This window comes from Trachurus trachurus (genome assembly GCF_905171665.1).
Source record: "Trachurus trachurus genome assembly, chromosome: 4".
NCBI lineage: Eukaryota > Metazoa > Chordata > Actinopteri > Carangiformes > Carangidae > Trachurus > Trachurus trachurus.
Window position 1 is genome coordinate 20412053 of NC_139898.1, and position 72089 is coordinate 20484141.

Here is a 72089-nt window from a genome sequence, read left to right on the forward strand (position 1 = left end):
AGGCAGCGGCAGAATGACACGCTGCAAGAACAGATAGAGACAGAAAGAAAAATAAGCCCAATTGCATCATTAAGATGTTAATTTAAGACTTTAAAAAAATCCTTGACAAAAAAAATACAAATTGGAATCTATGTGCAAATGTTGTTCAAATAACCACAAAATATGATTTAACTCAGTCTTTATGTCACAATTCTTTTTAAATGAAGATACTGGAGGAGGAAACAAAGGCTGCCCTGTGAAAAAAAAGAAGAAGTTCAAATGCAGAAATCAGTCCTGTTTGAAACACACTATGATTTAATTTTGATAATAACTGTGAGACTAAATGATTGTCAAGGTACTAGACATTTTTTTCAGTGCAGCTGCTTTAACCGTAACCCCTCCTCCCGGTGCCCCCCTGGTCTCTCTCTCTCTCTCTCTCTCTCTCTCTCTCTCTCTCTCTCTCTCTCTCTCTCTCTCTCTCTCTCTCCTTATTCCTCCACAGCCTTGTGCTTCATTCCAGTGCACAAGCCGAGCGAAGCAGACGGTTCACGCAGCAGCCTAAAGCTTATAAATTCGCTCTCAGGGAATAAAACAACTATAAACCGCTCGGCTGTTTCTATACGGGAATAACACTTGATCGTGGACGCATGTGAGCGCGCACATGCCTATCAGCCGGGACAATATACAACCATGGTTCTGACACAAGTGCGGCTGTCTCTGCTCCTGCTCCTCTGACCACACGGAGAAAAGAAAAAAGTCTTTGGATCTCACCGAGAAAGCTTGTGTGTCTCTTTCTCATTGACTCTCAACCAAATATCGCTGGAAATATTCTCCGGATGGTGACCGCGGGCTGGACTACCTGTTTTCAGCTGAGTGGCTCAGTGCGTGGGGAAGGGACTGGAAGACTTGCGCCCGATACCTTTTCTCTGGTTTGACAAAGCACGTTGGAGATCACTGAAAAAGGGCATATTCAAACATTTTCTACCAGGGCTCTTACAACCTCCGAACTCTCGCCTTAACGTGTTTTATTATTTTTTTCACTGAATGGGGGTAACTCTGGTCCTGGAGGCTTGACACAGCTGGGACTGGGACAGGGACAGGACTGGGTGCGTGGAGCGTCGGATCACCCAGGATTGTATTCCCTCCTCACTCTCGCTCTTTCTCTCTCCCGTGGGTCTATTTACATGTCCGACCTGACTGCTTTATGACAATGGATTACTTTCTGCTTTTATGCAGCCTCTTGCTGCCCGTGGTGTCCGCCGTTGAAGGTAAGACATTTCATCTTCAGATGGTGTTATGTTGCATTGCAGGATGCCTAACGCGTATTATTCCTCCATACCAAGCGAGCCAGCACCCATGCCTATCAGAGGCTCAGCACCGCGGCGGGGTGAGGCTCCTCTCTATACCTCCCCCCTCCAAAAAACCTAAATTTTGTCTCATCCCCGAATTAAAACCAAACGTTTCATTTTCAAAGTGGCCATCTGGTTCGCTTTGAGGGAATCACTGATGGCATTATTGCCTTTACGCAGCCAGGCGCAGGTTTCAATACACTATTGTTGTGCGCGTCAACGAAAGCTCATCCATTTCAATGGTAGTTGTGTATTCTCTTTTTGTAACATCAGCTTTTGGCCGCCTGCTACTGCTTTTCTTTCTCACTTTAAGGAAATTAGCTCCACACTGTATCTCACCGGGGAGCCGCGGACCTATATGCACCCCTCTCTCCCTCCCTACCTCCCTCCCTCACTCCACCTCCTCGAGACACTTTCCCCCAGGTCGGCTGCGTGTATTTTAGGGCTGTGTTGAGTGCGTGGCCTCTTGACATGTGGACTATCAGTTAAAGTCCAAAGTAAACTCTTGGGGAAAAAATCCCAGAGAATCCCGTTTTTATATCCATACTCAGTTCATTTAGAAAAAAGCTGGAGAAATATTTAACAAAATGTGCTGGAAATGATTTAGCAAATGAACTCTAATCCACATCCATTTAAATGTTCATTCTGTTGTTTTAGTTCTGTTAATGACATTTTCCTCAAACGGCACCAGTTGTTTATTTACAGTTCTATTCCGCAGCAGTTGCCCTAACAAAGCCGTGTGTTTCAGCTGAGTGTTGATGTTTTGCCGTGCGTACAATCGATGAGAAATTCTAGCCATCTCTGTTTTGTTTTTGTTTTTTTCTGTTTTCTTTTTTCTCAGTGAGATCAGTGTTCCCCTCTCGCCTTATTTCTCTCCTAAATTTTCCAGCGTCTCTCTCTGCTCTGTTTGGAGACAGAAGAACAAGGAACCGTGGAAATAAGGTTGAAAGGGGCCTAAAGCTTTAACTATGAATGCCGGAGCTCAGGCGAGGCTCCCGGTTGGCTTGTGATGCCAGTAGGAAAGTAGGACAGTGGGCCACTGGCTCAGTAGACGGTTTTCTTTCTCAGCTTGTTTCTCGACTTGTTCGTAGACTCTACAATATCGAAGCAGTTTTTTTTTTTTTACCCCCTAACTCAAAGTGAAACTTAAAAAGTGTTGTATCGGATCTATTAATTATCAACACACTTTGATTTTGATATTCCGCCCCTTTGATTTGAAAAAAAAGTGCACTGCATGTGAAGCGACACAAATAGAAAACTTTACACTTGTAAAGACATGTTAGTTTACTTTAATTAATTAATGCGCATCCATTACTGAGCAGATATCCAATCAATATTAGACGTCTGCACCCTGCGAGATTTCTTCCTCTTTTTTTGTTTTCCTCGAGTCTCACTCTCCAATGTCTTGACCCTGGTGTGAGAAAACATCCGTAGGCCTGATTCCAGACTGGAGCTCAGTGCTGCTTCTTGATCTCTTCATGAAATCTCTCCAGTTCGGCTACACACATGCTTTTTTCCTCGACACTGCTTCCTCTGCCAGGACCAGGGTGGCAGAGAAACACACAGGGCTGGAAAACTGTGTAAATCTTATCTGATAGCAGTTGTTTTGTTTTGTTTATTGGTGCCTCTTGATAACAGGGGGGAGAAGTATGAGGCTGTGTGGCGACGAGTCCCAATAGGAGTCTCTTACTTACTCGCTCGTAGATCACCACCGGTCAGACTACATTTTGACGCTGAATTAAGTGCAGAATTAATGAAGGCCGTGCTCTCGCTGCAGACAGATGGATGTGCATTGCATTATAATTTCACAACGGCAGCTTTTTTTCTGAATTAAATTATTTTTCAAAGTCGATGTTTTCAAAACATTTTGCCTATAAGACCCCCCCCCACCCACCCCCAAACTCCCCCTACCACCACCCCTCTCCCTCCTCGGACACCTTGTCAGTGACCCCTGCAGGTCACCGGACCCCAGTTAGGGACCAGTGACTTAAAACACATGGCTTGAATGGATGAGTGGATTCTGGTTCGTGCAAAAGGTTGGAGACTCTAGAGGGAGCGACACACACACACACACAGAGAGAAAGAATAGATAGAGAGAAAGATAGAATGAAAGAGAGAGCTTGGTGTTTTTATAACAGTAGTTGGGACTTGGTTGCGCACCGGCTTCAAGTTGATGTATTTCGTTAGAACAATCTATTCCCTACATAAGTGATGCCATAAATTGCACCCGACTGACCTGGCAGGGGGTTTACCTAAGCTTTTAATACAGCCGGCTGATTTATGGCCGCTGCTGGGACCTCTTTCTGGGATCTCCGGGTTTATGGCGATTTAGGGGAGAAACAAGCGGCCCGGTCGAGGGGAAGTTTTCCCCCGGCCCCACGGTGCGTCTCTCCGGGTCCCAGGGTCACACAGCCCGGGGGAAAATAAGACTCTTAATTACTCCATGTTTTCTTTTCTTTTTTTTCTTTCTCCCCCTTTTTTCTTTTTGCCCTCGGTCGTTTTTTCACATCCACTTCTCAAATTGAGATATAAAGTCAATCACAACTTCCACAATCTTGTGAATTTAGTTTGCCTTTAATGGGGCTGTTACACGCTGGGTCTGGCCTGTCCCTGAGTACTACAGTAGCAGCAAACAGAAATGCTAAACAGGCATTTGAATCCACCTCACTGAACTGTTTGGACAATTTTACATAGCCAAAATTAGGCCCAACAAAGACAGACCACTTTGCGCATAACTAGTTCTTTTTCTCACAATGTTTGGACTTGTGGATATAATGAAATGTCCAGATTCCACATTATAATCCTATTTTTAATTTTACCTATTCGTTTTATTTATTTATTTGGATATTCAAATTTTGTTGGAAGTGTTCATTAAATGTTGATCATGAACTGTAATGCCACTTGGGCTGTTTTCTGCTCTTGTTCGATAATGAAATTCATTATTCCTTCTGTCAAAATGAGAAGCCGAGTGTTGCAGTGCTGCGCTGAGGTCAGAGGATCCAGTGGCCTCGGTGAGTGTGTTATAGAAAGGCCTTGGCTGTTGGACCTACAGCTGCTATCAGGAGACAAATTGCGCCGATGACAGTCCTGTGTAGCGCACAGGCGCTTTGGTTACTCCCGGTGTAAATTACTTGTGATGGAGGGAGGAAGCAGTGCAACAGAAAGCTACAGGAGCATAATGATATTCAGGTCAGGCCAAGGAGCAGGAGACCCACGGCGATGCCGTACGTGCGCCTGGCTGTGTCGTCAGAATGCGTCCCTGCTTGTGCGTAATGGGATTCAAGTGCGTAAAAGCATATGAATCGCTCTTTCTTATCTTTGGCCAATCAGATTGTTAAGTTTCAAGTGAAACAAACAACTTGTGTTCAGTGGGGGGAAAATGTGTATTTAAAGTCGCACTCTCAACTCAGACCCTCTAATGGTGACTTCCACTTGAATGACTCTCACCTGGAAAAATGTTTCTCTCTAAACTAAGACAAATGGGCTTTTATGATCGCGGCTCAGGGTGGGTAACCCCCCTCCCACACATACACCACCACCTCATTTCTGTTTACGGCGGTGTGTTTCGTGGAATGATTCCGCACAGTCAGGCTCTTTGAAGCGCACATGTTTATGTTTTTTTATGTGGGTGAGATCACACCTCCACGGGAGCTCTCCTGTGCCTGTTTTGCAGTTGGCACATTTCTCATCAAGCTCCCCTGGTTTATTCGCTCTCGTTCTCTCTCTTCCTTGCTCTTTATTTAGAAAAGGAGCTCCCCTCGCCATCGTCATCACCATCATCATCATCGTCATCATTATTTTACTATCAGTATAAGTAGACGTTGCTCGGCAGTGAGGCAGGGAAAATCATAAAAGGGGGGGTTGTAAATGATGATTTCCAGTCGGTGATCATCAGGCAGACACCACCCTTTCTGAGAGATTTTATGTTAAGAGGAGGAATACATTAAAAAGACTTTATCTCACTTGTAACTATAAACTCACACCAGAAGTGAAAAATAAGCATAAAGTCAACTTCATCCAATAATACAAGAACACGTTTAAGTTAAAAGTTGTTTTACGTGATTTAATAGGAGTCATTGACAAAAAAAGTTAAACCATTAGTTTTTGCCCTTTATATTAAAAACAGGCACACAAAACTGGTCTGTGACTATGTGTTGCCTCTGTTATAGGAATATACATCAACTTTGGACCTGTGTAGGCTGAGATGACCATGTGTGGCCAAAACACAGTTAACATTCATGACAAAAAGTCCAGTAACGGGGCCATTTTGTCCGGCACACTTGCTGTCCTGAAGGCCTCCATCCACCCGGAGCTTTATTTAAGAGCGCAGCATGTGTGTGGCCCGAGCAGGACCTCAACAGTTAAGCTGCTGTGTGGAAACTTTACTTCGGGAGCTCTTCTGCATAACATTCACAAGCAAATTACTGAACAAATGCGTTTTAGGGTCACAATTGACGTGACAAAGGCGGCTATTAGAGGTGGCCAGCACACAAAGCGTTTCAAGGGCCGAGGGGAAACCTGCTAAAGAGGCGTGGAGGTGAATTTGCAAAATAAAAGCAAAAGTCACTTTGGCAGTTCTACTAATGAATCATTGCAAAGGGCAATAAAGGAGTCAAGATCAATCAATCTATCAATCTATCTATCTATCTATCTATCTATCTATCTATCTATCTATCTATCTATCTATCTATCTATCTATCTATCTATCTATCTATCTATCTATCTATCTATCTATCTATCTAGGATTGATTTAATTATTAGGCTATGTCATTCATTTCAGAAAAATGGTCTTATCAAACAGAAATAGGAGCCTTAAATGATTTTTAATGATGAAAAAACAATTGCGCAGGGAGAGTGCTGTAATAAGATAGAGTCGCACAAACACTCACATAACACATACAGAGTGTACTAAGTGTCAATTGATGCGGCCTATTGATCGGGCGAATTAGCGCTGCTCAGCCTCTTAAAAGCGCAGAATCAGGTTTGATGCGGGAGACTGCCGAACTGTCTTCTCGTAGAAGCAATTACCAATTCATAAGGATATTTATCAATGCGTCCTGAATCAATTTGCAGGGTGAAGGATGGCTCTGCCTCTTGTGCAATAGCCGCGAAAGCACACAGGGCACACAGACACAACGCTCTGCCTGTCCAGTATATTAATTAATAACACTAACAACAAGACCAAGGACAATACTACAACGATAACGACTACTACTACTACTACTACCAATAATAAGTAACGAAAATAATAATAATAATAATCATAATAATAATAAATATAAATTAATAATTGAAATAATAATAATAATAATAATAATAACACTCATATTATTTTAACAACACTTATAAAAATAATAATTATTTGATTTGATTTGATTTATTTAAATAAAATAACTTTTTACGAGGTTAATAATGTATACGTATATAATTATTACCATGTTATAGGCTATAAATGTTTTTCAACAAAAATGAAAAATGAAATAGAAATAAACATGAATTATAATATCAATAAAAATATTATTATTATTATCATTATTATTATTATTATTATTATTATTATTATTATTATTATTATTATTACTACAACTACATTGTGAATATTACATTGTTTCATTTTGCCTCTCATCTTGTACAATTTTAATCTGATTCAAGATATATATTTTTTGCCTAAATCATTCTTGTGCACTTGCACCTCACATTAGTACCTCTAATAATTCTAATACTTGCTTGAGAGAAAACAAATTGCAGACCCAGGTCAGCATTCACATATCTGCCCTTGTATAAGAGCGTACAAGAACAAAAGAAAGCATAAAGACATAAGAGACAACAGCAGTTCCAGTCCATCACCCTCACCAGTATCCTGGTATCTTGACCTCGACAGGGATCCCAGCCACTCAGTAGGTCATATGCTAGGCAGCAGCCATGTTGAACAGATGTACAGTGACTTAGGTTCAGATTGGCGTAAGGCGCTCAGGAAGACGGGGGAGTGGATGACGACATGTTGGGAGTTGGGGTGGGATGGTATTGGGTGGGGGGGCGTTGTGGTGGTGGTGGTGGTGGCTGGGATATGGGGCGGATTTGGATCAGAGACCTAGAGAGCAGCAGAGCTGACAGACTTTACAGATGCAATGGGCCTGCGGGAGTGCTCATGTGCACCGACCGATGGGTCATAGCTCAAATGGCGTCGTGGAAAGATTCACCGAGCTGGAATTTCACATGTAGGCAACCAACAGCCGTGTCAGGCCTGCTGGGGCCTTCACACACCAGGAAGCGGGATGACCAATGAAAAATCAGGCTGCAGGGATGAAAATGTGGATGTTGTCCATACAGATTTGATTCTGTATAACTCTGCTGTGGAGTGATATTGAAGATGAGAAAATATGACACCCGGGACGTTGTGAAGTCAAATCCGTTTCACTGTATTTGTTAAGGGCTTTGCATCACAAAGGCGCTCTCTGGTTTGGCTTTTGGAGAAAACAGGATCAGCAGGGGCAGAACACAAAGCAGCATAAGAAAAAAATGGAACTAATGATATTGTTATTACAGCAGGCTGATACAGTTTGTTTTGTCAGCAGTGAACGTCACTTTACAGTGACCTACACAGCTACTAATCCTATCAAACTCAAAACGGTCGTGGCTATATGTACACAAAAGCATCAACCAGCAGCTAATACTCAAAATAGTTCAATTCATTCATACGACACAGTTAAGTGACACCAATCTAGTATATGACATACAGTAACTGTGGCATGAATAATGTGATTACAAGTAGGGAAATGTGATTAACTTACACTATAACTGCTCTACTGTATGTTAGTCCAAGTTAAGTACAACTTTTACTGCATTTAATTGCTTGCTTTTACAAACACAATCACACTTATATAGCCGTGCCTAGTGTTAAAATTGGCCCTTCCTTTCTGACAGTGTTGTTGTAATTGCTTTTAAGTTATGTATTTATTGGTCATGGAAACAAGCCGAAGCGAGCAGTTAATGCCACGGTGCGATTTTGGATCTAAGGATATTTTCTGGACCATTTCCAAAGCTGTATGTGAGAATGCAGCTTTGCGCGTTGTGCATATGGCTGTTTTGTCTATATGGCACTTGTGTGTGCAGTCCATCCTGGCGTCCAACAGAGGGGCCTTGTGGGATGGCAGGTCTTTGACACCCACTGTTGAGAGCAAGCAGGAGAGGGCGAATGTGTCTGGGCCTGCCCACCGCACAGACACACTGCTGCTGTCTGCAGTCAGCCGTGCAGAACAAGGGAGAGAGCGACACACACAGACGTACACACATACACACACACATGGGGAGTGAATGAGAGGAAGAGAGTGAGGGAGATTTGGAGCTAACAGGGAGAGTAAGAGTGTGTGTTTGTGTGCGTATTGCGGGAGGTACAGTGTGTCAAAGTCTGCTCCATCCCCCAACGAAGGTAGTTAGAGTTATGTAATGGCAGCAGAGATAGAGATCATCTATATTAGATTGTCATTAATAAGAACTGATCTTTAGCTTATGATATTGATATTTTAAAAAAAAGTTTTTTTCTGAAATATACTCTTGTGAATCTGATACTAATTTATTTCCTGCGATTTTTGTAAAAACACATTCACTGACTTTTTTTTTTGTCTCTAGGGAAATTCAACATGAAAGTTTTATGCAACCCACTGTTTGTGTCTGTACTTGGATGATGGGTGTGTCACATTTAGGTTCACTCTAGAGAGGTCTTCTCCCTCTTTGAGCCTCTGTTAAGTTATATTAACGGCTTTCAAAATACTGATGAAATGTCTGACATAATATTAATGGCTGCCGGAGATGGCGTTTTATTGGCCCTGTCTGCACCGGATGTCCATAAAAGCAGCTGAAAGTACCATGTGTCAGAAATGACCAGATTACAAGTGAGTTAAGACCCCCTGTGTTTTTCACCCACGCTCAACCCACGTCCTGTGACCCCCTTCCCAGAGGTCACGTGGGGGGTCTGTTTGGATGATTTTTCGATAGGGAGGGGGGCTACTCTCCAAGGCTAGCCTCATTGCTTCTCAACAATAGCCGTCCTAACACAATCAAGCTCCAGGGGTTATCCTTTTCCAGTGGCGAATAAAAATACTCTGAAAGAGGATGTGTATATTTAGAGAGACCCACTGCGCAACTTTGCAGGGCTCGTTGACACATAAAAACACTCATACAAACATACCGGGTCAAAAGCACAGTCAGAGACTGGGTCAGCGATGTGTGCTTGACTTTTTTTTTTTTTTTTTTGTCATCACGGACGATTTGCAGATCAGGGCAGTTCTGTTATTTGCATGTAGGATGTGGAGCACTTCAGAGCGATGACTAAGAGCCTGTCCGGACATGCGATGGCCATTATGGCTGCTTGTCTGTTGGCAAGTACAGAAATGGCAGCAGGCACTGGAAGTTTGAAGGGTGGAGTTAAAAGGAGGGGAGGGTGACTTCTCTTAGCGGCAGTCTGATCCACCTCAGGGCCTCCTCCCACAATTTCTTTACGAGCTACAGGCTCTTGTAACAAATTTTGCCGATGGAGCAGAAAAAGATCTTTGATATTTGACTTTAAAAAATGGCCAGTTACATCTGTCTGGAGAGCGAACGCTGCTGTAAAACAGTGTGCCTTGAGGGGGGAAGGAAGGCCACATCACCTGGTTTCAGCCTCTGCCAGTCTTGTTAAATATCAGAAGAAAAAGGGAGATGGGGAGGGAAATTTAACTACAGCTGGGTGGTGGATGCTGGGACTTTTTGCGGCAGAGGACCTAGCCCCAGGCTCCCTTACACTTCAAGAGTAGGAAAACAGCCTTTGCTAATTTTCAAACAGCCATCCTGGGTAAGCTCATGTGTGATGATAGGAATGGCTTCAAGGGAACCGCCGGAGTCATGACTGATGTGATGGGCTCAAATGTCCACTGTAATTAACCATAATGCATGTGTGAGAACAAGAGTGTGTGAAAGGTGTATATTTTACTTAGTGAGGGGTCTGTTCACGTGGAGTGCCGCGTTGCAGCAGGCCGCTATTACGCCTTATTCTGGCCCACTTCTCATCCTTGGTGTCAAAAACACTCGCCACCTGCACTTCATCTACACTTCAAAAGGCCCGCAGGCATGAGGAGGGCTCCCTCACTTCCATTAAATATTTCTCCCTTCCTCTTTTTGTCTTCTCGAGAACAGCAGCAGGCTTAACCAGACCCCTGCTCTCTTATCAACAGTGCACCAAATACAATCTTAAAGACGTCCTCCTCCTCCTCCTGCTCCTCTGCACAGCTCTCACAGGTTGAATCCAACAGTGGCAGCGGCGCCGATCACACGTGACCTTGTGTCAGGATATTTACATAATCCCCATGGTTCCACGCTGCAGTCTCCTGGAGGCGCTGCCAGCTGTGAGGAGCATTTATTTAACCTCCGCTCAAGTTAAAATGGAGTCACAGTGACATAGTGACTTTAATGTTTAACTGAGTGCAATATTTAGAGGACGATGAAGGGAAGGTTAAAAGGCTTGCTCAGGAAAGTTTTTTTCACGAGGGCAATCCAGCAGATGTGGAGGTGTTGGTTTTAGTGTTTTGTTACTCAGATGGTCCTAACACTTGTCCATTTGGTAGAGCTGTAGATGACACAGCTATAAATTGGCGCTTGTGTGTGTGTGTGTGTGTGTGTGTGTGTGTGTGTGACACAGATACTCATGATGTGTGTTTTCAGCAGCAGACGGAGGATGGGAAGTGAGGCCACCCTGTGGGTTTGCCATCAGCTTCAGTCAGCTCACAGAGCCGTTCCACTTTTAAAAAGAAAGTCTGTTCTCTGGCAGACTTTCTTCCTTTTGACAGGGAAATGTCTGTTCTCACTGCAAGTTCACTTCACTTAGGATAAATATAAATCCATACATATCGTGCAGGCTCAAATATTTAGTTCTCTATGTGTGGGCCAGTGTGACATGGCGGTTGTTAGCTGTGATTTTAACAGGGATTTGACAGTGAGCACTGTGAAAGACTAATTGCAATGAGCCAGATGAAAGCGCCACACAATATAGGCTGACCCCCTCCCTCTGTGCCAAGTCAGGCCATAAACAGCTTCCCTTTGCCCTCTCACACCCTATGGAAATCCCTTCTGACCTCACAACACACACACACCGCACAGTGCACACACATGAATGGTGACAGTCGCTTAATCACACAGCAGTACACATGCACGCACGCATTACATTCTACAATCTCCCCAATACACATGCAGACGAGCCTTTCCCCCTCCGTGAAATCCTCACCCATGCACCCACCCGCTTCTTAGGGTCAGGGCCCACGTCCACATCACTCCCCCACTCCTCTGCTAATGAATCAATCAGCTGGTTCCATTCATTTCATTGCTGTCAGACCCCATCGATCAGCGTCTTTCTCCCCCATCCCAACAGAGCAGCAGGGGAGCTCAGAGATCGAGAGGAGAAGAAACATCTAGACACTTCAAAGACTCTTAATTTCTTATCCGCTCCGCTTCCCCAGAAATATGGCATTTTTGATGGTGCGTAGCACTGTGGATGCATGTGTGTGTGTGCAATGAAAGAGAGAGAGAAGGGATTAAAAACAAGATCAAGAAAAAGCAAGACGTCTCCTCTCAGAGTTTATGTGCAGTGTCTGACCTTGTTTTTACCTTTTTTTGCAAGACTGGAGTGTTAGCACTGTGGATTCCAGCATCACAGGAAGGCCAGAGATAGCGGGTGGCGGATTTCAGCCAGGTGCAAGCTCATTCACTTCCACGGATGCCCGTTCTTTGCTGCACTACACAAACCGCCCCGCCCTACCTCTGGCGTTGGAGGCTCTAGCTTGGCTAGCTGAGCCATGTGTATGGTGGGTCCAACTCTCGCCATGCACCACTCCCCCACCTACTGAGTCAAAGTCAGAAAGGTTATTAGTTATTAAAGCACCTCAAAGTTGGAGCTGTGTGTGTGTGCGTGAGGCCATGCAGAGTGAGAGAGGGGGGCTAGAAGAGAGGGTGCTCATTTTCTAAAGCCGCTGTTCATTGGCCAGCCGATTCATTTCAGAAGGTGTTGAGAGAAGTGACTGTCCAGGGCCAGAGGTTGAAGAGGGGTTACAAGGAACCAAGGTCAACTGAGTTGAGGTTAGGGGAGAAGAGGAAGTGAGTGTGAGGAGTGGTGTAACAAAGCAGCAGTAGGTTCTGGGATTGTGAGATCCATCTGAGCTGAGAAACCGTAATCTCCTGATTTGGAAATTTGCCACCTATCTATCGTCCAAGTCTGCACTTTCACACTATGCAGCTTCCTTCCTGATACAGGATTGTGCCTGGGAAGGGGAGCTTCACCTTCCCACCAGTACTGAACCATTTTTTTACCCACACATGCGCCCACATTGGTCCTAGATGAAAGGTCTAGGCTTTGAATGCAGGAAGGAAGGAATCTGCAGGTGGGATTTTTAATGAATCTGACAAGGGAGCCAGTGCCAATCAATTGAAACATTGTGCGACAATTTCGAGATGCAATCTCCGATAGTGTCAGAAAAGGTGAGTCAATGGCAGACGGAACGAAATAATTACGGCTGAACAAAAGGCAGAGGGAGCGAGTGAGTAAACACAAATCTTATACGAGTTGAGATTGCAAGCTCGCCAATAGCGGAGCATTGTGGTTTTGTTATCTGCTTACGGTTAAATGTCAGAGAAATTCAAAGCCGTGTTAAACCATCTATCAATGGGAACAAAGCACAGCGTCAACTTCTAACGTTGGGGTTCTTGTCACTGATGTTTAAGAAGTAGTACATTTAATTGCAGTTTGATTAGAGGAAGTCTGAGGTTGTTGCAACGGCACAAGCGGTTTTGCACAGGTTAATCTGGTGCCATCAACATGAAGGTCTCTGTATGTATTGTGCCGACCAGACAGCTCGGCGCTACGGCCTGTCAAAGAGAAAGAACCAAAAAAGGTTCAAGACTTTCTAACAGAAAAAAAGGTGGGCATAAAGCAAAAAAATCCTTTGCAGACAAAGCTTTCTTTGATGTGGTGTTTACCTGCCCCACATTTTTTTTCCTTTTTCTTTTGCTACCACTTTCTTTGGCCTTGTCCCTTTCCCAGCCTTGCTCTCAAGCCTATGATCTCTCCGGCCCCTCTCAATATACAATAACTGTCATTCTAGCCCTTTGTTCTTTCATCTCATCCTTTTTGTCCATCGTTCTGCCCTCTGCCCCTGTTCAGGTCCCTTTCTGTGGCTGCAGCTTATCACAGTTACAGTGTAGGTCCTAATTGCAGTATTATTTTCCTCTTCCCTGTTATCTCATGCCCTTGTGGTATCAAAATCCCAACAGCGACAGTAAACAGCTCGGAGACAGATGCTATTTACTGCTCGGAGACCCTTTGTTGTCACCTACCACTTGATAACGTCTTGACTGTCAGGATGACTTCCCCTATTGTGTGCGGAAAGAGGAAAGTCTTAAGTTAAAAGGCATGGCAAACGCACGTCATCTCCACTCATTCCACTGACCTGAAGTGTTTTCTGTATCTCACGAAGGCCAAATGGTGTTCTGTATACAGAACAGGAAAAGAAAACTGGTTCAAAGACTGACACTTAAGTGACAGGTCTGACATGCACTTTCCTTTCAACATGTCATTGTCGCCCTCTGCTTTTTTCACAAGACATGTTCCTTGCCTGTCAGCTTGTACAATAACAAGATTAGAGCAGAGGGAACGGCTACATAAAAGAAAGGCAAGAGTGCCTCTGTAGGCTGTAACGCAATATGTTGCTTTAGCTGGCAGAGGGTGTCTAAGAGCGAGTCGCGTGAGGTGTCTGGGTTTTAAATGCCTCAGCCAAACAGCTTAGTGTGAAAACAATCGACAGAGACATGAAAGTGTGAGCGAGAACACACAGAGGGGTCAGATAACCCCTGGCCAGATGGGGATGGTCAAATGAACAGGCAAGAGAGGTTGCGTGTGTGTGTGTGTGCAGAGGGGGGTGTTGCAATGTTTGTGCCACTAGTGTCAGGAATGAGATACAAAAGCATTACCCCCTGTGCCACTTTTGGCCTCTGTAAATCCCCAGGGGTGCAGGAACTAAAAGCGTGGTGATGATTAGAGATTCAATTTGGCTTGCCATCAATCAATGCCACCAAGACAGACAGGATTGTTGCCGGTAGCCCATCCTTGCAACCAGATTGGGTTTGCGCCACTTGGGATTCACGCCCTTTTTTCACGCTTTGTTAATTAAGCGACCAAGCTGCCCCTGCACTTACTTATTTATGAATCCTGGCTTCGACCGGTGCTGAAGACCACTTATTAGTCCCATAATTAGTCCCTCACTAATGGCTGGGCTTCCAGACAATCCATACAATCTCAATCCAGACCACCAAACCCCGCCCCCCGTTCTGTCTATGCACACACGCAACCATAACGCCCAATATGACCTTGACATTACACACCCACGTTGTTTGGTGTTGTGTTTCTGTGGTATACTGGATAAAGTGCCCCACATGGGATAATGAGGCAACACTTAAAAAAAATCAATTTCCATCTCCGTCTGTCTAAGTAATTCCTCACCTGTTCATTAACCCATGAATAGAGTAGGACGGATGTGTTGAGCCTCCACAGTCATCAGATATGTAAGAGAACCTGAAGGAACAGAACAGGAGATTTCATGTTGGTGAAATATTAACACTTACCTAGAGCTTGAGATGGATATGCAGATTTCAGTCATGATTTATTGATATAGGTACATTACAAGGGCTTGTTGGAATCGCTGAAATACAACAGATGTGTACTGTCGACTTCATAACACCTTTTTTGAATGAAGTATGCCAGTAGCATGACATCATTCCTATAACCCCAGTCTTATAATTAACTGTAACTACCAATCAGTCCTGCAAACACTCAGCCCAAAAGCCTTTTTCCCTTCCTTTCAATGAAGTCACTGTTCAGGGTCAGTAAGCCCATCCACTGTGGCCTTGTGTGGTGCGGTTTCAATCCCATAAACACTGGTCCCAAGTCAGATTTACTGGCCAGCAGCCCTGGGGATTCATTTGTATTCTACCCACTTTGGCTGTTTCAGGGTCAGGGCCGATGACTAATCAGGTCACTGCTGATCCACACCCTGCGGTCGGAGCACCAACCCCACCTAGCTCACTTGGACCACCAAGTGGTCTGGCTTGTGTGTTTGTGTTTAAGGTAGATGGAACCCGTGAGCTGGATGGAAACATACAGATATTTTTGGTGCATCTCATTTCCCATGTCTCGAGTTTGGGGGGGAAAAAGAAAAAAAATGGCACCTTGGTGTTGTTTATTCCCTTCAGATTGTATCACCACAGGCCACAACAGAACTGAACCCAGATGAACACATGTGCTAATGGGTGAGTTTAGGCATAAACACAGGGATTGTTATTTTTTAACTGGGAAAGTTTGCCACAGGCTGTGTTCTGAGGATCACAATAAGGCAGGTGGGTAGGTGGTGGTGGTTGTGGGGGGATACTTCTGGGTGATTTATGAAAAAGTTAACTGTTGCATCTCTTGGACAACCCCGGGGCAAAACAAGCTTCCTCTCATTTGTGTTCACTTCATTGTGTCCGTTGTTTGAAAAGGCACTGAGAAGAAAAAACAAAGACAATTTCCTTGCTACTTTCAGCATAGCTTCACCTCTACAAACCATTTTTGCTTCTCTTTTTAACTGAGGCACAATTTATCCCTTTATCCTCTGCAGTAGTCAGATCAAGCAGATCATTTGAAAGTGTAGCGTGCAGTCAACACAGCAAAACACATAAATCAAAGGTTAATGTATAAACGAAGTACTGTTTGTCAACCTGACCTTTTTAACCAATGACCTCTGAGCACGATCCTTGCCCTTTTGATCTACTTGCCGTCTTCCTGTAAATTCATGTGGCACCTTTAAAATACTTGTGTGGTCCTGTTGAAATTCCCAGATGACTGTCTGTTTCCAGACACACACGCAACCACATGCATGCGCGCACATAAACACAAATGGAAATCCATGTTTTGGATACAGGAAAATATGTGTGCACACATATGTGCGTAAACATGCACCATGTGTCAGCACATAAATCAATGGATGCCTGGCGGCCTTGTGGCTAGAGCTACTGTGTGTATGTGTGTGTGTAGGTACTGGTGGTATGGGGGTAATTGGTGACACAGCGCTCCTTCCACACTGCCAGCTTTAGTTACACATCAATGAACGGTGAATAATACATTAGCCAGGATAGCCCACATTCCTCCTACATTTCCCATGAGAAAGAGAGGGATGGAGAAGTAGACAGGTGACAGAATGAAATATATCTACACCATGTATCTCTTATGGAGAAAAAACAAGCGAGAGGAGAAAAGATATTTAACCCCGAGTGCCCCTTCCCTCCCTAATCTCATTTGTCATCCACATCGCTCAGCCAAACCATCAAACTTAAACTTACCTCGCTTCCTGTTTAGCAAGTGTCCCTCCTCCCTTGTGTTAGTGCACAACCAGCGTCTTCTTCTTCCCTAAGATTTATGCTGCTGTTAAGGAGCTTAAAGGACAACATAGCACCTTTAGATGAAAGGAGTCCAGGCATAAACTCTAGGCCAGTCAGCTGGCTTGGGTTTAGCTGACTTGCTGAAGTGTGTGAGGGTCCTTGAGCATGGACCAGTGATGCAAGTGGTTTTGTAATCATGGCGCTATTATTTCAACATCCATCTTACTAGGACAATGACAGGATGAGTTTCTGTTTGTGTGAGTGTGTGTTAGAGAGAGATGGAAAGCTCATTTTGTCTACATCTGTGTTGCCCTGTGCAGTGAGTGTGTGTGGATCTGCATTTAGGGACTTGTATCCTCGCTACTCTTTCAGTTTCTGTTCATGTGTATGTGCGCATGTGTGTTACTAACCGCTGTATGATTTATTCCTTCTTTCACTTGTGTTGCTGTCTGGGGCCTTCTGTGTGTCATGCCAATGCGCAGAGGTCTTTATGTAATTGAAGCGGGCCTCTGAAAACCCCTTGCCATATGGACCCCAGCAGCCTTGGATGCTTGTCTGTCCATCCGTCAATTTCTTTTAATTGCCCAGAGCCAGGATTCTGTGCCACTGCTATCTATCGAGTGGTTTCTCCATAGGTTAAATACATTAATATGTAATAAGGTTTGGGACCTCACCAATCCCTGACCATGAGATTGACCAGATAATGCTGAGCTGAGCTGGAAACAGGTACAGTCTGGATGCTTAAGGCTATAGTCTGGCTGTAACTTTCCTTATTCTGTCATTGTCATACTCATTTGATTTACACCCTCATTTCCTAAATGTGTTTCTCAAAGCTGCTACCAAATTTCTCATAAAAAAAACTAGGTGGTGCTACTTCCCCTTCTGCTGACTGTATTTGTTCTCAAGAGCAAATATAAGAATAACCAAAAACAGCCCCTCATTGTATTGAGATCATGTTGTTGAAAGCATCCAATGAGAACAGAGTTTTGTATTGTTTGCAGTATAAATGCAGTTATTGTTTTGTGTCATAAAGTTTATGTCTATGTGTACTGTAAAATTATGTAGCCAGACTCCTGGAATCTGTGTGGTGCATTGTGTATCTGAGAAGTGTGAGGAGAGTTTGCCAATCTCCACAGCAGTTAATTTCTTTATTAGTGCTAATTATGCTAAAAGAAATGTGGTAATAATTTATTGAGGCAGTACAACGGCTCTTACCTTTAACAGCCAGCAAGTACTTCTCCATCTTCTCAGCTCTTATTTACTCCCTTCAAATTGCATCATCCCTCTGGAGTCACATAAAGTTTTTTTGTTGCATCTGTTGTCAGAATGTTCCAGCTGATGTTCGCAGTTTCTCATATTATCCTGCTGCATGTTGGCAGTCCAAGAAAATGAATCTTATTCCGCAGCACGGTTACACTTACAGCAGGGCCACCGCGCAAAGAACACAAGCTGTATGGTTAAAATGTAAATGTTAACGTCCATGTAAGGTCAAGCAGATATTAGCAGTGACACGGCAATGTTTTAAGCTTTTTTATGGATGCTCTCGCTGTATGCTCGTCTCCTTGCTGGTTCATTACTGGTGCTTTTAGCTGCTAAAGAGGTGAAGTCCATTTGCACAGAGGAGGTCTAACAAGTCAAGTTATTACAGCAGCCAAGTGTGAGATTAATTAACTCAGTGGCGATTAAGAATGCCGCTCTGACAAGAATCTCTGTGGAAACGAGGGATGGCGAGAGGGAGAGAGAGACAGTGAGAGTGTGAGAGAGAGCCTCCACTCCAAAACAGATCAACACTATTAATCTCACACTGCCATTTGTGGGTATATGACATGGAAAAGCAAAATAGCAATAAATTATGATGACCCCACCCCCTTCACCCCTTTCTCTAAATTAATGATGCCAAATAACCAATAAACACATTTTTTCTGCCACCACCCACTTCAGAGATGAAATAAAAGCCTTGTGCTCAGAATAAATACATGAAGCCTTTCCAGTAATCAATCGGCAGCTGCTTGTCATCATAGATCATTAACCGTTGTTCGCCGTGCAAAGGATGAAGACAGAAATGAGGTTGTACCCAGCTGTCTCATGCAAGAAGGCAACGTTAACTGCCAGAGTTTTTTGCAGGACGGAAATTTAAACAACTTCACTTAAAAGCCAGTCTGTTAGTTAAAGCCAGCAAGAGCACACGTAAACAGAGAGTCAAAGACGGAGAAGAATGGTGGTGGTTGCCATGTGTGTGAAGGAGAGACTGCTGTAAAGGTGGAGACAATGGAGAAGCTGAAAAGAAAGGAGGGAGAGAAAGGACAAAATGAGATAACCTGCCCATTTTCCTTCGCCCAGTGTTTTATATAAACAGCACCTGGTGTCTGAGCCGTTGTTCCCATTCCTGTTTGTATTTGTAATGTCTCATACCACATTAGGATTTTAATTGTTTTACATACAGCACCACTCCCCAACTTCTTTGTACGCGATTATACAGGGAGTTAGGTATCTGTGCTTGTACTACAGTATGTGTGGTCTTTGTGTGTGTGTGTGTGGATTTGCGTGGCTGTTAGAGAAAGGGTGTGTGGGTGTGTGCGCAAGTGTTTTTGAGATTGTCTTAGTCACACAGACCCGCAGAGCCCTGACCTGGCGAGCTGCATTCCTTACTTTAACTGCCCTCACCTCCCTTTTTGTTAGTAGTGTCTTTGACCTGAATGGCTAATGACTGGGCAGGCAGGTAACCTGTAACAAACCCTGTGTCTGCCGACTTAATGAGCTGATGTGAGAGGCACCAGCCTGCCCGCAGGGCTCGCACGTCACCTGCTCCTCCTTATCCTTCCTCTAAAAAAAAGAGAGGACAGGGGAGTGGAGGTGCAATGATGTGTCTGTGTGATGGTGAGGGGGGGTATAGTGTAATTACTCATCTCCTAAAATTCCCCATCTGCAATTTTTTCTATATTGCCAACATTTTTTCCCCCCTTTCTCACAGGTAAACGAGGCCATACCTGGGAAATTAACATGACTGGCGGTGATAATTGACTTGATAATTACACCGCAACATCTTCATAAATCATCCGTGGTTGCTCGATGAGCCAAAAAGATGGCTCTTGGTATGTCTAGCTACCGCCCAGGCTAATAGGATAGTCCCCTAGGCTCCTACTCTGGATCTGTTTTTTTGTTTATTCTGTCTGTGCAAGTTTCCGAGGAGAAGCAGAAAAGAAACAAGCAGACCTCAAAGACTTTTGGTCTCTACCACTGCGGTATTTTTTAAACTGTTTTAAAGTAATTGGAAGCCACTGGCATGCGGAAAATGCGGACCGCGATGGGGCTTTGCCCCTCAATGCAGACACACAGGCAGCTGTTCCGGGTGGAACAGGAAGTAGGCATCTTTAATTAGATTCAACACGATCATTACATGCTGTGCTGGAAGTGCATTGTAAGGTGATCTGATATGTTGGCAGATGACTGTATTAGGATAGACTGTATTAAGGGAAACAATGAGGGAGAGAGAGAGGGAGAGAGATACTGTGAGTGTGTGTGTGCGTTTGTGTGTGTGTTTGTGTGTTTGTGAGAGAGACCCAGTGGCTATTGAAACAGAATGGCAAAGCTGGGTGCTAAGCACTTTTCTTGTGGTGCACAGCCATTCAAAAAGCCACGGCTTTTATTCAATGCCCGGTTCGAGCTCTTTCTAAGCTACACCCCCAGTGAACAAACAGGATCTGTGTCTGTGACTCTGTGCGTGTGCGCGCGCGCCCCAGTCTTAATAACATGTCTCATTTTCTATTTGTTTGTGAATTGGTATTATTATTGTTTAAGTAATGTATTATGCATAATGTGTATGCATTGGTATTATGTAAGTGTACAGTATGGGTTTGTGTTCCCATGTAATTGAGTTCTGTTTGTTGAGTCAGCCATTGCTGACACACAAAATTGTCTAAAACCTGCTATTAGAGCTGTGAAGTAACTGCTCATGCACAATCCGTCTGCACAGGCAGCACAATAGCCCACCTCCTATTGAATGGAAGAGTGTGTGTATGTGTGTGTTTGTGCATATTTATGCTTCCAGCGCCTCTGAGACAGTCAGATAATCACACGCTTCCACCCGTACAAGCAAATACTCATTCATTCACACAGGTGAGTGTGTCCACGCACACACAAAAAGCACTCCCTGCACCACTAAAATGTTTCCATTGAAATTCACACTTGCTCCCCAAGGACAGTTGCTGCTATCACATTTTCATATTTTGGTCCAGTGCTATCTTCTACACAGTCTGTTGCCGCAGCTATCGGGCCGTTATGAATGGAGGCCATGGTTGGCATAGGGGCAAGAGGAAGAAAAGGACAAGTGAGAACAGAGAAAAGGACAAGCAAGAACAGAGAAAAGGACAGCAGTGAAGTAGACGATGGCTCCCTGGCCCGCAGTAAGGCAATGAGCAAGAACAGTTCCCATCAGGCTGCATGTCAAACACAGACACTTCAGGCGAACACACAAACATAGACAGGATATCGCAGACGTCTGCACGCAGACACACACTCGGTCTCTGAAGGCCGCTGCGTGTCAGCGTGCCAAAAACACAGTGGCAATGAAAGAAGTGCAGGGGCTGTGGGGAATACAAGAGAGTGTCTACCAGCTCTCCATCCTCTCCTCTCCCTCCTCTTCTCTCCTCTGTGTTTTCTCCTCCCTCCTGCCCCCCCGCCCCTTGTTACCTTATTGGCCCCCTTTGCCTTTCATTCCCATCTCTTTCTCCGCTTTGTTTGCTCCCTCTCTCTTTGTCTCTTCTTTGAATATCACTTCTCTTCTTTTGCACTCCCATCACTTGCCCCCCCTTCTCTCCTCTGTTTTTTCCGTGACACTTTCTCTCCCCCCTCTTTCCTCTCTCACTCTGTCTCTTTCCACTTTTAGTAAAATCTGTGGAGACGTATAACTAACGTTGGTATAGATGAGTGTGTGCTGAATGGCTGCCACACCCAAAGCTGGGAATCTATCCCTCTCTCTCTTTACTTGCCTCTCCCTCGCTTATCTCAACAAATAAACCCATACTCAATAGTTATTTCCTTTGTGCTGTTGCCGTATCAAGCTGAGACGTAATGCATTGAAAATGCAGGAGACTGTTGGCACACATTCTGTTATTGTTTGAACACGGTTCATTCCTCATTCATTGCCTTTTGCATCTTGCGTGCATGTTCCAACATTTTAATTTCACCGCAGTGTGGTGCTCCAATCCAGACTGACTTGAGCCAATACAGGTTCATTTCCCATCTGAAGGACATTTTAACAGTCTGTTAATCGTCACACGCTGACCTTGGGGATCAAACCTGTGAGGTCTTTTTTTTTCTAGCTTCAGTGTGGTCTCTGTCGCCACAAGGCCAAGTAGGCTTTGCTTTCACAAAAGGACAGGATCCGTAGGAATGTGACGGGTGGTCGATGAAGGTAAAGCATGAGAGCAGGTGTGCTAAATGCAACTTGGAGGGAGTTAGCAAGTCCTGACACTCACCTGTCACAATGTTAGTCAGCACCACCAATACCCAAAATCCCTCAGAGAGACAGAGGCGCCAGGTGAATTTCTACTCACAGATACACGCACAGCCACAGAATCACCCGCTTTGTATAAATACGAATGCAGTTGCTTAGATAACTCACACATTGTCCCCTTTAATTCATTTGAAGTATTTTTTTCAGATTTTAACATTTACTGCTCAGTAAGAATTACTTCAAGATTAATTAGATCATAATCTATCTTTCCCTCTTCTTGTTTGACCTTTGAGGCACTTCATATTTATTAGCACCCACGCTACCTCACGCGATTCTTATCGTGGTTCTGTGCCACATAGCGCAGCGTGTTCATTAGCCACATCCACCGATGCATCGTCAGAGGAGTCTGCAGGTTTGACCAGACAAAGCAGCGAATCAAAGGATATCACCACTGCTTTATCTCATCGGGTAAATTACTCCACCGCCCTCCTTTTATGTCTCTCTCTTTGTAGATGAACATATAATGAGCCAATTGTTGAACATCAGTAACAAGCTTTAAATAAATGCCAAAGTACATGGGATGAGATGGATAGATAGAGAGATGTGAACATTTCTTTTTCACTGTGTCAGCGGATTTGCAGCTAAACTCTGGTTGCATTAAAATTAGCTGAAACTCTAAAAAAAAAAAACAGCCTGCTAAATAATATGTCAAGAGAAATTTCATTTCCATTGAATGATGCCCTTTATTCTGCAGCCTTTGTTTTTATATAGTATACTTCACTGTCTGCACAACAGAACAGTCTGCATTTTTTGCACTTCTTTCTACTGACGTGCCCTTGAGCAAGGCTTTGAACCCTTGCCTACAAAAGAATGCTTTGGTGGAAATTGAATAAAAGACAGAGGGTGCAGTTTTTACTGTATATGCTATAAATAGGAGAGGTTGAAAGCTAGGTAATAGAGGAGCTGATGTTGGGATGCATGTTGCCTGCCTGTTATTTTGGTATGTGTCAAAGAAGTCTTTTTATAGAAATGTGAAATGTGCACCTACGTGTGTTCGTGTGTATTCGGTGTATCAGGTATATTTGTTAGCCTTTCATCTGCGTGGCAGATCCTGAATCAATCACAGCTTGATGAGGTTGCAGTTACACTAAATTGTATTTTAAATATGAATCGTACTCGAGGTATTGCTGTCCCCCAGGGAGCATGAGGAATGAAATCAACAGCTGTAGTGACACGCACGCTCACTCCATCTCACACACACACACACACACACACACACACACAAAGAGACAGCCAAATTACTCTGTCGCGCTTCCCTTCTCACTCTTGACTAATACAAACACACGCACAAATACCCACAAAATTCGACTAGGAGATGTGTATTTCCATATGCAGATCCTCGGGGTGAAGGCGAACCTGTTCCTTGCGCGCTTGTTTGCATTTCTCAGTCGCAGTTGGCTGAGTCATTCGCCAGGAAATCAGATGATGGCACCAAGGCGTCTCACGCAGAGGCATACACACGCCACACAAGTCACCCCTCGCTTGGATTCAGCAATCTAATTCATGACTGGCATGTTATGCTTAAACAGTGTTTACTGTCAGTGTTTGATGTTGAATTTCACTGGAGGGACAAAAGAGGAAAAAAAAAAGAATCAAAACCCAGACTGAATTATCAAATGTTGTAAAACAGAGAGCGAGAGAGGTGTGGAGCATTTCCAGGAAGGCTTGTAAGCGAGAAATGGCTTCATTTATGGTGAAGTTTGAGGCAATAGTTTCCATGTTAGGTGATGTAAACATTCCATGTCCCTACAGAAGTCTGGTCCTGTGCCCATTTCCTGTTGGTTAAACACAGACAGGCCTGATGCCCTTAACATAATCAATTGCAAATGAGTAACATACCTATCTGAAATGAGATGTAAGTGCTATACATGATACAAAGCCTTACCAAATCATTGTTACAGTGGAACTACATTTGATTATTACTCATGTCTGATGTACTTTATGAGCTTTTTCAACTCATTAGAGTTGAGAGGTGAGTTAAAGCGTTGGCAGCCCTTGTTAGATTTCCTATGACAAGGCCAAACATCTCAGTGTTGTAAATCAGCATGTGCTGGGATGACTCTTTGAGAGAAATGTTTCAGTGAGGCAATGAAAACCACTAAAGTTCACGTCATACCATGGGGCATGGCTGTAAAAGAAGAAAAGAAAAAAAGGTGTTTCTGTCTTCCCAGACAAAGGTGCAGAACACTGTTATTAAGCCACAACAGCCAGCAGCATCAGCAGTCTTGCAGCAACAGTACACACACATGAAGATAACTATGTGCACGTTGAGTAAAGGGGCAGGCAAAGACATAAAGATAAATGTGGAATGTTACGGACGTTGAACAAAAGCTTTAACAAGAGAGAAATGTTCAGTGTGTCTTTCACAATTTAGGAAATGAGGTGGTAACTACAAGGTTGCAGGTTCAAAGCAAGCTGAAGTCACTCAGCTGCATGTTGAACTGCATGCCCTGGGTAATCTGCTGTGCTGTTTGTTGCTTTAGCTCTCTCATTTACAAGTGACAAATACAAAAACAATTGTCCGGTGATTGGATTAAGGTGCAGTAGGAGGAGCAAAAATGTCCACAATTTACATTCAACCTACCTGGAATTGGATTTTAAAGGCAATCTAAAAGGCTTGTGTCAAGAGAGCAAGTAGCCAATAAAGCATGTGCTAATGGTTCACCCCCCAGCCGTGAACGTGTGTGTTTGTGTGTGTATGTGGTATGTTGTCAGTGCTGTTGATGAAGGGGCTGTGACTTATTCAATAGCAACTGAACACAGAACTATTCAATGAAACCCATGGGACAATGCACACAGCTGTGAACGGCTAGGTCCTCGGCAGGGTGAGGGGTTGGGTGGTTAACTAGGAAGTTGAGTCTAAGAAGGAAGAGAATGTGCAACACACACACACACACACACACACACACACACACACACACACACACAAAACAGAGTGAAGGAAAAGGAGCTTTGGGGGAAACTAGTTTGTAAGTGTTCATCTTTTTGCATTTCCATTGAAGTCAGTTAGATTTCATGCTCATCCACAGTCATTTGCTCCAAGTGAAACGATAAAAGAAACTTCAAAGTTTCAAGAGGTCGAAGTTAAATAAAGTAAATGCCACGGTGACAATGCAATAAACCAATCAGAAGCACTTTCAACCACTTATACTCACTCGTATATCAAGCAGACACACGCGCTATCACTCATTTATTATAGTAAGACACGGGCCTCTGAAGGCCGAACATGCACACATGCATACACACTTATTCTAACACACACATGCCGACACACATGTATCCTTGCACACATACACACATTAAAGCACACCTGGTTTTGTAGACAGGTGCCCTCAGGGCTACCTGTTCGTCAGATCCTCTGTGCTTTGTAATTAGGAGAGTTAGTGAGAGAAGGGGAAAGGGAGGGGCTGAGAGAGAGAGAGAGATTTGAGAAAGAGGGGGAATGAGTGAGAAACAGAAAGAAAAGAGGGAGGGGGGTAAAGACAAAGAGGCCTATTCCATCAGCAGAACAGGAACTAGACTAGACTTCATGAGCCCTTGAAAGAGGCAGCACCCTCCTCTTGACTTGGTTGCAGACACACACACACACACACACACACACACACGCTCATAAGTGCACACTCACATATATGTAATTTCTAAAAAGCAGCTGAACTAGCTTGCAATGTCCCCCTTACCACGATCAAAGCTCTTTCTTTTTTCCATTTCAACCGCTTTGCTCTGCTCTGCACTGCTCCCTCAACAGCGTCTGACAGAAAAGAACATTGTTGTGTTTGTTTTTGTTTATTTATCACAAAGACCCAGCATCATTGGGAAAGAGCTGCTTGTCAGAAATTGCCTCTGCAGACACATTTGGCCAAGCGGACAGACATACACACATAAAAAAAAAAGGAAAAAGAAATGGCACGCTGTAACAACCCAAACAGTACTCGGCCCCAAGGTATCTTTTGACGAGGGGGAAATAATTGAGGGCAGGGGCCCAGTGACAAATGCAGAGGGCAAAGACTTGCGTTCATTAGACTTCCCCACAGGGAGAGATGATATAAGAGTCAGACAGAGTGAGAAGGAAAGAATCTGGGGAGAAAAAAATTAGTGACAAGGAGAGAGAAAGAAAAAGAAAGGTAGATATTTGCTAGGTATCGACATTGTAACCCTGTTAGTGCACGCACACACACACACACACACACAGGACAAAACCTCTTGTGCGACAGCCATTGTGGGATGACTGACAGTGAGTGTTAGCAGGGTGAAGTATGTGTGTGTGTTGATGGGGAAGAAAGAGAGGGGGGGATTCAGGAATTCCACAGAGGAATCACCTCCGTGGCCTGTCCATGTCGCAGCAACCAATTACCGTGACTGTGAGTGTTTGTGTGTGGGTGCTGGAGGGGAGGTCTTGCCATAAAATGAAGGGGGCTTCTCCTAATCATCGCTCTCTGGCCCCGCACAAAGGCAAAAAGGCTGCTCGGACAATTTGAATGTGAATGGCATCTCTCCTCCTGCTCTTTCTTTCCGCATCCCTCTCTCTTCCTCTTTCTCCTCCTCAGCCTCACATTGGACGACAAAAGCCGAGCCAACAAAGATAGCGCACAAAGCAATCAGGCTAATAGCGCTAATAACTTGAGCGTGGGGTCCTCGCTCTCAATGTTGACACATTTCACTGTTTCTGTGGCTAAACAGAGGCTCAAGTGTTTGGCAACTAGACTGCATAGTATTTTAATGGAGTGGCTACCCCATGCCAGGTTGCCATGTGCTTGGTCTGTTTGACTGTCGGAGAACACAACAAAAGCTACCCAGAGAAGAGGTGGGGAGAAGATAATTAACTAGTGGAGAAGCCTGAAGGGAAGGACTTTCAGGGAAGGAGTCATTAGGTTTTTTTTTTTCCTCATTACTTTTTCTGGCTGAATACAAAATCCCGCTGTCATCATGTTTCATTAATACAGCAGCCATCTTGTCATAGGCACTTATAGCAGGAAGAAATGCTAACACAGGAAGCTATTACATCAACAAAAAAAGGCTTCTGGTTTGACATTTCAAACATTGTTGTGTCTGTGACACATCATCTCTACAAGGTTGTCGAGACACATCTTTTAGCTCCCCGAGGGTTTCGGTTCAGTTATCTTTCAGTTGCCATCTGACGGGGTCACGCTAACAAAGACAAGCATGCTAAAAAGCTCAAAGTAGTCGAGGCGAGATCCAAGCTAAATCCCTCACCTGTCTGCTCCTTGCGACCGGAGGACTTAGCCCCCGTGAAACAACTATAGCCTTTCTTCTCCTTTCCTCCTCTGGTCCGTCGTCTTTTTTTTCTCTCTTTTAAGAAGTCTGCTTGTTTGAACAAAGAAATATTTTAAGAGGCTTGTAACTCTGGGTGCTGTGTGTGCGTGTTTGTGTGCATGCATGTGTGTGTGTGTGTGTGTGTGTGTGTGTGTGTGTGTGTGTGTACTGGATGCGGCCAAAGGGACGAATGCTTCAGTGCCCTCCCCTGTTATTAGGCCTGCCCTGTCATTACGGGATTAGAGTGTTGGGGTTGGCTTTGCATGTGCATGTGCTCGCCTGTGTGTGTGTATGTGCGTGTACATGTTTATTTGCCTGCATCTCTCCAATCCTGTTTGCATTGCTGCAGTTTTTCTCACACAATCAGAGCACGCAGAGAAAACAAATGTCGCTGCCATTTTTTTCCCCCCATGTTTGTTTCGCTAATCCCAGGTGCATTTGACCTCGATCATAAATAACACTTTACTGAAGCAGTCCCCAGGTTACTCAAACAGTGACTCGCTAATTGAAAAGTCTTCATAAGCAGTAGGTGGTTGAAAAACATTCCCCTGTACACCGCACGTCACATCCATCACAGCACAGCGTGAAAACACAAGTGCAGATATTGAGATTGGCAAGAAAAGGAAGAGAGAGAGGAAGAAGACAAATGAAAAGAGGTCGGACCTATCTATTCCTAGTGGAGTGAGAGAGAGAGTAGTTAGATAAATTGTGGGATTTAAAAAAGGAGGGGATAGACAAAGCGAAAGAGTGGGAGAAAAGGAAACGGAATTAGATCCATTATTTCACAGGAATGATGAGAAAGAGATTGCAAAAGAATGAGAAAAAAAGTGAGAGTGCACGCGAGGAAGATGGATTAAGCAGCCTTGTGCATCTGTGTAGTGTATGCTGATCTACAGCGCTACCTCCCACATCTGCGCACTTCACTCCCTCAATGTGTGTGTGTGTGTGTGTGCTTTACAGCAGTAAATTTGCATGCTCATTTGCCTGATTTACTCAGTTTGCTCATTTTGTTTTTTATCCCCCCCCCCCCCCCCCCCCCCATACAACCTGCAACTTTTCATTTTCTCTTTTTACACTTTCAGGATTTGTAAAAGTGATGAGAAAATGGGGTATTTGCTGTGCACAGAGAAAGTGTCCTATAGTTTACACACTGCTCGTTTCTCCCCTAACTCGTCCTTCTGGTTTTCTGTCCGTCTATTTTTCTTTTTTCTTTTCTCTCAGCCAGGCCCATTAGGCAAGCAGCCAGTATGGTCTTACAAGCTTTCCGAGGTTGTTTGCTATTAAAAAAAAATAACTGTGTCTCTATAATTTGTCTTACTCTGCCTCTGTCTGAGCCTTTACCATTCATGTAGCACAAGTCTGCCAGTTTGACACTGAAGAGCAGTTGCTTATAGCAATATATTTGCTGCTTTGCTTTATTTCCCTTATTGTCTGTGTGCTCTCTGTGACCGGGCAGGTGTCTGAATCTGTTGTACAGTCATGAATATTGCAGTGCGCTTCCATTCCCTGATGTGTTATTCACAGATTCACACACAAACACAGTGTGCAGAAACGCACGTACAATACTCCCCCCCTCCCTCACACATACACATACACATACACATACACATACACACACACACACACACACACACACACTGACAGAGAGGGAGTGGCAGTGTAAGGTTGGGGTCATTCAGTGCTTTTGCTCTGGCCCATTGACTCAGGATTGGTGCACCACTTTGGGCACAATACAGGGCTTTGCACCAAACACACACACACAAGCACAGACTGGACACGGTTAAACAATGCAGATGCATCGAGGTGGGGAAGGGTTATTGCTGGACGTGCACTCCCGAATGATCCATCGTCCAAACCACTGAGTCAGATTGCACAGGTGCAGGCGTTTGTGTGTGCTTTGCATATCTCTCTATCTGCTCTCTGACTCTGGTTCTTTCTCTCTCACCCCATCTTCCCCCACCCCACCTATCCCCCGTTTAGTCATTGTGTTTCACTGTGTTGCCATATTCAGCAAGGTCAGCGCTAATGACAAGCCAGAGCACCACACACAAAGGTCTAGTCTTAATAATAAACACCAGGCAGCAGAGGTGTATCATTTCCACTACACCGGCTTTACTTACCTGCGTAGCTTGACGGTAACACGTCCCAAATCACACACTGTCACTGTGTGAGTCAGGGGGAAAGCCTGCAGCTAACATGCACTGACACAGTTTCTAGGATGAAAACACTAGTAGAGCTTTATTTGCTCAAGAGACAAATGTTCCTCATTGCATATGCTCTCAGCAAAAGCAGGCTGCAGTCATGATTTCATTCAAAGGCATTTCCTCTAACAGCGCAGAGAGAGTATCGGAGACTGGAGCGACAGATAGAGAGAGAGAGAAGATCATTTGTGACAAAGGTTGTGCGCCAGATTTGACCTTGTGCTGAGAGTGCATGATATTCACTTCAGTTCCCCCCAGCCACTCCCAGACAGACAGCTCTCTCTCTCTGTGTGAACCGGCACACACTGAGGCTTCCAGACCATTTTGCCTGCGGGGAACAAGCCCAAGCTACATTTGAAAAGTGATTGTGTGAGGTTTTTTTTTTTTTTTTGTAACAGAAGATGTCTCCCTTTGGCTGGAGCTCTCTTGGAAGTCATATGTTTTTACCAGTGTAATAGGCACTTACACATGTCACAGACACTGTCATTCAAGGTATGTGGGGGTGGAATTCAGTGGGAATTCCCAGTTTGAAGGAGCATGGCGTCTCCGCAGTGCCTTTGAGTTTGGGGGTGTTTGCGTTTGTCACCGCCGGTGCTCCTGAATGCAGCAGTGGTGGTGGTGGCAGCAGACATTTGGAGGAGGGATGGTGAAATCCTGGGATTATACTTTTATTTTTCTCCCATGTGCCATTTCCTGTCAGCTCACCCGGTGAAAGCAAAATAAAAAGAGAGAAGAACTACAGAGATGAAAGAGGGCGACAGAGGCAGAGAACAACTGAGAGATGGTAGTAGAATGGCAAAGTGAGCTGAAAAGACTTTTTTCAGGTTCATCCTTTGAAACTGAAGCAGCCAAAGTGGGAACATCTCACACTCCCCTCCATGACCGGGGACAGTGTAAGCTCACTTTCTTGCCAGTGCCGTTTCATCATCTTTTACTATCTTGTAGAACAGCACAGCGGTTGAGATAATAACGGTGGCTGCACACTGCGCCTTGAGCGCCAGGTAGTAAAAGACTCGACATTTACAGTCTTCCTTCTCTGCTCTCACAAAGCCGCCGTCTTTGCCAGTAGAAACAAGAGAGTGGAAAGTGGATCGCAGGGAAGGGATTTTGCAGGAGAGATCCCAGTCCGACATTTTGTGCGTTTTTGTGTGTGTGTATTGAGTCTGTGAGGTGTGCGCATTCCCCTGTGTGTGTGTGTGTGTGTGTGTGTGTGCCAAGACATAGGTGTACAAACAAACATAAAGCGTGTTTGTAATCAAGTATTGACAGAAAGTGGTACTGCTCATGAGCGCCTCTTTGTGACACCTAACTTTATGACCCCCCCTCTTCATTAAAGCTGTCTGTTGGCTTATATTTCTTGAGTTTTACAACCTGTTACTTAGTGTATGTGCGTGTATGTTATGTGTAAGTGTGTTTATGTGTGTGTGTGTGTCACAGTGCCCTGCAGGAATCGGAACTGTTTCTCATTGAGACATTATTGTTTCCTTTCCGCTGTATAAAAAGCAAATGTCTAATAGAGTGTAAATGGCCAGACAAGGAGCGGCAATAAAATGTTACACAATAATACTTTACTGATTACCCACCTTGATGTGTGTCTCTCTCACACGCATGCGCGTACACACACGTGCATATGCAGGCACACTTGCACTCCTTCTTTCTTTAATTGAATCTAATATCGCTCTAAGCCCACTGCTTCTGTCTCCGGGTTATTCATTCACTTATCTGAGAACAACTTTAATCAAAGCCTTTTATGTCTTCCCCAGAACACTTCACACATTTTATGACATTGTTGTAAAACTTTTGAGTTGACTATTGATCTCCTCCGTCAGTCTGCTCCTCTTTGTCTAACCTGGCTGTCTTCTTTCTGTTTCCGTTTACAGAGACATTGATGGACACAAAGTGGGCTACGACAGAATTAGCCTGGACTGCCCACCCTGAGAGCGGAGTGAGTATTTGTGTTTATGATCTCCATGGAGACAGAGACATATTAACTGCTCTGTTTTCTCTTTGTAATTTAAATGTGATGTTATACACGTACACATCATCATATATGGACAGTGGGTGTGACTCTGACCTTGCCCTTACTACATACAGTGTGTCTGTTTCCTTCTTTGAAGTCCAAATGTCCTGTATCTTCAGGATGTGTTTTAGTGTTCAACAGGATGCGCTTTTTAGCGAACAGAAAAAACTGCAATCCAGTTTCACTGACCCGCGCAGTCACAGATGTCCCATTTTCTCTTGCCTCACTGCACTTTAAACATGTGAAAAGCGTCAGTTTCCTCGTGAAGTAGGCTTTTAAAAACAGAAATATTTCTCAGCGTTGACCCGTTGCACATTCAGGCACCCAAATCTACCGCACACAAAGTGCTAGTGACAGCCTCATCTTGCTTTCCCATGTGGTCTCCACAATGGCCTAAAGAGGAGCAAAAGGAGTCTTGACCTCTCCTCCACTATACTTCAAAGAGCACCAGCACTCCTCCCTTTGCCTTTGTGTGGCCCTCCGACTTGGCCCTTGTGTTTTGAAAGGTTTTATTTTATTTTGTTTTTACCCCATTGCACTTGCAGGGAGATTCCACCCCAGCTGTTCGAAGTCACCCACCCTCCTTATTCTCCTCATCCTTTACTTCCAAGTAACTAAGCACTAATGAAGCCAGACACTAGCCACAATCAGTAGGACAAACCCCTCCTCACAGCCTGTTGTGCCCTCTCTCCCCTTCCTCCTTCCCTTCTCTTATCTGTCCATCTTCCTCTCCCTGCCAGTGCCCCCTCCCCCTCTTTAAGTTACAATGCTGTTGCAATGCTCCCACTGGTCCAATGCAGAATGGCATAGGAACAAAAAAAGACGCCTCACTGTTTCAAACCAGCAACAGATGCTCCCTTTCAAGAGTCGTCCATACAGTGGAGAGCCTTTAGCACTCCTTTGCACTCACTCAAAAGACAGGAGATTAATTTTTCCCATGCCTTTTTTGTTTTGCAGCAGAGTGTGCCAGAGACGGTGCACGTCCCCGAGTTATCTCCCCCTACTTTCTGTTTTTGTGGTGTACGTGTGTTTATTTGTATGCTTTTGAGGTCTTGTAACGGGAACATCGTGACTTGTTTTTGTTACGGGTGACAAGTGTTTAAGAGGAACCGGTACAGTGGTAGAGGACAAACAAAGTAACATACCAAAGAAACTGGAGAGGGGTGAGGGGGAGAGAAGAGAGACTGAGATGAAAACCCAAAGAAACGTCCATACACGGAGAGGGAGACAGCACATAAAGGAAAAAAAAATCAATCTCTTAGAAAAAAAAAATCTTGGAAAATAGACCCCCACCTCCCCATACACACATACTCACACTCTCACCGGGATGCTGTCCAGCCAAGTCTGAGTCACAGCATCTCTGTCTTATTTCACAGTGTTGCACAACACAAGCAGATAAAGCAACAGACATAACACAGCAACACAGACAGGAACATAAGATGTATCTATTTGTGACAGTGAACCCAGAGACAAAATATTGCACGTATGTTACATTTTCATGCCAACAATGAGGACAGTCCACACACCAAAGGGGCTCCGATGCAAGTGTAATTTATTAAAACATGATGTTTCAAGCCAAGCTGGCTCTTCCTCATGTTTACATTTTTATGCCGCCACACTTTGGGTTAGTGTGGTAAGTGTTGATAACTACAAGGCAGTATCTTTGCACACCACATTACCAGCTCCTAGCGCCTGTACATGTGTGTACATGTATCCAGACGTATTCTTTTACCTCTGTGTCCGCACATAGGTATGTGGGTTTCACAGTCTCACTGTCTGCATATGTCTATTTAGCCTGTAGCATCAGTGCATCATGCCTGTGTGCCATTTAAGTGTGTGTGTGTCTGTGCATGTCATCTAGCGTCTGAGCTGGGCCTGTGTTGTCACTTGGATTTCCATTTTTTTTTTTACAAAATCTCCCTGCCTAGTGTATGTCTATACTATATCATTTGTCTGACAAAACAGATGGGATATTAAGGGGGAATTCCACTTTATAGCAGGGCTCTCCTCAGACCTGGGACGACACCCTACAGGGTTTTCCATTACCACACACTGATAACAATATACTGTACCAAATTAGTTAGCTTGTCGAGATAATAACTATTGTTAGTGTATCACTGTGCGCTTCACAGACCTCCAGCATGCTGAAGCATGTTATGAACGAGCTAAAATGTCCTCCAAATTAGCCCCGGAGAGCTCATTCATGCTAAAAACAAACAGAAAAATAAAAGCACACTAATTGTTTGTTGTGGCTTCAGCATTTTAGCTAATGCCTGAAGCTAGCTATGGTAGTTTCGGTAACATCAAGGCTGCTAAAAGTTGAATACGTGTAAGGTTCAAGAGTGAAAAGGGGTGTTGAAATAAACTCCTGCAGCACAACCAACATGCTGTCCTCATATCACATTCATATTATGAGTCTGTTCCAAGCAGCCATAGTGTCGCCAAAATATTGTGAAATATATTTCCCCATTGCAGTTCAGGCCCTTCAAGACGACCGTCAGTATATGTCACAGAAATGTTTTTTTTCTCACTGATGTCTGAAAGTAAAATGTAAAGCTTTGATTGGAAAGGACAAAGAGAAAATGGAGTGGATCACAAATCTTGTGTAATGATCCATCTTTGTTGGAAACCAGTGCCAAGAAACTTGACCCTTTTTCACATGACCTACTTAATTCATTCAGACTTGCTAAGCAGGCGCTCAAGAGTGTTTGGTCACTGGTGTGTGTGTTTGTGTCTTGCGGGGATGACGTCTCCCTAAACACACACACACACATTCACAAACAGACACACACCTGCACGCGCATACACTCAAACAAACATGCAGAGCGAGTACACAAGTCACAGAAGCACATTTAAACAAACACGCGCAACCTCATACATACACCCACAAACACTTGGCTGTATCGCTCTTTTGCAGAGGGTGATTTATTACACAGAACTAAATACCCATTGACACTTCATGCTTTCAGCCATCCCATTGACCTGGCTAGTGATTATCGATTCCCACCGGTCGCTTCCTCCTTCTCTCTCGGTCTCGTTGGGCCGTCGTTTTAATGCCACGGCCGAGCTACGCCCGCTCTCTCTCTCTCTCTCCCTCATGGCCTCCAGGGTCTTGGATTAATAGCCTTGTCTCCACCACATCCATATCACAGCCTTAATTAAGATGCTCTGAGCTCAGATGGAAACAACTGGCTCTGGAGAACAAATTGGTGCCTTTACGCCAGAGTTTTAAGACAGTCAAATCTTCCAAAGCAAACTTTGGTTCCCGAGGGTGCAACCGTAGGCGTTTCATTTTGTTATAGACGTGTTTTGCTATTTAAGACTTAAGTATTTCAGTCTTTTAGGGTGGCAAGGGTTGTGAGTGATGTTAAAGACCCGCCCTGTAATCAGGAGGTCAAAGGTTCAGCATTATGGATTTAAGCACCAAGGCTGTGACCAAGGTGAGCAATGTACACAGACTTTAAGCTAAAACCCAAACTTTGAAAGCCTTGTCTAGTTTTATTTTGTTCTATTTAATTTTCCTCGGCATTGTTTTTTAAATGCTTTAATGCATTACCATGCCATATGCAAAACACTTTGATTTGCCTTTGTATTTGAAAGGTGCTATGCAAATAAGGCTTTAGCTGAGCTACAAAAAAAATTAATGCACTGTGTTTGTCTGATAGGAGAGGAGGGCAGATCCCTCTGTAGACACGCACATGCACGAAGATGTATTATACACACGGGAATCGCTATTTGAAGTGAAATGATTTAATCGTGGTGTCCTCATTTGAGATTGAAAAATGCATTAGATCACAGTGTCTCACAGCAAAGCTTTTACAGTCTAGTTTGCTTTCGCTCATTTAATGAAGCTGGTAATCAAAGTTTAGAAAATTTAATCCCATTTTATCCTGAGTAATTCACCCCCTGGGTACTGTAGTAACATTGAAAGACGTAGAGGAGTGTAAAAACAGAAAAGCATGAAGGTTAACCGGCGCCTTTTCCCTGTCTTTATTAGAGGACGTTGCGATCATTGCTCTGTAATTGAAGCGTAATTGGTTGTGAAGCAGTGTGGCTGCTACTTCCAAACAGATATGAGGTAAACATGCTGTGGTGGCTCTGTGGTGAGGGGGTGACAGGTTGCTGTAATTGTGATGAATTCGCAGTCCTTGTCCCTGGCTCTTCGCTACACTAACCAGAGATGAAATGCGTAGCATGGCAAAAGCAAGGGGCTGTAATTGACAATATCCAAAAACTGAAAATAAAATCCCTGTCCTGCTCTCTCTCTCTCTCTCTCTCTTGGTCCATCCTACACCCTGGTTTTATGTTTTCATGCAATGTGACTGAATGTATCTGTTCAGCCTTCAAGGTGCAAAAACCAGACAGACAGAATGTCTTAGTATCTGTCAAACTGTCAGAGTATCTCTCAGAGATATCAACAAATCTTTCCAACCTCTAACCAGTGTATGTCCCTTACTCTCTCTGCAGTGGGAAGAAGTGAGTGGCTATGACGATGCCATGAACCCCATCCGGACGTACCAAGTCTGCAATGTACGTGAGCTCAACCAGAATAACTGGCTTCGCAGTGACTTCATCCCACGGAAGGATGTGCTGCGTGTTTACGTGGAGATGAAATTCACTGTGCGTGACTGCAACAGCATTCCCAACATCCCCGGTTCCTGCAAAGAGACCTTCAACCTCTTCTACTATGAGTCTGACTCAGACTCAGCCACAGCCACCAGCCCTTTCTGGATGGAGAACCCTTATGTGAAGGTGGACACCATTGCCCCAGATGAGAGTTTCTCCATGCTTGAGTCTGGACGCGTAAACACAAAAGTCCGTAGTTTCGGGCCATTATCCAAAGCTGGGTTCTACTTGGCCTTCCAGGACCTCGGTGCTTGCATGTCACTCATCTCAGTGAGGGTCTTTTATAAGAAGTGCTCCACCACAATTGCCAACTTTGCCGTTTTCCCGGAGACGGCGACCGGGGCGGAGGCAACATCCTTGGTCATTGCACCAGGAACTTGCGTCCCCAATGCCCTGGAGGTGTCCGTGCCACTGAAGCTTTACTGCAACGGGGATGGGGAGTGGATGGTTCCTGTAGGAGCCTGCACCTGCTCGGCTGGTTTTGAACCGGCGATGAAAGAAACTCAATGTCAAGGTGAGTGTTTTCACAACAGATATTTAAGGTCAGACCGGCAATTCATAATTCATTGTTTGCAAAGTTAGATTAATCTAGAGCTTAGTGAGACATTCTTCAGCAACTGCACACATGCTAAAGGCTCATGTCAGCTGCCAAACTGGTCCAGAGTAGGTCAAAGAATCTGTGCATGTTCCACCAAAGATTTTCAGTGTTATACCACAGTCTTACTTTCCTGGAGGATGATGAGATAGTGGTGGGGAAGGGTGGGGTGCTGTTTCTCTGCGGTGATCAATAATGTATCATATTATTACTGCTGAGAAAAAAGTTACATTTGCATTTTAGGCACACAGTATCTGATGCTTCTATGCAGAGTGAATAACAATGAGCGCGTAGCAAGAGGTCAAAGTCTCACTGAAGGACGCCTCATCTGGACACATGACTGTTGTGGACACACACTGATTGGTGGAGAGATTGAATCTGTATTGTTTTGGCTACAGGTTACAGTCTCTCTAACACGAGGTTGGCCCAGCTGCCAAATTATTATGAGCCATTTATTTGCCTTGTATTCTTTGACACATTAATCCAATGACAACAAGGTAGAATAACACACACTAGATGACACTGTCAGCAGGCTGCTGTTTACGTCTCTGACCCCAGTTTTGCCTGGCAGCTGGCTGCTAAATAAATGGAAATGCAGGGGGAGGCGTGCCTGTTTATGAGAGCTGGGAGGCCCTATGATGCTTTCAGGTCTGATGGAAAACATAACGGGTTCACAGAGGTTGAAAGCAAGGTGAATTTAAACACCAGGTCTCATCTGAAATGGAGTGCGGGGTGACAGCAGTGGGAGAGGGGAGGATAAATGGAAAATGTGTGCGTGTTGAGGGATATAGGGGCGTAAAATTAAGCTTAGGGTGTGCAGGTCAAATGGAGAAAGTGAAATGAGAGAGTGAGGGAGAAGGGAGCCGGTAGGGGTTATTGATCTGAGGTGTCTGTGCATATGAAGGCCCCATACCGTTTTGCACGTCATCCCTGCCTGCATGGATCCTCAAGGCTCATTATTCTTCTTATGCAAAAAAAAAGAAAAAGAGATGAGCCTGAGGAGATACATGTATACTGAATGCATGCTCACCTTTAGGCGGAGAATGTGTACACACATCCAGCACACATTAAAACCAGTTGTGGCTGATCAGTGCGTGTGTGGGTGAGAGAGGGAGAGAGAGAGAGCATGGTAAAATTAAAGCATAGTGCATGTGGCTAAAAACTCATTTGTTTGTTCCTGGCAGTTCAAGGTTAAAGCCATGGCGACCGGGCCCTGATAAAATGTTCTCTAATCAAGCTTCACTCAAAACCACAAGGGATAAATCTCCCTCCCTCTTTCTCTCTTCTCACATCACCTCTCGTCAGGTCCTCTCTTCTTTTCTCTTCCCCCCTCAGTATTTTACTCCATCCTCATCTCTCATCATCCTTTGGCCGTGACTCTTTCCTTTCTCTGCTTTTTTCTGTCCTCGTTCCAACAAGCAGCGTGTCCTCGAGCTCCACCACTGTTGCTCTCCCTTCCTCTCTACCAGTCTTTACCTCTCCCACTCCCTCCTAATCTGAAGGCCGTTGCTCTTGTTAATACACCGGCAGAGTTACAGTAAGGATGCCTGCATTAATATTAATCAATGAGCTCTTTTTTTTGCCCTGCATCTCCGCTCGTTTGCTGCACATTTTTCACCCCCAATATTCTTTACTCTTTTTTTTCCCTTCATGCTCCACACTTTCCAATTTCAGCATTCATTCTAATCAGTTCCTTAAGCTCTATGTTCTGCATGAGAGGATAAGACACAGGGGAGTGGGAAGGAGGGAGGGATAGGGGTAGGGGGTGGGGGGCACAGGATTAGCATTTTCTATGCCTCCGCTTCTTCCACCTCTCGCTCCCTTTTCTTCTCCCCCCTCTCTCTCTCTCTCTCTCTCTCTCTCTCTCTCTCTCTCTCTCTCTCTTCCTCATTCTTTAGTGAGTCCTCTTTGGAGAAAATGGATGAAAGGAAGAGGATGACGCCTTTACTCACTGAAAGTGATTGATCAGCATGTTCATTCCCTCCATGTAAAAAAATAGGTGCTTTTTTTTAATGGGAATGCACCCTCAACAACTTTTGTTAGGCCAGCATGTTCAAAACCAATACTCTGATCCTCTGTGAGTTGAGAAATTGCTTTTAATTTACTTGTGCTGGTTGAACTTTCATGGGTCACGAAATCAAATCGAAGCTGTTCTCCCACCTGGCAAAACCCGAGGTCATTTCTTATCTGTTTATCAAGCAGTGCTTCCTGTTAGCGGGTGGTGTGATGGCTCTGATTAATGGTGGAAGAACAAATACACTCAGCGCTAATGTACACGGTGCAGGCAACTGGTGGTTGTGTGCCAATATTGAACTTTGAAAAATGGGAAAACAGCAGGAGCAAGAAGTGTTCCGCTGTAGCTCTGATCTCCAACCTTGGTGGTTTTTGGAACGGGAGTGAAAAACAAACTCAGAAGCTCCTCTGATAATTATCATTCAGGGAAGGGGGACCAAACATAGCAGTGTGTCCTTGACATTGACGAGCTAACGCACTAGTGGGTCAGCTAATCAACTGGCCCCTGTAAACTCTGCCTGTCTTACCTGCTCTCGTCTTTTTTATTAAGCGCCACCGCAAACTCATTCATCTTTTAACGAGACAGTTTATCAAAGATATGGAGCCTGCCAAAGTGTTCTGGATCACAGTGCCGCTGTCAGTGTTTCCTGGCGCCGCTGCAACTTATCACCTGAGTTATAAACTTCCAAACAGCTGCTATAAATGGAGCTAGGTCAATTAAAAAGGCCATCATTGTTTCGTTCATCAGATTAACTAGGCTTCACCTAATCAAGAACAGGGTTAAGGAGAAACTATGTCCAAGGTAGTCAGGCATGTTTATGTTTAAGGTACCACTCTAAACCTTGTTTAGGACATGGGTCTGTAAAGGAAGTGATTTCAAAGATAGAAGGAATCATAGTGTTCATATTTTTCTTAAAAAAGATAAAATAAAATGCATTGAAGTGACTTGAGGCCAGGTTGCTGAGTTTGTGTATAGTATCTTTGCACAGGGGGCTAGTGCACAGACCTGGGTTTGTGTACACATCGGCATGTGGTATGTGTGCCTCTGGGATTCTCTGTGTATGTTTATATGCATTTCATACAAGACTGAATTCAGATGAAAGCCCCATGCCCGAGTTTTGGCTCTGAAGGTCGTGTATGTAATTTGGTTTGACAATCTCTTCGTGTGAGCATAGGTTTATGCAAGCAGCTACGTGCTGCTGCTTTTCCGCTGCAGTTTGCTGTAGATGCACACTCCATAATTAAGGGAAACTGAGGGACATGTGGGTTGAAGGGACAAAGACAAATCATGTGCATGCGCACATATGTAAATAAACAAACACACTGTAAAAAAGGCATCAAATAAGATGTGTCAGTTATTTTACCACTGAGCTGGAACAGTGTTTTTTAAATGCAGGCTGAACAGCCACAACATTACCCGCTACAGTTCATACATTGCATCCCGTTGCTAATGATTATATGCCGAAGCTCAGGCTCAATTAGAGAGTATTATTGAGTGATTTCATACTACAATAGGATTTGTCTACTGCACCATTCGAAAAATAAGAAGCACACAAATGTAGCATAAATCTTGCAAAGACACGGCCATTGATGTGAACAACCAGGTGTTGTTCACACTTTTCATCATTGCTCTCTCTCTTCTGCCATCAGCTTGCAGCCCTGGCACCTTCAAATCCAAACAGGGAGACAGCTTCTGCTTGCCATGTCCTGCCAACAGCCGTGCCAGCTCAGGAGCAGCCAGCGTTTGCTCCTGTCGAAACGGCTACTACCGCTCAGACACCGACTCTCCTGACTCCGCCTGTACCAGTAAGTGAAGACTGTTTAACATGATCTGCTTTTAATGCATGTGTTCTGTATCATCTTGTTTCCCAATCAAAATAGAGTCATTTGTTTAATTCAGATTTCCAGTGATGAAAATTGAGCGGTGGCCATTAAATACAATACTTGACTGTGGTGACAGTTCTCCCAAGCTCCCTGCTTTGCTTTGTGTCCTCAAAGGCTGATAAAAGCTCTCAGGGAGAACGTTCCCACCACAGCACACCACAACACACGGATGACAAACAAGCCTGCTTGCTTTCCCAGCGTTATCCAGAACTTTATCATCCAGCTCCTCCCCTGAACCGCCTCCCTGTGAAGTCTGTCTGTTCCCGCCGCCGCCACCACCCCTTTGCAGACAGAAAGGAGGGGAATTTTTCCGCTAGCAGTGCCTTCGTTAAGACCAAATACGCACACGTAGGAGCTAATTCATTCACTGCTGAAGAGAGCAGAGGATCCTTTTTTTCTGTTGCTGGGCTGGGAAGCTGATTCTTTCACAGTGCAGTGAGAGATAAGGCTGTGGTAATTGGATAAGAATTGCCAAGGCTCTGCCAATAGTTTGTCTTGCTCCCCCCCCCCCCCCCCCCCCCAGCACTTTACACACACACACACACACACACACTGAAAATGAGCATGCAATTCAAATTTGAACTCCTGTCCTCTTTTTTTCTGCAACACTGCTGGAACAGTCTCTTGTTATGTGATGGAAAAAAACTGTTCTACTTAATGCATGAAAGATGTACTAATACCAGTGCAAAAAGGAAATTTTTGGGTCATAAATTGTGTTGATAGCTGCTATAGAATAATGAATGTATGTGTGTATAATGATGTGTAAACTGTGTCTTTCAATAGAAATCTTTTTTCTATTGTCAGCATGTCACCAAGGCAAATTTCTTTACACCTATTGTCCATGGAGATTAAATTCATTCTCATTCTCAAACCTATTTCCCTCATCTCATCCGTGCTTTACCTCCCTTTCCGCAGCTGTTCCCTCCTCACCGCGCAGTGTCATCTCCATTGTGAACGAAACCTCGCTGGTGCTGGAGTGGAGTGATCCACGTGACATGGGTGGCCGGGACGACACCTTCTACAACGTCATCTGTAAGAAGTGCCTGCCTGAGCGGGGGATGTGCTCGCGGTGTGATGACAACGTAGACATCTCGCCGCGCCACCTGGGCCTGAACCAGCGCCGCGTAGCCGTCCGTAACCTGCAGGCCCACACGCAGTACAGCTTCGAGATCCAGGCGGTCAACGGTGTTTCAAACAAGAGCCCTTATACGCCCCAGTTCTCTACAGTGAATATCACCACAAATCAGGCCGGTAAGTAGAGCTTCAGCCTCATGGTTGCCTGTCAAATATCAATATTAAACTTGCAGGCACTTCCAACTTTCAAAGGCCAGAAAAAGAATCAAAAGAATGGGTTCTGCACTTAAGAAGTAGAGATCAATTTCTCGTATGCATGTAGGAGTATGTTACATATTTTCCTTTTGAACAGGGATTGAGAAGGAAGACATTCTTCTGAATGAGCTAAGAAGGGGACGTTTTTTTTTTTTTTCAGACGCCCACAATGTGCTCTGCACTAACACTGCTACAAATAGCAATAGCGAGGCAGTGTGTATTCAAAGTGTTGAACCTTCAGCATTGTAGCTGCCCACTGCTTCCAACCCACTGCTCCGCCAGCCCACAGCAACACCAGTATTTAGACCAATGTGCTGTAGCAGTCAGTGCGGCGTTAAACCAAGAATGAACCCCTGTTAATGTATATACAGATTAACAATGGGTAGCAGTGATGAGCTATTGTGCATGTTCCTTTTGTATTTAGAGTGTAAATTGGGTCATCGAGTTTTAATTAAAATAGGCAAATTGTGGTTGGTTGGTTGGTTGGTTGGTTGGTTGGTTGGTTGGTAGGCCCATGGACATTTAGGTAGGTAGATCATTTTTGTAATTACTTTCGTAAAAACTTTGCAAATTTAGTTAGTTCAGTTCATCTTAAACAACCTCAGTACATGTCAGTGCCGCTGAGCCTCCTCTACCCTTTTGTTCTTGTGAGTTGTTCTCTTTGTTCAGGTTCTCCCAGGGCTCTTAAGTTGTGCCTTGGATTTTAGTCGCTATGTTAAATTTGCTCTTTCTGCAGCCTCAGACAACCCCAAGGATTATCCCCTGCTCCATCACCCGTCATCCCTCTCCCTTCTCTCCATGGCCTTGTCCTCCTCACCTCTAACCTTGTATTCCTGCCCCTAAAAATGCTTTACCAATGCCTTCTGTTTGTGGGTCTAGCACCAAAAGGCCCCACAGGGCCCCATGAGAGGGCTTCATTATTTTACGAGGGATCTGGCACTGGGCTGACAGGGACCACTGTCCACCCTTGGGTGTTGGGGGTCACTTGGGTGCAGAAAGAGAGAGAGCTGAAGAAAAAGGATGGGGCAAGAGAGCATCAACTGTGATCAGATTATCCCCTGGTGTAGTCCCAAGACCATCCCTGCATCTGCATTCACCTTTTAAGAACCAAAATAAATACTAGGGCGGTGATAAGCCCCAGGGGCCACCTCCATGGTTACTGCGACGTCTTCTCCCGGAGGAGGGCCCCTAATCCCCTGGCTGGAGTAACCAGGGGATCTGCCTAGGAAGTATTGTCATCAGGGGGAGAAAGAAAGATGTGGAGGTCCAGGGTGGACAGCGCTTGCAGGACAGGGAAGGGGAGGGAATGGAAGTGGGGTAGAGGGGAAGGTTTGGAGAGAGAGAGAGAAACTGAAGGATGTCTGGTCACAAGCACAGGCAGCAGAGGGAGAAAGGAAATACAAGGGGGAGGATCAAAGAACTAAAAACTGGGGATTAAAAACCTTTTAACAAAAATGAAGAGAGAGTGTGTGAAGCGGTGAAAAGGAAATGAAAAGTGAGGTGGTGAAGAAGACAGTGAAACAGGGGAAATTTAAGATGATTGCACAGAGTGTAGGTAGAAAGTGTGGAAATGTATTTTTGAAGAGAAGGTGCCACTGGAGATAGACAGTTAAAGTTATAAAACAAAGGTAGTGGAGTAGACTGAGAGGAGGGAGTGAGTCACAGTTGCAGAACAAGCCTGAACTTAGAAAAGAGGAAAAGGGAGACAGGCAGGCAGACGGCACTTGGCCATTAATAGGCACATGTGAACAAAGCATGAAAAGCTCAGGTGGGTGGAGTGCCAGTGTGTTTTATAGCCCACTGTGAGTAAGAGTATGTCCATAAAACATAAACTATCTATATAGTTTGTGCTCATTTCCAATACGCAGTATCGTTACATGTCCACGTATGGCCATTATATACTGCATGGAAAATATGACTGTTCTCCAACACTTCCTCAAAAGTGCAGCAGAAGTTCAACAACAGTTCTGTTTAATGTGTGAAATGTCTACATCTGGATGTGTGTGCTTGCCCACAAGTTGGTGTATGGCTGAGAGAATTGCGTGTACCAGAGACTTATCCATCGGTTTTGGAGTTTGATTCTCTTGTCACAGGAGAATTAGACATCCCCTCTCCCTCCCCAAGGACTCTGGGAGAGAGAATTCAAGCATTAGCGGGGAATGGGTCTGCATACTAACTATTGGCCAAAAGCTTCTCACAAAGCCCACAGCCCAAGACTTTGTGTTTGGGCTTATGTGAACACACAAAGGGCATAGAAGTTTGAAAAGACATAACACAGAAAACAATAAATAAATCGGGTTTTCATTTATGTGCCCCCCCTCTATAGCTCCCTCTGCAGTGCCCACGGTTCACCTGATGGCGGCCACAGCGAGCACCATGAGCCTGTCCTGGCTTCCTCCAGAGAAACCCAACGGAATCATTCTGGATTATGAGATTAAGTACCATGAGAAGGTAAGCAGCAATGTAAGTCAACGCCTCTAATTCAATCCAATTTCAATGACTTGCATGGTCTCTGTTTCGTCTGTGTGGAAAACAATGCCCCGGCTGATAAACACATGGCTGCAGTGAGGCAAGACACCATTTCCAATCATAGCTTGCGTGATCATCCTCGGCTACTTATTCCCCTCTTTCCACTCCTCTATCCCTCTTTTCTTATTCTCTCTTTCTCTGCTCTCAATCCTTTTCCCATATTTCCATTATGCACTGCCCTTTTCTGTACCCCTAATACTCTCTCCCCCTCTGCCCTCGCTCTTAACCCCCATCCTCTCTCAATGCGTGCATTAGGAAGTTTCTCTCTTTTGCAGCAGCCCGAGTTGTGCGTCGAGAACAAAGGCGCTCAGTGTATATCTGCTCTGTTTGTTGTCTTGTCCTTCTCCCTTTGGATTAACACGCCGGTCTGTCTATCTCCATTTCTCTCTCTCTTGTCTCCATATTTCTTTCACCAGACTGCATGGTTCAACTGGTCAGCTGTGTCAGGGAGGGTAGAGCATCAGAGAGGGGTTGATGATGAATAAGACAGCAACAAGGGGCTGCTGTTTGCTGTTGTTTTCATCACTGACTGTCTTTGTCTCTGCAGGATCAGGGTGAGGCCATCGCCCATACCATGACTGCCCAGCGGAGCAACGCACGCATCGAAGGTCTAAAGGCCGGTACGCCCTATGTGGTGCAGGTCCGTGCCCGAACAGTGGCTGGTTATGGCCGTTACAGCAGCCCGGCCGACTTCAGCACCAACTTGCAAAGTAAGTTCTTCCCATACCCACTTTATTACCTAGGGATATATTGGGGTATTTGTGGCTTAATACCAATGCCACTATAATAGTGCTGTGAATAAGCTTAGGAACATAATGGAGGCTCAAAAGCTCATAGAGCTTGTAGCTACTATGCCTACTTTTCATGCAAAAATAACTAAAATCCTTGTAGAGAAATTGACATATAATTTGGTATAAAGCTACCATTTCCTAGGAATCAGTCATGGTTTCAGCTTCATTCTTGCTGCCCATCATACTCGTCATGTCCCGTCAATGCATTCGTAAATCCCAGGTAGCTTCTCTTCTTGCTAAATACAGCATGAACACAGGGGCATGGTTTTACTTACATAAGCATACAGATCTGAAGTAGGCGTGAGAGGCACAGGAGCCCACAGTTAGGCTGATGGCAGGGAAGGCAGAGTGGCATAGTTTGGCTGTACAAATGGATTAGTGTGGGTGTATGTTGGTGGCACATTCTCTCAGTAACCACCCCATGTCTCTCTGTGAACCCTACAGCCGACCCTCCAAAGTCACTGCAGGAGCAGCTGCCGCTCATCGTGGGATCAATCACCACCGCTTGTGTCTTCGTCATTGCGGTTGTGGTAATCGCTATCGTCTGCCTCAGGTCAGCATCTAACTCCTCCTTTATCAGTGTTTCAGAAAGTCAGAGCGTGTGTGAAAGATGGGCATGATCTTAACCAGTAACGATAGATGGCAGATCATTTTTCGCACTCATTTACTTTTATCTAGCCTTCAAAGTGTCTTCAAACAACTTGGACTTAAGGAAACATTTGTGAAAACAGTTTTCTTTTAAGTTGAAAAAAACAAAACAGAGATAGCTTCAAATGTCAACTTTGTTTGCATGTCCTCCAGAACTCAGAACAGTCTCTGTGGATTTGTGTGCCACCTGTGAGACCACTGAATGCCAGATTAGCCCTCTGAATCTGTGAATAGTAAACAGCTTTGGCCAAAATGCTACTTTGCGCACTGGACACAGCATGGTGGAGCAGCTGTTGGGCCTGATAGGACTGCCCTCATGGCCCAGCACTCGGAGTTAACTGTGCAGTTGCCCGACCACAAAGAACCCAGATGTGGCCCTGTCTGCTGGGCCCAATTGACTGGGAAGATGCAGAGCTGCTGCTCACACCTTTCAAAAAAGTCTGACTCTGCATCAGCTGGGTCTAACCACACTCGTTTATCCTTATACTACTTATTTGTCAAGCAGCATTTCAGTGAGTATGTGTATGTGTGAAAGGTTGGCACCAACCGCTGACTGGCGCTCACTAGGTTCCCTCAGAAAGCCAGTTCAGGCAACGTCTGACAAGCGTGGGCATTGGTCACGCTAGACTGAATAATAATCTCCCTGGCTCCCCCCTCCTCTCCTTCTCCCTCCTGCCTCTTCGCTCTCTTCTATTTTCACACCACTACATTGTGTCTCTCTCAGGGTCTTGGCTTAGCTCCTGCTCCGACTGCCACAGAAGAAGAAGGAGAAAATAGTAATAATACAAAACACAGAGCTTCGGCATATTCCGGAACCAAATTAGAATTTGAAATAAGATGCAAATCACCATCGGGTATTATTGCCCTGGTTACTGGTTAGACAACAAAGGAAGCACATTAACATGTAATTTCAACAACCCAGCCCCCTCACTCTGTCACCGTCTTTGCCCCCACCCCTCCCTCCCGAGTGCAGAGGGGACACAAGCAGGAAGGTGTGGATACAGAAACCGAGGGGCTCGAGTAAAAGAGAAAAATAGAGGGAGAAGACAAACGGATAAAGAGAGGGAAGAGAGAATGACAGGAAGAGAGCGAGAGTCTGTGAGGAGAAAAGCAGCAGACTGAATTGAGAGCGCTGTGATGTCTGTAGGGCGAGAAAGGCAAGACAGCTGAGCTTGCCGCTGAAGTCTGCTTTTGTCTCGGCTGCTCATTTTGAGGGTACCCAGAGTGAACAGCTCTCACTTAGTGCATAAGACAATGGTATGCTATCCTTTGTTTAGGCTCCAGTTACAGTCCCAAAGTATGAATCATTTTACCACAAGGCATTGATACGGTCTTTATCTACAATGTATCCCTTTGCTTCCAGTTCAGGAAGACTAAATATCTTTACCAAGCCACATCGTAGCGTGGCTACGTCTCCGCAGATATTATCAGGGATCTGTTTTTTTTCTTCTTTTTTTTCCTCATGCCTTTGTTCCTTTCCAGTATTGGCACCCTACTGCGAGGAGTCCACGTGACTCAGTTTGTGTTTTCATCTTTCTCAACAGAAAGCAGAGAAACGGTTCAGAGTCGGAGTACACAGAGAAACTGCAGCAGTACAGTAAGTCTCTTTGCTGAGATGACCCTCCTTGTAACATTACGTTCCACAATCAGTATTCCCACACATCACCTGACAGTCCCCTCTAGAAAAGGAATTGCTCACATAACATGATTCAGCTTCATTGATTTAATGCAGTAAAAACTGAAAAACTGCAGAGAGGGATCTTGCTTAAATCTATACTTGCCTGATCAAGAACATTTTTAGAGCATTAAACAGTGTTAATGAGATGGTTTTTTTGGCAGCATAGATTCACTTTCCTGTTCTTGCCACTGAATCCCCAATAGTAACGCCGGGAATGAAAGTCTACATTGACCCCTTCACCTACGAGGACCCCAATGAGGCAGTGCGCGAGTTTGCCAAGGAGATAGATGTGTCCTGCGTGAAGATCGAGGAGGTCATCGGCGCAGGTAACCCACCAAAGCTCCTGAGCTACAGGGGGAAGACTGCTAGTCACCTCCAGGCCATACCGTTAGAGGACTTCACACCAAGCGGTACTTTCACTCAATTCATCGCTAGCCCTCTCCTTGCTCCCTCTCCCCCTACCACACTCGTCACCTCTTAGGAACCCCTTTCCAGTCTTACAGATGTCTCCAGCACTGTCCTATGTTCAAAGCATTGCTAGATACAGTTTGTCTCTATCTCTTTTAAGCTAGTGAGACTGACAGTTCTAGCACCCTTTATCTTATGTACCATGCTGTCTACATCTAGAGTAGCTTAAATACCCTTTTGTGTGGTGGATTATCATTTCACCTGTGACTTAAAAATGGAGCCCAATCCTGGAACAAGAGAGATGTTGTTTGGGAAAATTGATTTGACTCAAATAAGTATGACACAGCAGAACATTTCTTAGTGACTTGAAAATCTTGTCGAAAGTACTGGAAGCAGATTCTGGACAATGCAAGACTACAGCCTCATACAGACAGGATTTATTTCTCTTGGGGAAAATGTAATCCTGTCCAAAGCGCATGTGTGTAATTCTTCTCTTATCTCATTCAGTATTAATTATAGCCTTTTGTTATTTGGCTCACTTGTTGGACGGACATTTTTTTTCTGCCTTCCTTTATAGATAGGCACTGTATGATTTAAGATATAAGCCTGAACAAAGTTTCCCTTTCCAGTTTTTGAACTTCAGTATTCGCCCACTTTTGAGTTCTGTGGGTAGTAATGAAAGCATTTTATACAAACCCATTACTTGGTTAATGACATACAGTTATAATTGAAATCCTTCTGTTTTAGGTTGTAGGCTACAAAGCCTGTTACCAAGGAGCTTGGCTGATATTTATTTCCCCACATCCCTCTGAAGTATTAATCCTGTCCAGATGGGGCACCAGATATTAAAAATATTTCTTGTCCAGGATTGGCCGTCTCTGACCCTGTCCACTTTTTAGTGTCTTGAGAACCTCTTTATTAAAGAGGGCTTCTACTGGATCACTGTATTTGACCCCTGTACCTGACACTTACTGTACACCTCCTCTACTATGTGGTTGTGTCCCCTCCATTAGAAACCCCTCCCTTACATTTGATGTCGTAGATAGTAAAATATTTTTAATGTATTTGATATATTTGATAGTAATATCTCTGCTCAAAAGCTACAGGACTGTGCCAAGTGAGTTTGAGTTTTCTTAGCATTGTGTCTGAGCCAAAAAGGAGGACGTTGTGATGGCAGAGATGGGACTCCCCTACTGCTGCTTCTGCTACTACCATTACTACTGCTACTACTACTACTACGACAGCTCTTCTACTGCTGAGGCTACTACTTGAAACCCGTCGCTTCCCAGCATTCGCCTTTAAAGTGACGAACCCTCATCCCCTGTCTTCCCTGTCCCCCTACTTTCCTCTCCCCCTTCCACGATCCATTCCTCCATCCCTCCATCCCCCGCCCTTTCTCTCCTCCGCCCCCGACTTCCCCCCACGCTCTGACCATTGCACCCATGTCAACACACATTGCTCTCATTGCCTAATTTTTTCTTGCACTCTTGCACACGCTTGGTGTAGACTCTAAACGTAAAACGTCCACGACCCCGAGAACCCCGAAGCTTCTGTCTCCACCTATCTCCTCTTCCTGTGCCCATGTCTCCAGTCCCTCTGAAGCTTAGCACCGCCCCCTGATCCTTACCCCCTTCCTCCTCTCTCCCCCTCAGCTCCTCTCACCCTGTCACCCTACTCTACCCATTTTTCTTAAATTTCAACATGCATTTTTATCAACTACACCTTCTCACATTGCATCATCATGCCTCACGCTCACCGTGTTTTTTTCTTTTAATCCGTAGCATAACAGCATTAAGTCATTGTATGCTCCATCCCTTGACACTGGCCTAGAGTCCTGGCTTCTCTTGCAGTCCCCCCTCCCCAGTCCCACCCCTCCCGCTAGCCCTCCCTGGCTCCTTGGTTCTAACCAGTTAACTGTCCCCTCTCCCCTCTTTCCCCCCACTCTCCTCCACTCTTCCGTCATGCCTCTCTCCCCTTCCCTTTTCTCTCTCTCTCCCTCCATCTCTCCTCTCCCTCTTTTGCTGTTTCTCTGGCTGTCCTTTTCACCCGGACTCGCGCAGGAGAGTTTGGTGAGGTGTGCCGCGGACGCCTCAAGCTGCCTGGCCGCCGGGAGATCATTGTAGCCATCAAGACCCTCAAGGTGGGCTACACTGACCGTCAGAGAAGAGACTTCCTGTCCGAAGCTTCCATCATGGGCCAGTTCGACCACCCCAACATCATCCGCCTGGAAGGTGTGGTTACAAAGAGTCGGCCAGTGATGATTGTGACCGAGTTCATGGAGAATGGTGCACTGGACTCTTTCCTAAGGGTGAGAAAAATGAACACACACAAACACATTGCACTTGCACAGTCCTAATATGAGCTACTCCTTATAAAACATGGATCTGTGATTTTATCATTAATGCATTCCTACCCAGCAAATAAGCCCATCCAAATCCCCTTGCTGTTAGTTTTCTCACTTTCTTTGGACTCATAAAGGGTCTTTTTAAGCTCTACTGCAGTGCCCACAATGGATATCTAACAAATGCTGCATCCATGCAATCGGTTACATTTACAAAGATGTCAGTCTCAAATGAATCTCTGCCTCAAAGCCACACCATACATTGTCTGCCAGAGAAGGGATCTAGTGAGGAGAGGAGGGGAAGCTGGGTGTCACAGTATGAAATGATAGGAGATGCAGAGAACATGCAAAGAAAGAGACACATCAGGCAGATGAAAGTAATAGAGAGACAAACATACTGTATATTTCTTTGAATGTGCAACCTTGATTCACAATCCAATTTATCATTGTCATTCCCTCTCTTCCTCTGCCAGCTCAATGATGGGCAGTTCACTGTGATCCAGCTGGTTGGCATGCTGCGTGGCATCGCAGCAGGCATGAAGTACCTGTCTGACATGAACTACGTGCACAGAGACTTGGCTGCCCGCAATATTCTGGTCAACAGTAATCTGGTGTGTAAGGTGTCCGATTTCGGCCTCTCTCGTTTCCTCGAGGACGACCCGACAGACCCCACCTACACTAGCTCACTGGTAAGTCAGTGTGTGTGCGTCCATGTGTATGTGTTTGTGTATCCATGTTTGAAATCAATGTTTAAAGGTGCTACACTGACGTTTTAACATCAATACATCGCTGTCACTTATTTAAAAAAAATTGGCCCCTTTCTCAAAGGGGACATTGGCAAGTATTGCCATGTGTATTGAGTGCATTCAAAAAATAGATCTGTGTCAAGTCTGTTCCCTTATGACATGACCATTATGAGCAGAGAGTTTTTTTTTTGCTTCTCTCTGGATGTCAGGCAGGAGAAAAAAATAAGAGCAGTTAAAACCATGGACTTAAAAATGGTATTGTAGCTTGATGCTGAAATTGTGACATTTTGGAGTCTTTTTTAAAGTGATATGTAGCATTATGGACACTTTGATGTAGTCAGTATTAAAGCTGTAATAAATTTCCTAAATATTTAACCCGAATATTTGCTGAAAAAACATCTGATATGAAATATTGACTGAGGCCCCTACACTGACATCACAGTGTTTAAAAGTGGCAAAAGCATATAAGGGCAGATTTTAGATGTAGTACAAGTGGCATAAATGAACACATGAGTCCTCGTGTAAAGACAAGCAGCCTCCTCCAGCCTGTGTACAGTAATTCAAGATTTGTGTGCTTCTTAATTTCTTCTATCCCTGCGTAACTCTCCTCTGAATATGTTACAGTGATGGATCACCAAAGAAGTGATTTGAGCTCATTGAAAAGTCACTTTCAATATATAGATCTCTTTTTTAATAAAGCAAAAACACCCAGAGTGTTAGTGTCAGTTAAAGTGAGGGATGAGTTTGTGTGGCTGAAAATAATGGTGATATATTGATGTTGAAAAATGCAGTTTGTAGCACATTAAATATTCTTGTAGCTTCACGTGTTTGTACATATCATTTTCCTCTAACTGTGTTACTAACCGTGTGTCTGTACGTGTTCGGGGTCTTACGGCATGCGCCCGTGTGTTGTGTTTCAGTGTTTCCCTCAGACCGTGTTTTTTTCTCACCCTCTCTCTCCCTCTTGTATGTGTGTGACTCTGTGTTTGTGCTCCATCCCTTCAGTATTTCATGCTCACCTACTCATTCGCATATCCACAGGGAGGAAAGATCCCCATTCGCTGGACGGCCCCTGAGGCGATCGCCTACAGGAAGTTCACCTCAGCCAGCGATGTGTGGAGCTACGGCATCGTCATGTGGGAAGTGATGTCGTACGGCGAGCGGCCGTACTGGGACATGAGCAATCAAGATGTAAGCCGTGATATGATAGATAAACATACTAAAATATACTTCTCCTACCACTGTCCAAAAGCCATTCTTTCTCTGCAGCTGCCCCTCACAACTTATTTTCTCTGGCCCTTACTTCTTTATTTTTCTAAGGCAGTTTTGTTCTGTTTATCTCTCACTTCTCTATCATTTCCCTCATTCATCTCTCTTCTGTCCTCCCTCACTTGTTCTTTTCATCGACCCATCTCTCTCCTTGTAGTGTAGCTCGTCCTCCCTCTACGCCATACTTGGTGATTAGAAGTGATTGTGATTTCTCTCTCGTCCTTCCTCAGGTGATAAATGCCGTGGAGCAGGACTATCGACTCCCCCCACCCATGGACTGCCCCACAGCACTGCACCAGCTCATGTTGGACTGCTGGGTAAAAGAGAGAAACCTGCGGCCCAAATTCACCCAGATTGTGGCCACGCTGGATAAGCTTATCCGCAACGCTGCCAGCCTCAAGGTGGTCACCAACAGCACGCAGTCCACTGGGTAAGTCAAAGCATGCTGGTCATATTAAGTTCAGAATCAGCATGGAAGCCATAAAGAAAAGCTCTATAGCAAATGCTCTATGTTTTGTAGTTTCTGTGGAGCTGGTAATTACAGAAATAGACTTTCACTTATGGTTCTGTTTTTTCTTAGTCTCCCTGGAGGTCCTTGTTGAGATTTATTAGCTGGATTAGTGATTTTCATAAAGGGCAATAATATCTAATTATGGTCATTGCATAATGGACGTTAGTGCAGATTGCTTTCGAAAAATCTTCTCTGGTTTTCTTAAGTCATATTTTGACGGAGCCCAGCTGGACTCTCTTGATAGATTTCAGTTAAAGGTCATTAGTTTATTGAATGAAGTCACTTGACTTTTCCACCGTGAGAAGTCCAGCCAAGTCATTTCATTTGCACCTGAGCCAGAGCAACTGTGATAATGATTTCCACTGTGCAAATATTCTTTATCCGAGTTGATACAGTGTACGTGAGTCACTCTGACTCAGCTGCAACAATCTCTTAACTCCTATAAAGTGCAGATTTCTTCTCATACAACTCCACGGTTCTCACAAATGCAGCCTGAGCCATTATGCAAATCCAAATTACCATCGCTCAATACGGCTCTTAAAGCAACTCCCCCGCCGACTGGGAGCTCAATCAGTGATGTCACATCTACATTTAGCTGCACCAGCCTTGCTCTGCAACCTGTTTCTTGGAAAGAATTTGGAGGAGAGAAGGTGGCAGAGTTGGAGCACTGAGGAGGGGCGGGGTGACCTAGCTATCTGTCCCTGCATCAGGGTCTTTCTGTCTTGAGGGAGGTCCGCAGACAATCCTCGGTTGGGCTCAGGAGAGAAACCAGGGTCTCGGTTGGCCACCGGAGTGACGTTCTTAGAAGATTAAGCTTGCGGTTAATTAGCTCGATTAAGGCGATGCAAAAAAGAGATGGGAGCGCCTTTTAATTAGCCACTAACGAGATTTTAAACGGGCCAGCGGAGAGGTGGCCTCCTGCCGACAAACCTAACAAGGGAGGAGTGAGAGATGATACCGCCGTCCTGGTCGGCACTGAAGGGTGGCTGGAGGTTAGCTGACACTGTCTGACATTAAAGTCCTTTGGTTGTGTGTGCTGTATGTATTCGTGAGGGTAATGTAGTGAAATGAGCTTTGGTGACATCAGAAGTCATTTCTGTGTTTGTCTTTCTGCTCGAACCCTTTGGTGCCGCTGTGACAGCTCCAGCAATCAAGCTTGAATTCAGCCTTGGTGTGTGACTATGTCAATAGTTAACGTACCATATTACCCAGCTTTCCTGCTGTGTTTCTGCTTGTGGCTAACATGTGGCTGGGAATGGTCTGGACCCTTTTGAAGCCAACTTTAGAAGGAGGACTAACAATACTCCATTAAGCGAAGAGGCAGAGTCTGGCGTTAACGACGGCCTGAGGCCTTGGGCTCCAAAGCACAGGCCTTATTAAAAATCACTCCATCTACACCAGTCAATGGTGCCTCTGTATCACTGTTATTAACTCCCCCTCCATGCCTTTTCTCTTTTCTCCCTCTTTCTTTCTCCATTCCTCTTTTAATTGTTAATGAATCTAATGCCATCAAAAAGGATGACAGGGATCAACAGAGCAGAGAGGAGGGGAGACAGTGGTGCTCATTCTCTTCGCCCGGTCCCTCATCTGTTTCTCCTCCTCCACCTCCCCCCGCGCCTCCCTCTCACCCCCTTCATCTCCACCCTCCACTCTTGTTCATCAGTTCCACTTTGCTCCGAGTTTTAGCAGCGAGGGTTTTATTAAAACTCCCAAGGTGGCCTCTATCTGCAGCATTGATCAGCACAGTGGGTTAGCTTCTTCTTTAGAAAAGGCCTTTTTAGATTGTCAACAGGTGTGCAGGAACATGCAAAACACACTCAAACACTTTTCAGGTATACACGCACAGAGACACACACTATTGAAGAAGCTATAATTCCTCAAAGATACACAAAGATTTGCAGTCAAACGTAGGTTTGTGCGTCATTTTTTCCATGTAACATCAGCATCCACAGGTTCATGAATCAGTCCAAATATGCAACCACACAAACATCTGTGTTTACATTCTTCAGATATTTCTCCCCTGCCATGAACCATTTTCCCAAAACTTCATTTTACCTCTGTCGGATTATGTTGCACGCATCCTTCTGTTTAGTTAACCTGATCAATACAAACATATGCATACATGTTGTGAGAATGTACTTGAAATGCGGTAAACATGAGCTATAATGCATATTGACCTTATAGACCTGAGCTATGTTCACATTGGCAGCCGGAATCTGATTTGAGCTGAACAGATAAACCGCATGAAATCCAGTCTTCTCAGATCAGATTTAAACCACAGTTGTTGTTGGTGCAACTCCATACAACCACTTGGATTGGATTTCAAGTTTGTTTTTTGTTTTTCCTGTCTTGTCAGCCCCCATGCAGCACAGTGACATACCAGTGCAACAAGAACAGAAACCAGCAAACAGAAAAGAAAGCAACCCAGACACATTCTGGCACATTCTGATACTGCCACATGAATGAATTCTGACTAGAAGAGAAAAGCACACATGGTTACTATGACACCTGTTGTTGTAATAATAGAAAATGATAGCAGGTTCTTAATATAGATTTGATCTGGCTCCGTGTAAATTACAATGTGGTATTCGGGATTCAAGACCAAATTTGACATTTGCTCTATGAACACACACCAGCTCGCCTCACCAGCTGCAGCGCCAGCATCCACCACCCAAGCCTCCAGCCAGTCTCTCCACAATCATAAAAGTACCCCAGCCCAATCCCCCACCCAACTCCTTACATGTGCACACAACTCCTTACATGTGGAGGAGGGGAGAGGAGGGGAGAGGGGAGAGGGGAGAGGAGAGGAGGAGAGGCGGAGAAATGGAGAGGTGGCGCTCGACGGGGGGCGTTCGGGGGTGAGGTTGGCCGGTAGAGGCAGTAGAGTGACGACCTTAACCCTCTCTCTCTCTCTGTTTCTCTTTCTCCCTCCTCCCTCTCCCTCCTCATGTAGGGTATCCCAGCCCTTGCTTGACCGCTGTGTGCCAGACTATACCACTTTCACCACTGTGGGGGACTGGCTGGACGCCATCAAGATGAGCCGCTACCGTGACAACTTCGTCAACGCTGGATTTGCTTCCTTTGACCTGGTGGCCCAGATGACAGCAGAGTGAGTGCAGAGAGAGAGAAAGAGAGAGAGAGAGAGAGAGAGAGAGAAGACCGAGCTAATCAGGCCTAAAGTGATTGACTGGGCTGAGTTTGAGAGTCAAATTAGTGTTAGACAGATTGACCTTGAGGGAATAAAAATAGTCTCATGGCTAAATTAAACATGATAAGATGTGAAAAGTGGGCTCAAACATCAAATGAATACCAGATTTAAAGCATAAGCAAATAAAGTACATTCTACCATACTGCTGCATTTAGCGGGCTTTTCAGCTATGCATTTGTTCAGCTAGATAAATCATGCCATGAAGACATAGAGTATCAGACCTTTTACTGTAATGTATTCCCAGCTATTATAGTGTATAAAGAATACTAGTTAAAAAAAAAGAGCATGAGCGTGAACAAGATTTACAGGAGCTGAATTTGCCAGGAGAGACGTTATGTAGGAATACAAAATGAGAAAACACAACCTGTGATTTTGGTGAGTAATTGACCAATAAGGATAGTTTCACTATAGAATAGGGATTATTAGGGAGGGTTAACTAGTAAGAATCACCTGCTTTAAAATCAAAACAGATCTGACACAATCAACAAATGCACAGTTAAACAGAGGAGAGCAGTCTTTGAGCGAGCACTTGTAGCTGCTTCTTTGCAGTTGACCTTGACGACTCACCCGCCTTCTGCCGTGTTTACCAACAGGAAATGATGTAATGGAAGTCATGGAAATTGGAGGCCAGTGATGATCAAATAAATGAATTAAAATTATAATGATAAATAAATCATCCTCATTAGCTGCATAATAGGCAATGGAGGTGGGGGTAATTTGTTTCAATTTGGCCAGGCTGACAGGTGTGGTGTACTGTGGCTCTCTGTTGCCCTTAATGGCCAGTAATTCCTCTAATGGTGCCCATTTATTATCATTTCATCCTCCATCGCTGTGCTGATGGAGATGGCGAAATATGAAACAAACAAAAAAACACACCATTTATTTGTGTGAAATTGCAGTGATTCACCCTTATTTGGCTGTGGAGAGGATGTGTGTGCAGTGTGGATGAGCGCGCACGTGTGTGCACGCACCAAACTCTATGAGTGTGTTTGTTCATGTGTGGGTTTCAGTGCACGGTTTTGTACTCAAATGGATAGGGCCACAAAGTCAATGAGACAAGCAGAGTGTATGGTGTCTGCGTGTAATATTAGATTATCCACTGTGTGTGTGTGTGTGTGTGTGTGAGAGCGACTGAACGGAGAGGACGCAGACTGTGGCAGAGCCCCAACAGTCAGCTAATCGCTGTCCCAGACGCCGTCCTCTCTCTCCTCAGTTATCGACTAGGGAAATCAAACAACGAGCGGAAAAGAGAGGTTCTCGTGATATTATTGTGCAGTGTTAAACCAACATGACCACGATGATTAGATTATGCTGTTTGACTAATGACGGCCAAAGCAGGTGCGTTCTCCGCGGCCTGTTTAAGGGCGCAGTAATGTCAACTGTATGTCAACATTCTAGTATTTTGCCACTGCGCTCTCAACCTTGGGTTAACGTCCTCTGCTTCAAAGATCACACTGGGGAAAGACTAACTCACGCTTTCCAGTCTTGTGTGCTGTAGCATTTGTTGGATATTTGGAGGAATTAATTGCAGAATGTTGTGCAATGGCGGACAACATAAAGCTGATTTACTGACACACAGACCCGTTCTAAGTATGAATGACAGGGTATTGAGTAATCTGGCTAATGTTCTGCAAAAAAAAAAAACTTTTGCTCCTCTGTTTCTATAGCTAAGCAGCAGGCTGGTGTGGGCTCTGTGAAATCTGCCAGCTGTCGAACAGTAGTCAAGTTTGCTCTTTAATCATTAACTATCACATTATGGCTTTCACTCCCCTCCACTTGCCCACCTGCCGGGCAACAGTAGTATGTTGTATTAAAACTAACGTTCCCTGTAGCTGGATGAGTGTCCCCATTTTGTTGACATACCGTAAGGAAGCCATTTCACAGGTGATGGCCAAGGTGCCTGCCTGTCCTTGTTCCTTCCTGGTTGAGTATGTGTTTACTCACTGGGTGAAAAGCTAAATTTGCACTTCAACTTCTGTGATGTTTGTTTACTTTTTGTTTAATCTAACTGAGCCACCTGTTCTTATTTTTCCTTTCTTCTCACTCCACAGGGACTTGCTGCGGATAGGGGTGACGTTGGCTGGCCATCAGAAGAAGATTCTTGGTAGCATTCAGGATATGAGACTACAGATGAACCAAACACTTCCCGTTCAGGTGTGAACGACAGGACACACAGACCGATGCAGTCGAAGGACAGCCAGACAGGAAAAATGGGGGAGGAACTGTGCCAGAAAGAGCCATTGGAAAACCCTAGCTGCCTGACCCATCTCTGCCACTTAGACGCTATGAAACTGGCTTGTGGTGCCTCTGAATATTTTTTTTTTCTTTATTTCATTACCACTTCCATTTCCTGTTTCTGCTTTTTTCGTTATTCATCATTGTTTTTTTTTTTCCATCCAAGCAGAATTTGTGTGTTTTTGAAGGAGGAGAAAGAGTTAACCCCCTTTATATCCCATGCGTGCCTCACCAGCTCTGGTGTGGGTTGACGTTTGCATGCATGTGTGTTTTAGTGAGGTTGGCCTTAGCCCTGTAACTGAAACGTCACACTCTGGTCCACACGCAAGAGCCTCTCCCTTTGACCCCTCAGCCCAGCTTTGATGGATGTAATATATAGTAAAAGTACGAATACCCTGGCATAAAAAAAGTGAACAAATGTTCACACATAAAAAAAACAAAAACAGAGGCGTTCTGGACCCACAGGAGATAGAGGACAATTCTTCCCCTGATAGAAGTTGTTTTACTGTGCACGTGTGTTGTTCCCCATCTTCATATTGAAGGTGTGTTATCTAAAAGGGCACTTGCAGGAGAAGGGTGAGGTGGTGAAGGAGGAAATATGACAGGCTGAGGTCAAAGGCCAAGAGCATGACATAGGTCAAGAAGGTCAAAGTAGTGCAGTTGTGCACTTTTTTGGACGTTTGTTTTGGCTCAGGAGGTTCCCAGATGACCTCTTCACTTTGACCTGAACAGCTACGGATCACCTGCTCATCAAGTGTGTTTATACACATAAAAATGTTTTATTTTTGTTTGTCCACACTACATTTTTCTTTTTTCCCCCCAGGTTTTTTTTCCTTTTTTCCTGTCTTTTTTACTTTCTTACACATTTTTGGGAGATTTTGAGGTTTAAAAATGGCCGGCCAATCCTGAGTACCCCCACTGGACACTTTCTGTGATTAAGGGGAGACATGGACTGTGGCAACACTATAGAAAGACCACTTGGCCTTTTGTGTGCGTTTTTGTATGTGTGCGTGTGCGTGTGCGCGCACATGTGTGCGTGTATGTGTGATTCAGTGTGCGTGGGTGTGCGGATGTGTCGGGTTGCACACAAGTATACTGTACAGTATGGCTTCCGCTATTTGCCACTGTGGAGAATTAACGCATGAACTGAACCGTGACAAGGAGCAAATATATCTGAAACAATTACGCTATATTCTGTGGACAACTGTTAAACATTCTTTTTTAAATGAATCCAAAACAATGAACTTTGGACGTACACACACACATATATATATAAAATTATATATATATGCATCATGCAGAAAATGAGAGAAACCCTGACGGACACCTTACTTTCTACTTAACTATTATCTGGATTTAGAAATAATCAAAATTCTTGTTTTAATTTCTTGACATCCTGCCCTATGTATTTATTTGTACCTCGCCCGCCGACACCCCCTCCTCCCCCCGGCCCACCAACACTCAGATGGACTGTAGGCCATTTGGGACAGTGGACTTGGAACAATCAGAAGGAAGAGAAACTCCAAGAGGATTCACCTAATGAATTGATAACTATTAAACGAAAGAAATTGCATATAAATTGGATATTGTATTTTTGTTGTTGTTCTAAACAGCCTGTACATGTTTTGTAACAAAAATACGATAAATAACAAAAGAAAAATGGTGTTTTGACAAAATGGAAGTGTCGTTGTGAAGTGATTCAGAGTGAAATGAACAGGAGGTAAAGGAGGAGAAGAGAGAGACATGGGGGGAAAGACTGGACTGGGAGAGAAGGATGAGCCAGTGGTTAGACTGTAAACATGTCGCCCTTTTGCTCTTCATCCATCATAGAGTGTGTGTCTTTGTAGCTGTGTTCAAGTTTGTGTGTGCCGACTGAACTGGATACTGAGCTTCCCCCAAATCCATCCTCATTCTGAACATAAAAAGCATTTGTGAAACTGAGCTGTTACTAATTGTCTTCCAGTCACATTGTTTTCCATTTAGCCCCCCTCCTCCGGTAGACCACTGCAAAGTACCTCTGTGGTTTTATTATTTGCCATCACTTCCAAGTTCCAACAATGGGATCCTCCCAACCAATCTTATAGAGGATGGTTAAAGAGTCATTAGGGGAAAGGTACAGAGCCTACCTGCCAATCATTTCAATCATCCCAGGGGCGGAGCTCCATCACAAGACCTGCAGTTTGCCCCTCTGCAACGAGATCCTCATCAGAGAATCCTGAGCTGTCAGAAGAGAAACCTATTGGTCTTTGTCTGTCAGGTCGATTAATGCAGCAGCCAATCTGGCATTGCCGGGATACGAGCACGCAGCGAGCGCAGACATACGGCGAGCTGACCTATCATTATCTCTCTTCATTTCCTGTCTGGCCTGCAATCATCCTGTCTCAGGCTGCTGCATGATTAGTACAGTGCAGGATCAACAGCCCTGGCACGCAGACAGCCAAAATCTGCACCCCCTTCGCCTCCTCCCCATCCCTAAATGATAGCAGCTGCATCACGGAGACCATACTATTCAGCTTGTGACAGAGGGGTTTGAGTGAAGGTAGCAGATTAAGGGATAGGGCTGCATCGCTGGTGTGATCCTCCACATTGTTAAAGTTGGAGCTGATCGATGCAATGTGTGACTATTATTAGTTAGGTGTGTAGCGATAGCGTGATGTTGCAGTGTGTCTTGCCATATTACTTTTTTCAGCCACGCTTTAGACTCTTCAAAAGCCATGTAGAATATTATACAAAAACAGCAACGTGTTCCCTATTTTCTATTGTTTTCATCTTATTCCACACACAGATGTTTTTCACTGCCGCCAGTACACACTTTAAAAGGCTTAGTAACCAATAACAGTTGTAGTACACAATCAAAAAGTAATTTTAACAGTTGTGTACTCGCACTGTACAGGAAATAAGTCTCACATTTTCCTGTTTTCATCACTGTCGGTTCTGATTTCTGACATGATGGCTCAGAATCAGCAGAGCCCATGCCATCAGCAAGACATGCTACCATGATGGCGAGAATGTGCTCAAAGTGCCTGTTAGATGAGCAAACATTATAATTTTTTTTTTTTTTCAGTCGACATGATTTCTGAAGAATTATGTTTATGTTTCTTCAAAGCAAAACAGCATTTTAGATTGAGGGAGAATGGAGTGTACACATTTGGTGCGATGGCAGAAGAGCAGAATTAATGCAATCAGAAGCTCACTTTCACTCAAAGTCTCTCAGGAATATACAACCTCACACTCCCTCTTCCTGCACCCTCAGCCCAATCATACAATCAGCTTAAGCCCCCCCCCCCGCAAAACACGCATGTGGCACCAAACAAGATATGGTCGATGGGTTGGGGTGGGGGTTGAAAAGTGTGTATGTGTTGAGGGGGTGGGGGGCATCAGGGCTAAACACAATCAGATGGCAGACATACCCACTCATGAAAAATGGCAGTGCTTTGGAGTTTGCATGAAGTATTGATGAGGTGCACATGGTGTGCTGGGATCTGGAGTTGTGTTCACTGAAGTCAACCAGCCGTGAGAGATGAGCTCAACTGGCACTGTTGCACATCTTAAAGTGATTAAACTGCCACCACATCAACTGCAAACAATTAATCATTAAGTGGATTTTTCACACATTCTTGGGAGTGTTTAATATTTAACATACACACAGAGGAAAAGGATCTCGCTCTCGTCTGTGTGTGTGTGTGTGTGTGTGTGTGTGTGTGTGTGTGTGATTGTTCATCTTCCTGACTGCAAGTTGCTGAAATGAAGATGGACTGTTGAGTGTGTGTGTGTATATGTATGTATGTGTGTATGTGTGTGTAGAATAAAAAGCATTGGCATTTTATACAGAAACATTTTTGACCAGCAGAGACTAGGCTTTGTCAGATGTGGTTATCTCTTTGTGTGCCAATAGAATTCAAACTATCCCAACATTCCTTCCATCTTTCTCTCCCCTATTTTACATCCTCGACAGATCATCAAACACCCACCAATACCACCCCCCCACCCCCTGCCCCTCCACCCCCACCACCACCACCCTCCCCGAAGGCCCTTTACTTGCAACTTTCTAACTTTCTTTTCTTCACTTGTCTGTTTTAAATAAATATACGCAGTTCTGTCCTTTCTTTTGTCTTATAACAAGCTCACAGCAAATCTGTCTTTGGTCACTTTTGAATATTCCCTCTTCGTACAAGGAAGCGAGATGTTTCAGAGAGTACTGTACATGTGTAGTGATCTGGGGAAAGGGGGACAGAATGAAGCGCCGAGAAATGCAATTGTTAGTTACTCTCTGAGAAGCATTGAGATGTATTTAATGGTGCAGACGTACACAGCAAATTACTAAAAATGATGATGCATTCTTGTAGAAATATTTTTAAAAGACCCTTTTTGCAATTAAATTATTTAAGAAATGTGACCCGATCTCCTGACTGAGTCCTTGTGTTTCATTCTGAATTGATCCTTCATCCATGTGGATTTGAAGTCGATTGTTCCTTACAGTGCCGTGCCAACTCATAATCACACACATGTTATTCAGTTAAGCAATTGCCCAAGACAAACATTTAATTTCGCCGCTTATCATTTATGGCCGTCTCTCATTCCTATAATCATTGCCAGAACATCATGTTGTTTTTCAGCAGTTAGTGCAGCAAAAAAACAAAAAAAAGTTGATAAAGTGGCATGAAAATCACAATTCTGATAACTATCAGCTTTAGACAAACACACACCACACTCCCAGATGTGCATGTCTATGTGGTCAGTTTACCTGAAAGCAGGAATTTTTCATTTTTTAACCAAATCTGTTGGGTTCTTTTTTAGTGTGTGCCTCAGATATGTTTAGGCTGCACTCTTCCACTTGCCTTTGAAATGCCTGAGGACATTTCGTGTAACAATGTCTGTAAATTTTATTTTTTTTGTAATGCTCTATCTCATCTTTATAGCTACAGGCACCTGATGAATGGATATTGATCCTTGGGAGAAGTTACCCAGAGTTCATCTATTTCTAATGCTGCTTTTCTTGCTACGTTCCTTGCCAATATTGGGAGTTGTTGTTACTATGAGTTAAAGTCCACAATTCAGAAGTAGTGTGCCAAATTTAGCTGACTTAAATTACACATCTGTCAAGAGGAATACAGAAAAAACACAGCAACGTAATTACAAATCAGATATGGTTTTTCAAAAGTTACCATCGTAACTGGGTCGATTTGCTCTAAGGCTTGCTAGTTTTCAAGACATGTTGTCACAATCAAATCCAAAAGTTTGCAATCCGCAGTAGAGTTATGTCAATAACTCACAACACTAAAGCTCCCCATATTGTCTTTCAAGCCCACTAATTAATATGAGCTCCACTCATCTCTGCAGGCACTAAGCCAGCAGTCTTGTTTTCCAGCAAAAAAGGAAAAGATGCTCAGATCATAGATTCTACCTCATCCACCCTTTGCCTTGTCCCCTGGCTCCCCTCTTCTCCCTTTCCCTGTCCAATTAAATTCAGAGACTTGGATCGCAGGGTCTCGGTGTCTGGGTAGAGCAGATATTTTCGAATCGCTCCCCCCAAGATGCACGCGGTGAAGTTTCAACAGAGGATTATGTGGGGATCCCTTTGTGTTGCAGCAGGCAGAATAAATTTCATCTCAGATCTCCCCAAGTTTTACAGCTCCTTGTTCTCCACTGTTGTTATCTGATGATGGGACTCGCTTGACATGTATTGAAGGTCCAGCAGCATATCACAGACATATAATCTGCAATTTCTTCTGTCCTGTCATTTGGTATCATAACCAGCTTTTTCCAACTTTTTCCATCGTGGAAGTACTTTTGAAGAGGAAACTTAAAAACCTTGTGAAGAAAAAGAAATGAACTATGACATACTGCAATACCCTGGGACAGATTCAGGGCCATTTCATAGGTTCTGAGTTGTTTTGACTAGTCCAGATATAGGGTGCTCCTTCAATGCTTGATACGTAGTATAATCTGTCAGTTGGAAGTAAATATGGACCAATGCCAAGATGAACTAGAGCTCTGTATACTTTCCTACGGCTATTGACATAGTGTCACATTACTCCAAGCTGGAGAATATTGATTGTATGCAGGCTTGTTTCATCAAAATATGTCACATAATGCAAGAGAGAATTACTGAGACGTCAATAAAGATTAATTTCTTATCCCTACTTGTTCAGTGAGGCGGCATTAGCATTAATATCGCTATGCATTAGCATGTCTTAGCCACATGTCGGTCAGGAGGAGGATCAATGCAAAACATGATCACACGGCTATAGAGAAAAAAAAGATATCCGTTCCTTTATACCCTCCTTACCCACTCCTGCCCCTCATTTCCAAAGCCAGACTCTGTCTCCCTTTTATTCTCTGTTATTCTCCACAGACTATCCCTCACTCTCCCCCTCTCACGAGCTCCCGACACCCCCACACCCGTTCCCTGTCTACTTTTTCATCCTGCCCCATCTCCTCTGCCATAATCCCTCTCTTTCACTTAGGCTTGGCACAGCTAATTGGTCACGTCTGTACTGTGACATGGGGACCTGACATAATTGCTGGACAAATAGTGAGGCGTTTAGCTTCGGACCTGTCTCAGCTAAGCTGTGCACAGACACCAGCCGACTGGAAAGCCTAATTACCACTCCAACTCCACAACTTGCTAATTGGCAAATACTTCCAACAAAGAAATGTGTGTGTGTGTGTGTGTGTGTGTGCGCGCGCGCCTCTGTGCATGTATGTGTGCTTGTCTGCACCTTTATTTCCTTCCTTTAGTCAAGGGCTCTGTGAAACCAAAATAAATGAGTAAATAAAACACTTTTTATAAAAAACTGCAAAAAAAGAAAGAAAGCATGATATGAGTCATCAGAGAGGTTTGTCCAAAATGTGACTCACATTTCCAAAAACAAAATTTTTAATTGTCATCTCTAAAGCACAAGTTTTACTGTGTCATGCATCACATATCATGCTGCTGTTGTATTATTTTTCTGTCTGCCATGAGAATGCCAATTATATTTCAGTCTGATTAGAGAGTTCGGTCCAGTTTTTCTCCCTCTTGCAGACTCATACAGACCTGACTGAACTATTTTCTATGTGAATAATTTGTATTAGTTCACCAATACATTACGTTCCACTGATTTCAACATTGTTATCTCCTTAGTGGGCGTGACCACAATTAAATGGATTAAAAACAGAAAGAAATTGAATAAGAAAAAAACATATCTATAAAGGGGGAAATTTGGAAAATATCCATTGATCAGATTCAGATTCAAAGTGGTTGTGCAGAATATAAAGCAATTCAGTCTTTAGTGGCTAAATAGTGGAAGGATGAATTTTTCACTTTGTCGAATGCTTGCAAAATTTGCAGACGATTACTTCCATTCACAGCGACATCACAGAGGATTATCCTATTGCAAAACCCCTGAAATATTTGACCACCCGCTCAAATCACCCCCTTCCCCCCTAAAAAAAAGGGGGACTCGGCCTTTTCTGCCCCAGAACAAGCATCCTATTGTTGGGTGTTTGGGTGCAGCTGCATGGTCTTTCTGTCTGATGAGTTGAACATGTCTGCCAGGGAAACAATATTCGTCAGGACTGCGCCCGGGGACCATGGGGTGACCTGGAGTTCATGGTCAAAGCTGGACAGTTGGTGGGAATCTGTCACATGTGAGAGGTATATGGCAGCCTTCAGGTGCAGTGAGGCCACTGAACAGGCACATCAAAATGCCTCTGTTGGAAGATAAGATGTCCTCATGGCTGCAGTTATAGAGACAGAGCCTTAATTTACTGTAAACAGAGTGTAATACTAGTGCAGTGTCACATAAATCAAATGCTCGTATGAAACCACACTGACACAGGGCTGCCTGCTCAGGGGAATAGAGCTCACACATACAGCAATGCATATATGATTCTCGGCGAGATAATGAATTTACTTTGTTCCAGCTCCCCTGCTGAGCTTATGTCCTCATCTCAGTTCAGCAGACGTCTTGCAGGCTTGTGTTTGTGTCTTTGTGGGTGTTTTATGCACTGCAGTGTTTGCAAAATGCTTCAGGCATGTTTACATAAAGAAAAACAGTGCTGTGTCATTACACTAACGAAGAACATAAGCACCAGCCGTACAGAGATGTTAATAAGTCTCTATTTGAATTTTATTGATCGTTATTAAGCTCAGTGATCGGCATCTACTCTGTGGCACAGCCAATTGGAGACAAATATTTTTAATTTATTTTTTTTAATCAGCTAATTGACCTGCCTTTTTTCTGACTACCCCCCCCCCCAAAAAAAATAAAATAAATAAATAATAAAATAAAATAATAATAATAATAATAATAATAATAATAATAATAATAATAATAATAATAATAATAATAATAACAAATAAATGTGTGATTGAAATGAACATGTTATAGTAAATCTCAACAAGAATCGACTACTATTACTACTACTACTACTAATAGCTACTATTTCTTTTTATGTGAATAATCCAGGTATACCATCCATAATTTTGCTCACCAACTAAGGATAATTAATGGTTTGTGCTTTGTGCTTATGGAAGATGGTCGTGACATTGCCAAGTCGAGGTCATTTTTCCTCTCCATTGGTGTCATCAGTAGGCATGAAGGGAAGGGCCTTGTTCCTGCCTGACATCTCATTAACTGCTCGTCGATATTTATCAGTCTTAATCAGAGCTGTGGCAGGTCCGTTGTGATTACTTCCTCTGTGTGAAAGCAATCACACCTCGTCCTCCCCACTGTCCTTGATTTACAGAGGGAAAAACAGTCCGGCATGGTTGAGGAATTTTGAGAGGACCATGTAAAATTGAACATGGACTTGACAGCAAAATCCCAGCTTCTGCCATATTTTATTTGTTTATTTCCCCATTAGCTGATGCTGTAACATCAGCTATTCTTCCTGGGGTCCCCAATACCAAAATTTACATTTATGTCAATACATATAGTCAAAACATAATTGACATGCGCGCCAAATACATCCTGATATGCTACAGATCATTGTAACACATGTCATGCACACAAACAGCATAACAGTCCAGGCAGAAAATGTCGCAACTGAATAAAAAGACTATATCAGACATCACAGTACAGTTGTCTCTCTCTCTCTTTATTGTCAAAGATAGAATGCATCACCATACAAGCTTGGCAATCATTACCATTTTTTTTTTCTTTTGTGAATTTAGTAAAGTGTTGTATTATTGAGTGTCCGTAACAAATACAAAAGTCATAATCAAAAAGTCATAATTTCCGCATAATTTTCGCCCATTACTTAATTATTTGGGACAGCCATCATAAATTCTCTATCTCACCAATTATCTCAATTTTGTCCCTGATCAACCATATCTTTATTACTTTATTAAATCATTTCCAAAATGTGTATTTGTGTTATTTATACTGACATTTCTTCCTCTTAAATAGATGATAGAAAAAGATATCTACCTATATAATTTTTCACGTTTGTAATGCATGCACAGAAAAAGGTAGTAGGGAAAATGCTCCAGAATATAATAATAACAATAATAGTATTAATTATACTATAAAAACTGTAATAAAATAAAACAAATAAATACTTTTAATTACAATTGCCAATTGAAAATAAGATGATAAAAATAGCCCAAATAATTCCTGTTTCGGGCGTCTTCTTCTTCTGGCCACCCAAGGAGACAGGTTGCTTGCATGCCGCTGACAGACCGATTCTTTCCAGTGCATTCTGTGTGTTAAATATTGAATGGTTTTGATCAGAGAGCACCCAAAATACACAGCCCTAAAACAATAGGAATACTGTCATCATGCAACCAGCAGGAGGGGAAAATAATCACCCCACACAAGCCACAAAATATTGTTAAAATAAAGGAAAGATGAGAACTCAGCTGTCTGGTGGTGTAAGATTGAAAAGAAAAGAAAACCTAGCACCAGTTTCCAGTGGTTGGAAAAACAGTTGGTTTTCTGTGGGCATTATGATCTTATTTATACAATCTGTATGTATATCAGGACCATATGAATTTCATACAACCCTAATGATATAAATCAAATTAAAAGGGAAAATTAATTTCTTGTTCACACACAAACTATAGTCATCTACGTCTGCTGTCAGGTGTCCAGTGCTACCCCTTGACCTCCCTAAGGACCTCTAACAAGGCCAAAGTGAAGCAGTCTAATGTCAGGTGGCAGGCAGACAAAGATGAGATGGCAGGGGGTATTGGATAATGTGCTAACATTCTTGTGGGCTTCACAGCTGTGTGGGTTCGAAGGCCAGCGAGGTGTTTTTATGTGGAACCTAGTGTCAACTCATTATGAACTCAGCTTCACCTCCTTGTGCTGCCACTGACCTGTTAACGGTACAAGTCGCCCGGAGTTGTCACGAAACAAAGGCGAGGAGGGGGAAAAAAACCCCGAAAACGGCGTTTGAGTGTAAGGCAAACACAGCAGGAACACTAATGCGTTTCTCTCTAGCGAAATACGATGAATCATGAAAAGTGGGACATTGTCCGATTTCTCAGATTAGGAGACTGGCTTTATTATGTCTGGGTTTTTTTTTTTTTGTCTTTTTGATGGCGTTTTGTCTGTTGGATTTACTCTGCGACTCGGCCCCTGATCACGTCACCGGGCACACTCTCGGGACCAATGACAACCGGGCAGACGAAGCAGGGAACACCAATTGGACAAAAGTGACCAATTTGTGACCCCGCCCGCGGCCAGACACTCGCAAGATGGCGGACGGGGTCATACAAAGGCCAGATCGTAAAGCATCCTGGGTAAAATGTGCCCTCTTTTTCCACGAAGGCGGAGGGCAGTTGTTAAAGCAAAAAAAAAAAAAAAAAAGTAGGACAGCTGGCAAACACAGAAGCCATCACTCTGTTAAACTAGACACAGATTTGAATAAACCAATCAGATATGCACGCTTTAAGTGTAGTTGTTGGCCTCATGCTACACCAGTGAGCATTGTGTTTAATAGCTGTATTGGAACAAGCCTAAACACACAGTGTTCACATATCGCTCATTAACAAAGATTTGCATCAAGCCTAATTTAGCAGAGTGTGCTATCAGAGTGTAAATGGTGTCCAATAAAGAACAATAAAGGCTTTCGATAGAGGCGTAGTTAGCGCTGGCAATTACCTCTCATTACATTCTACATCGTTAGAGCCGTCATATTAAACACATGGAGAATGTGAAATAAAAGCTATGCTCCACACATCAAAGGCTGCCCATAAACTCAGCTTCTATAACAAGATTACAATGTGCTAATTTGAAAGCAGTATTATTCCACTCCTATGTTGCATGTTTTGATAAAAAGAGGAAGAAAATTCCAGACTTTAAAGGGAAATGGCTGCAAGAGCAGTGATGTCCTGTTTGTTCTGCTTCTCTGTTCTACCCTTAATCCTTCTCCCCTTAATCCCACACTTGATGGTTATAGTATATCGGTGTGCAATTACAGAGGAAGCTTTAATTATAAAGCCAGTGATTTTCCGCTATTGTAGGTTTTTACGACAATCAGTGTGGTATGATAGTTGGAATGCACTGTGGCCCCCTGAGGATAAAGACATTCAAGAGAGCAAGTACAAACATTCAAAGAGAAGAAAATACATACAGATATACAAATATGGGAAACACATGCATGAATCAGCGCGCTGGATGTGCTCCAGGATGCTTGAAGGAGAGATGGGCTTGATTTCGATAAACAGCGATGTTACATACTTTTGCTTGTGTATTTAACCTAACAACTTTCGATATTTATTTCAGTTGACAAAGGATCCATTTAAATTTCGAACATGTGGTCAGTCCATCCAAATAAAGTTTGTTTGGATATGTGCTCAGATGTTTTGGGGCATTGTACGGACACACCTGGTTCTCTCCGGAGTCCCACCTTTATCCCAGACCAAAAATATATAAATCTTCCCTGATAAAAATTGGTCTCAGAGTTAAAATATTACGCTGCTCATCCAATAGCTCTCAAGTAGATGTATCTTTTCACCAAAAAATCTCTTTGGAGATAAGTGAATCTGTGACATTGCTGTTTGTCCACACACCTCTGACATCCCGGAGCATTTCTGGTGTAGCAGTTCTTGCTGCACGTGTTTTCCCTTTCTTGCAAGAGTTCTAATTCCTTTCAAGTCTTGTATGAATTTTGTATTTTGGGCGACCATGAAAAGGGGTTTATTAACTTCAATTCACATTTCAGTAACTAAAATAAAATGAATTTCATTTCTGAAGTTGGACATCATCTGCTCCCAACTAAGAATATTTGTTTGTCTACGCTGGTTCTGATTTTGTGTCTCTTAGATGGTTGTACGTGTACCAGATGGGTGACCCCTATGTGTGAGTCACCCATATGGGTGTGACTGCAGCTGAGACTGCGTGTGGTTGTACCTGTGCTTGTTCATGTTTACTTTCACGTCGTCATACTCAACTGCAAATGTTTGCATGTCTTCAGAGGCGGCCGTTTTGCTGCGTTGACATATGAACGCCATCCCTGCCTGACAGGAGCAGAAAAAAGGATTAGCAGCAGGTTTAGAAAAGAGTTCGAGACATGCTTGACAACAACAATACAAGCACACCTCCTACCACACATGCTTCAGTGGTCCCGTGTGATGTGATAAAAACCATCACATAGCCTGAGAGGCATGGCAGACAGTTGGAAGACATGCACAGGCAGAGCCCGATCCAACAGCTCTCACTTCTCCCTGTACACTGTGTACTACTGCTCTGAAAAGAAGCTGCACCTGCACCTCAGAAAATGGGCTCAGTAACACATAATACATTTAGTATGACACATTATTCAACTTACTTCATTACCATAGAAAATGTTGGAAAGTGTGACATTTTATATTTTACTTTAATTTGATTTTCTAGTATGTTCCACTCCTCATTTTGGAATATAACATATTTATGGGAATGTCTTTGTAGAAGCTGCATGGAATTGGAAGGAAACACCCACATTCTGATTTAGCAGATGATTTGGTTCATGTTTGATTTCAGTGAATTTTACTGAACTTTTGAACCCACTCACCCTTAAGCTGTCATATTGAACATATACTCTACATTTTGCTTTTTGCACTTTAAGGCTCAATCTACCAAGTATGTATATGTAGCCTACTGTATATATATGAACCACTTAGTAGAATGGTGAAATTTTTGTTTACAGCTTGACATTTCTCAATATGCCATCAACAATTAATTAATTCCAGTAACTGAATCAAACAAACGTTGCAAACATCTGTTTTTGATGCTGTCAAAAGGTGATGGAATGAATTGGATGAATTTCTCCAACTTTTATCTCTAAGTGCTTACCTGTGTGCATTATTTTTTGTGCCTCCGGCAGCTAAATTGCTCCCCTTATAGCACTTAAGGGGTCACATCTCCTTGCTTAAGGGCAGACAAATAGTAATGACAGTTTGAGAGGCAAACAGATATCACGTACACCTCCCTGTTTAGACTGTCCAAATTGGTCTGAACCGCCGACCCTCTGGTCAAAAGCTCAATTCTCTCACTGTTAACTTGCCGCTGTGTGTAGTTGAGATAATGTGGCTGTGGTTA

The 72089-nt window shown here is 43.9% G+C and overlaps 1 protein-coding gene across 2 annotated transcripts; it reads left to right on the forward strand.

Moving 5' to 3' along the window:
• Window positions 1-1183: 1183 nt before the first annotated feature.
• On the forward strand, window positions 1184-58731 carry ephb3b (eph receptor B3b; the record flags this gene model as incomplete). 2 transcript variants are annotated; one of them, XM_083970383.1, is made up of 16 exons in its annotated part: window positions 1184-1247; window positions 31628-31692; window positions 36235-36907; window positions 40652-40807; window positions 41801-42136; window positions 44541-44665; window positions 45291-45453; window positions 45979-46087; window positions 47727-47779; window positions 48052-48186; window positions 50329-50576; window positions 51083-51298; window positions 52397-52546; window positions 52855-53054; window positions 56089-56244; window positions 58395-58731. In XM_083970383.1, the coding sequence occupies 16 exons, from the start codon at window positions 1184-1186 to the stop codon at window positions 58501-58503; spliced, it is 2958 nt and encodes a 985-aa protein (XP_083826509.1). In that variant the 3' UTR covers window positions 58504-58731. The 2 variants fall into 2 exon arrangements, with proteins under 2 accessions (XP_083826509.1, XP_083826508.1); XM_083970382.1 differs by having other exon boundaries at window positions 48064-48186.
• Window positions 58732-72089: the final 13358 nt, after the last annotated feature.